Genomic DNA, 72,089 nt, shown 5'->3' on the forward strand with positions numbered 1-72,089 from the left:
AGCCCCCCCAAAAACTTCAATTGACCATAACTTGCCCGTTCGAGCTCCAATTGATGATCCATAAGGACCAAATTCTCCATAAGTTGAGCACTACAAAGCTATCCACTCGCATCATCTTTCTCCACTTGTCTTCACTTGCCCTATCCATCAAGGATCTGCAAAACCTTGCAGCTTTGGATTCCCTATGTTTCATACTAAAGATCTTTTTGATGAGCTCTCTGGGCCAGCTCATATAGCATCTAGAACACCACATCCTAAAGCTCAATCCTAGTACTTTGGATATCTAGACATACATTTTTTCTATCACTTGCCTGACCAGGGTCTTTGCACATCCTTTAGCACTCTAGATTGTGACTGTAGACACCCATAGCACTTTTCTCTGCACACGTCCCAACTCTAACCAACTTTGATTGCACCATCATTGCCCAGCCCCCTTGTTGAGCATTTATGTTCAACCACACACAAGTTTATTGAACTAAAAAAATTGCACCACCTAACCAACACTCTGTACACACACCAAACCTTCTACCATATGCAAAAAAATTGTCCCCTGTTACCCACCACATTTGCTCAAGCGGTTGCCCAAACCCTTGAATCATAACATAGCTCCCACCTAGATCAAACACCTGGCTTTGATCACCTTTATCCACCTATAAGACCTTCACATTATGTTGCATCCTAACACATAGCCAATCATGCACATAAGATGCCCACGGCATACCTTCACCACTCTAAACATCCATCAACGCCCACTTCAAACCAAGCACACCATCATGCTCCAAACACATACCTAAACTTCCAAGCCAATCATGCACATAAGATGCCCACGGCATACCTTCACCACTCTAAACATCCATCAACGCCCACTTCAAACCAAGCACACCATCATGCTCCAAACACATACCTAAACTTCCATAGCACATACTTGAACCTCCCCCCTAACCATGTAAGGCAAAGTCCTCCTTAAGCAAGCACTTACGAGCATACCTTTCAACCACAACTCATATACCCTCCCTTGAAATCAAAGCTGCAACAACCTCGGATTCTCCTTCATCTTCCATAGAACACATTTGCTGCATTGGAAGCTCCATTGTCTTTAGCTCCATGTTTTTCTCCTCACCTATAATGCACTCAATTCTAGCATCATCAAGTCCTTCTTTTTCAATTTGCCCTTCAAAGTCAACCAGTACCTGTCGCACCACCATAACACATTTCACTACAACCTTCACCAACATGGCCATCAGCATGGCACCGCACACCATCTTCACCTGAACCTATCATTCTGGTCTCCTTCACTTGGTCCCTATCCAACATCTCGACTTGCACTTCTCCCTACTCCTTAGACACATTCATTGCATCTCTACCCACGTGAAAGAGATCAAACTCTTCATACCTTGACTGGGATGAATCCATCCCCCAAGACATATTTGCATCCATAGAACTGCTATCATTTGGTTTTACCTCCTCTTCTTTTGTTTTGAGCTTTGCAACCTCTTCAAGCTTCCCCACTTTCTGCAAACCACACCTTCTAATCACTAGCACACTTCAAAGGAGCTTGATCATCCATACCTTGACTCGTTCGTACAAATTCTACCCAATCTAGAAACATCTACACTTCCTCCAATGTTGAAGCCTCTCTAACTATCATTTTGAACATATAAACCGATATGTCTCGTGGTAGCCATAGAACCCTCAATTCCTCTTACATCGGCACATCCCTTTGCACCAACTTTGGTTTGACGGCCATCGCATCAACCTGCTTTGGTACCATATGACTTGACCACTGCCGCCTAGCTTGGTGTTTCTTTGGTACCTTCTTTGTTCTTCCCTTTGCTAAAGACACTACTTCTTCATACGACAGAGGCCCATCTATCTCCACCTTGTCTCAAACCTCTTCATAGAGGCAATCCAAAACCTTGCTCAATAAGTTTAAAAAACAACATTCTCTGCAACAGTTACCTTGATCAACTTACCCCAAAGGGCTTTCAACTCCCACTTGAATGCTCGCAAATCCCCTTCCAAGCTTTGCTTCAACCCATCTAGATACACATCCGCCACAAATTTGCTTCAAAAGACTCTTCCAAGGCTTCACAATCTATTATCTCCTCTTTGCATAAATGGTCGTACCATCTCCTTGCTTTACCACAAACAAGGAGCTGGAAAACTTGCACCACGCCTTGATCCCTCCAAAAACTTCTCTCCAACAGGAATAAACCATAATTTTGGAGCCAGATCTCCACATTTCAACCCTAATGTATATGCGAAAACCCGACCACACCATCTATGGGACTTGCTCTTCGAAAACTACAACTTTGGCAGTGCCAAAATTGCTACTTCAACTTCAAACGAGAGCAATCGAATGCTCCTCCACGGGGACACGAGAAGATGGAGAGGGGGAATGGGCGAACACACCTAGTGCACAACACAGTGCCTCTCTATAGCTCAAGGCATTCATAGCACCCCTTGCCTCTCAAAAAATGCCTTCAAAAAACACAATTCCACCAGCAGACTACTACATGCACACATACCATCACACAAACACCACACATTCACACTCGTCGAGATCACTCACCCACTCGCACTTCATGGCTTATTTCCAACCACACACCACTACCACACACAAAACCTCTCTCTCACTTCCATTTTGCACACAAAATGGTCTAGGGGCACACTTGCTCACACACACCAGCTCCATGACGCAAAAGTAGAAGAAGTAGAGAAGGAAGGGGAAAATGACACTCGAGAAACGTGTTATGTAAGCTCACCCATACTCGAGAAACGCACCATATACAAGCTCACTTATAAAAAATGGTTCACCCACATGGTCATCGAGAGAAAAAACACACACCTTGGGCTTTGCAACACCCTTGCACAACAAAGCCCATCAAAAAACTCAATCTCACTTTCTTGGATCTTTGCAGCCAACTTCCCAAAAAGCCCTTGCCAAAAAGCATTAAATATGATTAAAATGACTTTTATAGGGAGACTTCACTCGTTTTTGGAAGGGCATCTCGCACTTCAATTTGGCATCTTGGAAGGGCGCCACCTTTGCATGATCTCTCTCAATTACTCTATCCTTTGAGCTTGAGAAGGGGGGTACACTAGCAACATTGCTAGTGGCCCCATGCATTTTTAACTTTTTAATTTATTTTCTTTTTTTCTCTCTCCTCTTTGTACCCTTTGGAAATGCCCCTTTTGATCAGCTCTTTGACCCACACTTGCTTTGATTTTGAAGCCTATTTCTCTCTCCTCATCTCCCCTCTGCTCATAACTTCCCCCTCCATGAGTACTAGTGAGGTTGCTAGGGGGGGGGGGGGGGGGGGGGGGGGCTTTTCTCTCAAAAAATTGGGTGCCCATAGGGCCGTGTGAGCTATGCCATGGCCACGGGAGAGATATCCCCTCTCTCCTCTTGATACACCACTATAAGGTCACACTACTATAAGTTATATGCACTTGCCCACCGGCTGTTGGCACTGCCGCATATGGGATTATTGGCATGCCACATGGAAACACTACATTAGTCCAACCTTTTGAGGCCTTAGAGCACCCCCTTCAACTAGACTTTTAAAAAACCCCATTTTTGGACCAATTTCATACTAGCTATGTTATCTGATTTGTGATCGGATGCCCGAGCCATAAACCCCAACTGAAAACCTTCAACCCAAACTTCAATCCATGCAAGCCTCACTACCTTCATGATCCATCTTGGCTGCCAACCGATGCACTAAATGCGGGAGAAAACCATCTAGACCCCTCATCTGACAATTGGATCCCGACTTCCATCAGTCGTACCTTGGCAACCGTAAGCTCGATGGATGAATTGTCAAATCTGGCCAACTTCACATGTTGCATAACACCTTGTAGAACCAAGTCAAAACCAAAAAACGCCAAATGGTACATCTACAAATGCTGTCAATCTTCCATACATCTAGCCCCCCCAAAAACTTCAACGGACCATAACTTGACCATTCGAGCTCCAATTGATGCTCTGTAAGAATTGGAGTGCTCTACAACTTGAGCACTCCAAAGCTATACACCACTCACATTAGCTTTGTTCACATGTCATCACTTTCCCTATCTATTGAGGATCTGCAAAACCTTCCAATTTTGGATTGCCCTATCTTTCACATCGTAGGTCTATTTGAGGAGCCGTCTAGATTGGCTCGTACAACATCTAGAACACCACATCCAAAAGGTCCTTATTGGCACTTTGGACATCTGAATTTTTCATCCCAATTGCCCCTTTTGGAGCCTTATTGGCTTAGCAAACCACATCAGACATACATTTTTCACGTGGCTACAGTGTCCTCTCTACCCCTCTCATGTTATCCATGAAGCTACATAGAGCATTCTTAAGAGACAAGGTAGCAGAGGTATTTTCTTGTTACTCTCTTTTAAATTATATTTTTGTACTATAGAAGTAGTAAAAATGTTTTCATAGTTGAAATTGTAAGTAATGTTTGCCTAGATAATCATGATAAACGATGGCCTTGGACGAGACACACTATTTGAAACCTTGTTTGAAATGCATACGATTCTAAAACCAAAAACAATATATTGAACGTAGCAAAGGAAAGCATTCGTAGTGCACAAGATTGTTGTGGTTTGCAACTACATGTCTATGAGTCTTATCTACAATTTTGAGTGCTTAAGTACTTAAATCACTATTTTTTGACATTACCTTAGGAGAGTGTTTATGGAACTTAGGGTGACCTATCTGGACTATTCAATTACAACTTTTTGGACCTAGACCATGATGGATTGGGATTTCGGTACCATGTGATATGACCACCAGACTTTCTAAATGTGTGTCCTTAGACCTAATATAGCTTCCCTTAAAGTTTTCTGATGATTCGAGTTTGTTTAGTTGACGAAATGGAGTGATGAGCTAGAGCACTGAGATAGGACATATGTAGATTTTCTAATCAGAGAGTGGTAGTTTGTTTGTTAAGTGGTTATGTTTGCTTGCTAGGTTCACTTCTTGAGGACTGACAAACTCAAACAGTCTTTGTGCCTTATCCAAGTCACTTCCCTGAGTATTGACATATTATGTTAGTGCCAGATAGCTATGCTACAGATGTCTATCATGGTGACTCATTAACATTGGCACCATTGCCGAGAAATGATCCTTAGGTGGTGAGTGACCTAGTTGTATTTAGAGACTTCTTTTCCAAAGATTTTGTTATCAATTCCATTCACACTTTAGCAGTACAGTAGCTAGATGTGGGTTTAGTCCTCATTAGAGTCTAGAGTTGGGGGACCGGCTAGATCTATCCTTGAAAGGCAAAGAGAGTTGTGAGATAGCAAAAAGCATTTCATTCTTCCAATCTTCTCAATGCTTTGAAAGTATTGTTCCATATTTCATTCCGCTTTTTAATGTGTGCCATAGTCTAATCAATGGTTTACTATTCCAAAGAAAACTGGTATCTTAATGTTTAGATTGAACATGGAACCGGTCAGTAAGGTAGAAATCCGCAATGTGGGTATAGGTTCAATTGTGGATAAGTTTGTTGAAGCCTTTATATGAAGGGATATCTATTCTATGGGTAGTCTCTACTTAGGATATGACTAGTTTTAACTTGCTTTGGAGAGCACATATCTGACTACAATGTGTACACCTCTTGGTTTGATAAGGATGTGCACTCTACCATAGGGTTCTACTAACTTTATTTCTTGTATGATGAATGGTATGAATAAAGTGTTGAGGAATTTTATTCATCATGTCACTATGCCTTTCATCGATGATTTGCCAATCAAACGATTTGAAGAAAGTTCAAAATATGAGGTAAGATATCAAAGGTGGTGCCAACGGGTTCAACACATTGCAAACTATGATGCAACTTGAAGGATTGAACTTGACACTTTCAAGGTAAAAATCATTTTTTGGTACTAAAGAGGTTTTAATTGTAGGGCATATATGTGGTCGAGATGGAAGACGAGCAGGTTTAGTAAAAGTTGAAGCTATACAAACAATGTAGGAGAAATGCACATCAGTTACTAAAGTTCATCGATTTTTGGGTGCATGTTTTTTAACATTATTTGGTCGTCACATTTTGCTCTTGTTTGTAGAGATACTTTAGCAATTACTAAGGAAGGGTAATGTGGGAGCGGATGTGGTGAGTGCAAGAGAGGGAAGGAGAGAAGGGGGAATGAGAAGGAGCAGACACAGTGTGTTTGGTGGAGCACTAGAAAGAATTATCCTCTATACTCCTAATTTGCATCATTAACAAATGAATGGTAAGTGGACAGGTGCCCTGCCGAGACCGACCACGGGGCTTGAAATCTAACAATCTCCCACTTGAAGGCCAATGTGGCCCAAGTGGCTAAAAAATGTAGGGGCTATTATATACAAATGTACAAAACATGAAGCATGACCAACGTGGACCATGTATTCTTTAGCCACTTGGGCCACGTTGGCCTTCAAGTGGGAGATTGTTAGGTTTCAGGCCCCATGGCTGGTCTCGCGCCCGCCCACTTACCATTCATTTTGTTCAAAGTGAATGGTAAGTGGGTGGACACTTGGCCAAGACCCCGCTTCACGTTTTGTACATTTGTACATAATAACCCCTTCATTCTTTAGCCACTTGGGCCAAATTGGCCTTCAAGTGGGAGATTGTTAGGTTCAGGCCCCGCGGGCGCCTTCCCACTTATTATTCATTTTGAACACGTTGGCCTTCAAGTGGGAGATTGTTAGGTTTTAGGCCTCGTGGCTGGTCTCAACCAAGTGCCCGCCCACTTACCATTCATTTTGAACTTCAAGTGGGAGATTGTTAGGTTCAGGCCCCGCGAGCGCCTTCCCACTTATTATTCATTTTGAACACGTTGGCCTTCAAGTGGGAGATTGTTAGGTTTTAGGCCTCGTGGCTGGTCTCAACCAAGTGCCCGCCCACTTACCATTCATTTTGTTCAAAATGAATGGTAAGTGGGCGGGCACTTGGTTGAGACCAGCCACGAGGCCTAAAACCTAACAATCTCCCACTTGAAGGCCAACGTGTTCAAAATGAATAATAAGTGGGAAGGCGCCCGCGGGGCCTGAACCTAACAATCTCCCACTTGAAGGCCAATTTGGCCCAAGTGGCTAAAGAATGAAGGGGTTATTATGTACAAATGTACAAAACGTGAAGCATGACCATAACTTCACCCTACACCCATCATCTCTATGCACTGTGTGAACCTCTCTAAAGCTAAGCTTTTTGTTAAGCACAGACATTTTCGAGAAAACACTTGTCCACGAGAATGCTTGTGTTAGAGTCAGATGTCCAAAATTCACCACGTAATGAGAGGTGCCAAGACGTCGAGGTCGCTGAGAATCTGAGTCGATGCCAAAAAGTGAAACCGATGTCTCCTTCCACTGCCGGATGGAAGCACTCACCAATGTTGGGAAGAGTGTTAAAGCTGAGAAATTTCGTGATCGGTGTTGAAACCAATGCATCGAGTTGTTAATGCTCAAAGCCAAGGCCAATGTTGTCGACTCTCAAAACCAAGAAGGAATCGTCCAGGAGGGACTATCTCAACAGGAATGTCGTAGTTTGAGTTGAAGAGGAATTGCCAAAGTTGAGGTTGTCAAATCCTCTCTCTCTCTCTCTCTCTCTCTCTCTCTCTCTCTCTCTCTCTCTCTCTCTCTCTCTCTCTCTCTCTCTCTCTCACACACACACACACACACACACACACACACACACACACACACTCGGGCGAGCAGGGAGCAGATGGTCGAGAGCCCCGTGGGAGCGAAGCCTTGCCGACTTGCTCATAGCTCTGCTCTTGATTTCTTGCTTGCAGTGGTGCAGAGCTGCCAAAAAGTGTTTGATTTGCTTTGCAATGGTTGCAAAATTGAATGGTAAGTGGGTGGGTGCCTGGCCGAGACCAGCCACGGGGCCTGAAACCTAACATGAAAAGGTTTGAATGGGAAGGAGTTCATACAAAGGCCATTAGGAAATTAAAGAATATGCTTCTTCAGTCTTCTACCTTCAGAAATGTTGACTATAAAAGTGGCATGCAAGTTATCTTGACAATTGACACTAGCTCAATTGGCATTGGGTGGGAAATAGGTCAAGATGATGAAAAAGTTCACATCAAGTATCCAGTCCGGTTTGGAACAAAAGCGCTTAATGCTCATCAAGAGGCTACCCACAGGTTAAGAGATAACTTTGGGGTGTTGTCACTACTACTGAGGTGAATGCTGATGTGGCAAGGAGAAGCATCTATCACAGGTTTTTCTTGACCCAAAAAAGTTCTATAGAAGAAGGTTTTTTTATCAAAAAAAAAATCTTCAAAAAAGTCTTTGTTTTAAAAAATCTAGAATTATGCGACTATACACGAATTATTCAAGAATACATTGAATAATTCTATTTATATGCATAATTTTTATATGGACATATAAATGCAACTTAGATATGGCTTGCATCAAGTATGTGTGTAGGATGCATCTTGGTGAGGAACTAACATTGGTATTAGCAACCATCGTTTTCTTTTCATGTGCCATGATCATGTGCAAAACCCACTAGTATTCATGGGATTGGGGTGATCTAATGTGACTTACATAGGGTGGTAGTGGTCACCACTTGTAGTAGAGAAAGTGAGGGAGACACATGCATGACGACGGTGGCGAATAATGGTGAGTTTTTCTTTCATGTTGGAGGTTGATGCAAATGGTAGTCTCATGGTTGCTTCAGTATGTCTGGTTTTAGCCTTCCCTTGCTATGGAAGAAGCCATGAGGGTGTCATTGAGAGCCAATTCACTACAAGGGCATGGCAACATTATGTGGGTAAGGTAGCTGAGGGCTGGTTTATAGGATTCTTTCCATTTTCATAGGTTTATGAGGCGATTTGAAACAATAGAGAGTTGAAACTTCCATTTTTCAGTCCTAATTTTGACTACGAGTTGTCACATCATATACTCAAATGTTGGCAATTGATAGTGCATGCCTGTGAATCTTTGTGTCCAAAAAGAGCTTCTATGATATTTCTTTCAACTTTAGATTTGATGGTAACTCTAATTCAAAAACTAACCACTTGTAGTAGTTTGGCATCCAAAGGCTCATGGGCACATCTAATTTGGTGCCTTTTAGGGTTTCAAAATAGACAAGGGGCTATGTTGTTGTGCTCAAGAGACAATCAATTTAGCAGAAAACTTGTTGACAAAGCTTCTCATGCATCTGGCTTCAGTGATTCCCAAGAAGGAGGGTAGATTGCTTCTATGAATCTTCCTTGGTGCTTCCCAAAAATCTACTCATGCACCTTGGGGTCCCTAAGCAAGCAGGTAGATAGCTTGGCAAGCTTCTTACAAACCTTTTTTTGGGAGTTTCCCAAGTAGGAGGACAAATTGGTTAGGACCTTCTTGGTGAGGTTTCCAACGAGGGGAACCTCAATAGCTAGTTAGCAAGATAGGCTACCTTGGTAGCCGTTGAGTTAGAAATTGTATTGTATGGCAAAGCTAGTTTATGAATTATGGTTGAAACCATGTTTGGTGCTTCAACACTATTTCAATGGGTTATTTGAATGAAATTTTAATAGAATTAAAGTTATTGGTGAGTTAGTTTTGAAATAAAAAGGTCACTCCCACTCGTGTGAAAGAAGACGTGGGTGAGGTGGCTATCATGACTGGTAATGGAGACATTTTAAACTACATTAGATTCGCATAGTTGTGGGCGGGCTGCAGGTTCACGCATGTGAGAAGAGGGTTTACCATCTCCTTGCTCCATAGTTGAATTTGTAGTGCTGCTGGTCTCTCTTCTTCTTGCACCATTTGATGTGCGATGGCTATTGATATGAGGACTCTTACAATAGAGGTTGCTACCAAGACTAGCTTTGAAATGAAGAGCAAGACAAAGGACACACCTTCAAACCCCCCCCCCCCCCCCCCCCCCCCCCCCCCCCGCATGCGAACAAAGTCTCCTCGTAGCATCAATAAAGGATAGGGTAATTTGGAGGAGGAAAGAAGCTCCCTAAAGACAAGAGCAAGCAAAGCCTTAAGGTTGTTGATCATTTAGAAATGTCTTTTGTTGAGGATGAACACAGGTTTGTACCTTCATTGCAGCATGGATTATTTGTGTGTTATCCTTTGTGCATGCATGGAATCATTTGCATTGCATACGTGCAAAGTATGTCTTGTATCATTATTTTGCATTGCATGCAAGCAATATATGTGCTCTATCTAAAGATATTTGGAAACTTTCAATGCATCAACTATTGTGCATGGGTTCATGCCCCATTGTCTATTGAAAGATGAACAGACAGTAGCTGTAAAAGCCTAAACTATGAACATAGATGTGTGAAGCACCAAGTTTGGTATTTTAAAGCTTAAATTTGGTACTGTAAAGATTTAACTTTGGTACTTTATAGCACCAATTTTGGTACTTCCCATAAATGAGCTCTAACACCACCAAGCAGTTGTGTATTGTCCACATTAAGTTTGAGATTGTCCAAATGTTTTTTTGCCATAAAAAAGCATAAAGTAAGATGTCTGGGTGCTTTTGCCAATTTCACATTACGGGAAAGAACAAAATGGAGGAATATCCTCAACTTAATAGGTTTTGTTATATAGCTGGAAGATCCATGAGGAGTATGGTCATAGTATGGAAGGGGTCCTTCTAAAGGACATTAGTGACAAAGACCTCCCTGATGACCAGTGGCTAACAATGTTAAAACAGCTGCAGAAGAAGGGGGTCAAGATATACTTGAACCATGTGCAACCACAATTGGTCAAAGATTGCAAGCTGCTATTTCACAATGCCTACCAAGACCCACCATGGTGTGGGGTAATCTCCACAAAGTTTGCACACGGCTATGCCTTTGAGAAATGCTATGCAACGATGAAAAATCCAGCAGCTCATAAGGTGGCGTGAGCGAGTTTTGGAGAGAGCATATTGATTATTTGTGGAAGCCATCCAAGAGGGGTGGAGCACAAAGTTGAACTGTGGCAGCAAGCCACTGGTGCATCCAATGGAAACATGCCATTATTTGTCAAGAAGCCCTGCTAGGTGCATAGTGGCAAAAACATCTATACATTGACCGACCCTCTGTTGCATACATTCCAAATAGCAGATTATGTTGTAGAACTAGAGAATATTGCTGAGAGAGTGCCTCAAATATGTTTGAGCATTTTAGATAGGATGAAAGAGTTGCAAGCTTCTATGAAGCTCAATAATGAGACGCTGCTGAGATACAAGGGTTTGAATGTTGTAGCAAAGTGAGTGAAAGATGACATTAAAGTGTTTGAGCAGCAACTAGCCCAACTAAAACAAAAAACTTCCTCTAATGATGATGAGCTTAGGGAGGTGGAGGCAGATTTTGGGTAAGTCGACGCATGTTGCGGCATCTCAAAATTGGTGAAGACATGGATAAGCTTGAAAAGGAGGTTGAGCTACGCTAGTTTTGTGGTTTTATAAGTTTACTATTTTTGAGAGCTTTTGCTATAGTGTTTGAGCTCTTGGTGGTTTTGATAGTTTTGATATTGCTATTTTGTTACTTTTGTTGTTTTTGATAGTTTTGATGGTTTTTTGGTATTACTGTTTTGACATATTTTGATATAGTCTCTGGAATTTTGGTAGTTCTTGAGGTGTTGGTAAAATCTCCTTTTGGTGGGTGTGCTCTTTTGCCAGCTTTTTGGTTTGTAAGTTTACTTTTTCTACAGGTTTTGGTACATTGTTTGAGTTCTTGGTGGTTTTGGTACTTATTGATATTGTTGTTTTTGAAAGTTTTGGTAGTTTTTGGGCTTTACTATTTTAGAATATATTGGGAAATCTTTTGGAGTTTTTGTATTATCTATTTTTGGTAGTTGGAGTTCTGAGCTACTATTGCGGTTAAGAAGTACACTATTTTTTTGTAGCTTTTGGTACAGTGCTTAAGCCCTTGATGGTTTTGGTTGTTTTGGTACTTTTTTATTTTGGTAGTTCTACTATTTAATAGCTAATTTTCTTTTTGTAGTTTTGGTGTTTTGTTTGATGTACTAATCTATCAACTTCTAGAATAGTGTTTATATTGGTTCCAATTAGGTTTTTGTGGTTTTATGGTGGTGCTTTCTTTGGATGGTATTCTTGGTGGATAGGAGATTTTGAAAGAAACTGGTGGTTTGTAGGGCCTATGGCTTGTAGTCTAAGAGTTCTTCTCGTTGGACATGTTGGGGTGTTGGTACGTTTGGTGGTTCATTGATCTTATTGGTAAGTAGTTCTTTCTCGCTGGTAGCCTTCGGAGATTTGTCATTTTGATTTGGCCTAATCTGCTTTTGGTAGCTAGTGGAATCTTTTGGTACCTTTTAGTACATTTTGGCGATTTGCTGGTTCTTGGTTGTAGGTAGACTTTGGTGGCTTATGGTTTTTGGTCCTTGGTACTTTTGCATAGTTAGCGGATTTTGGTAGCTGGTAGATCTTGGTGATAGGTGTTTTGGTGGTTTAGTTGTTCTTGGTAGATCTTGGTGATTTGGTTGTATTTGGTACTATTGATGCCTCGGCTCCTTTTCTTTTGGCACTCTATAGGTGGTACTCTCTGTTTGAAACCCTTCTTTTGGAAAAAAAAAATTGGTGTTGATGATGTTTTTGACACTCTACTTAAGGTACTCTTGATATTGGTACTTTCCTTTTGTAGTGCTTTTTTGAGATGATAAACATTTGTATGTATGATCCTTTGTAACTTCTATTGGTGATCTTCTGGTCCTTTGCTTTTGGTAGTGCTTTTTTGAGATGATAACTTGTTTGTATGTATGATCCTTTGTCTATTTTTTTCATAGCATGAGTATAAGATACTAGAAAAAACATGGAAGTAAGCTGAAGGTCATACCACTTTTGTGGAGTAGATGATTAAGGAGGTGAAGAATGGCAAGAGATTTGTGTTATTCTCGAGGACCCAGATTTTGAATTTGGACAAGATGATCCAAGTGTTTGAGTCCTGTGTTTCATGTGGAGAGCTTCTAGAATCTGTCCATGTTTTGGGACGTTTAAGCTTGAATGCCGACATCAATATCACCCCCTTTGCTTTAATGTTGTGTTATAGAACCAAAAGTTTTTTGCCAAACCCAATTGTCGCATGTTGATTCCCAAGGTGACTAAATCTTGGGTCAATGGAATATACAATGTGAAGAGTAAGTATGTTAGTGCTTTGCATGCTTGAACTTTCTCTATGTTAGTTTTCACTCTGTTTGTAAGATGTGTTTTGTCCTTTGCTGAGTTGTAGATGAGGAGGATGTTGTTTATGCAAGCACCAGTGGTAAAGGGTTAGAGAACATCGTGAGCTCGCTTATGGTAGTGACAAGTGGTGTAAGTGTTGGGAAGGTAGGTAGGTAGTGCCGTCAAGCGGGCATTGTCTATTGTCATTGCTTGCCAATGCTGACAGAACCGATAGATGTTGCTCTTTGATGATTTCCCTCTAGAATATACCTTCTTATATAATGCTAAAAAATGTGTATATATTGATTACAATGGCTCTTGGGGTTCTTTCCCACGTAGATTAGTTTGTTGATCCCTATTTCCCCTATAGAAGTGGATCTTGATCCTCTTAGGATTGTTATGTCGATGAAATCCATATCACCAAGATGAGAAGACTCGAGGTCTTGTCGGATTTTCCTTTTTTTTGTTTTAACGTCTGCTTCACTAATTGCTTTTCTTATTGCATCGAGACTTAAATGTTTTAAATGTCTTACTATTATTGACATCTTCTGCATCTTATAAAGAATCCAAATCAATTGTAGCCTAGCAATTTGTGCGTCCTCGTATACACACATAATTCAAATGCATGTGCAAGTTATTTGGTGTGTTTTCTATCACATACATGGCAGTGTATAAAAGTAAGCATACTCTCGTCTCATATCCATAAAGAACTATAAAAGAAACACAAAATGGACAAAAGGAAACGAAATAGCATGAAAGAAAGGACTTAGCTCCATCTTTTGTACATAAAGATCACATAACCATGATGTATGCACTGCTAGGAGTGTTGATCCATGCTCTAATACCAATGCTACAATTGGAAGGGTAGAGGACCCTACAAAATACTAAAAGTAACATACGAAAACTTAAAAACAATAGATCTACATACTTGGCTAGTCGCCCAAGCACGTAATCAAGCTATACACAAACATAGAGAGATAGAGAGCGAGCGAGAGAGAGGGAGCATGCGCAGGTGCACCTCCTAGAGCGGAGTTCTATACCCGCATGACAAGAGAGGAAATCATAGAGGAGAGAAGAATAACACAGACACTGGGTGCAATCTCCCCCTATACAAGAGTGAGCATTTTCCTCTTGCACATATTTTAATTATAGATTTCTTGAATGCTCAAAATGGATAAAGATTGCCCGGTTGGACATAATAATGATCATAGCTCATAAAGAGCACTTGAATAATAAAATGTACATAAATGTGATATCCTTTTGCATAGGTCTTAGCTTTTGCCACCTGTCATGTGCAATAAATATGTGATTTTCCATTTCCAGTATAGTAACAACCTCCTCAACGCTATCTACACGCACTACATCATCAGGACTACTAATCACGTATGGATGTGTCATCACTGACATTGGGATGGCTACGTTTCTCTCATCCATAGGTGGAACTATGTGTCCTCACATAAACTCATCAACCTCTAGCATGAGCATATCAAAGAACTCCATGCTTGTCATCTCTACTCGTGCTTATAGGTAGCAAACCCACTCTACTCTATCTACATAGACTCAAATGACATTTTTTGTGTCTTACTAGAGTAATCCTATGCCACCTCTACCTTTGCAAAGTCCATAACATGTACTACAAAGCTACAGGCTCTGTCTCCTAAGCATACTGGAGATCACTCGCAAATGAGACACGTCTCGTCTCTTGCATACCATGTCACTGATGCAATTAAAATCAAACCATCTCGAACCTCAGATACATATAATGGAGCGACGAACCTCAAATACGTATAATGGAGCGGTGAAGCCATATCTAGCTCCTCTCACAATCATAAGCAATCCGCAATGCATGTGGAAAGACTGCTCTCAAAGCAGTACATAACAACCACAATCTACTAATTGTTTCACCGAGATCAAACTTTGTGCGATCTCACGAACATAACGCACATGTCGTAGCATAAAAGATGCACCACTAGGTAATGACAAGCATACATCTCGTGCTCCTGCAATGTCAAATGCTGAGCCATGAGCCGAGTGCACATAACCAAGCCTCCCACTAGAGAAGGTAGTAAACCACTCTTGACATGGTGTGATGTGGAAGACTGCATCCTTATCCATTAACCAATGGGAAAAAATGTCACCTATGCCAGACATGTAAACACGAGGAATGCCACACATGTAAGCATGAGGAATGCTAGAGGTAAACATGATATCATCATCATTAGCATATTGAGCCACCTCTCTAGCATGTGTCAAAACCATCTTTGCATCTCGCATACATCATTTTTGCTACCTCAACATCGAAAGCAACGATGCCTAATGTGCCATGTGCGACCACAATGCCAACAACGCAAGTATCGGCATGAATGAGGTCCTCATCTCTCATGAGTCATCTTTGTAAACTGTGAAACGCCACACATATATGCTAAATGAACGTCAAGAAACCAAAATTTGTATATGCATACATAATCAAGAAGCACTAAACCAAGTGCTCTTGAAAATCCTACGCACTCTAAATGCACACAAAACCACATTTGCATGTGTATCAATCTGAAGGCCACATCCCAAATAAAAACTTGTATACACAAATGCAAGGTAAATGATCTCTCAAATAGCACCACAAATGTGACATACATATCCACAGATTTAAACTACATAATGCTTTACAGTGTAGGAGTCCAAGTGTCAAAGCGTCAATGGGTAGAAAATACTATGGATTGCTCCAAAAAATCCAACATTCAAAATTTCAAAATTTTGATATTGTCAACACGTTTGAAACATTGAGAAACCATGGCCGGCTAGACTCTTAAGTCATATATATTCGAGTCCGAGTGTGAGAGATGCACCAAAAATAGTGTTTTATGCCTTGAAAGTGCAGAATAATCATGTTGCTCCTACACCTACTATATTTTTGACTAGAATAGACGTGTTGCTGCACCTATTGCATTTTTTAACAGAATTTCAGATACCAGTTGAAGAGCATGCCAATGCGGAAGCTGTGTGGTGCAGGTGTGTGTGTGTGTGTGTGTGTGTGTGTGTGTGTGTGTGTGTGTGTACGATGAGTGTAGAGTGATAGACTCTATGTATGTGGGTGGAGTACTCATTACTAAATAAGTGAGACCCATTATTTTTTTAATGTAGAAAGTATAAGGTCAATGGTACTAAGTCAATGGGTATCCAGACACCAGACGTCTGACCTCAAGGCAAGGTACATGCCGCCTTTATTCCAACATCCCATTGCCAACATGCCTATTGTATGCCTTTCTTAAGATGTGCATATAGAGCTATACTTTTTCTACTATCTCACACATGGTAGTCATCCACAAGATAATGAATCACTAGTTATTTGTAAATCTTACAAAATTTCAAAATTGATCCTTAAAGGGTTTCCACCAAGTATATCTCTCCTTGTGCAGGGTTGTTTTTAAACACCCTTTCCTTAGAAAGGACTTGTTACACAACTTGCACATCATTGGGAAGATCTACACCATTTTGAGCATAGATCATTTGGTTGAGCCTTTGTGATGTAACCCCAAGGTTGAGGGTTTGAGGCTCACGGACTGTGTTTGTTGGGTGCTACCCACTTTTTGATCGCATGAGTAATTCCCATGGTATGGCCCGTTGTGGATGTGATGTGTATAACAAGTCCATTGTAAATATATGCATAAAGTTCTCCCTACTACCTTCCCTCCCCTGACGGTTTTAAAAAACATAAAAGTGGGATTTAGAGAAGGTTGCAACATGCAATATTCTCTTATTAGGTACCCCTCCTAACTATCTCACACGGGCATGGGCAGGATGGCATCAATGGCCCATGCCCGTTTCGGGGATCGGGTGCAATCTAAGCCATCCGATGTGCTTTGTGTAGATCCGAGAAAATTTGGATGCCCCCCTCTCCTCCCCGGATTGGCGAGCTCATATAAAAGTCACCTAAACGTCATCATCTCCTTGTGTGTGTGTGTGTGTGTGTGTGTGTGTGTGTGTGTGTGTGTGTGTGTGTGTGTGTGTGTGTGTGTGTGTGTGTATGCGAGAGAGAGAGAGAGAGAGAGTGATCGAGCATTGAGATGATGGCACGGTGGCGGCGAGGCGGTTGAGCATGGCACAACGGTAGCTCCTTTTTCTTTGCGGCGAGGAATCCTCCACAAAGGCGAGCGTAGGGCGGTGAGTGACACACCCTTGCTCTCTTGAGCTTGCTAGATTAATCTGGTTGTGTGCTTGCAACCATTTGTGGCTCGCACACAGTGTACAGCAAGTCCCTTGCATTGACACGTGCGACAGACACGCACAAGGCTTTCCATATGGTGCACGACTTCTACCTTTGAAATGCCCCCCACTCTCTCTTATCATTTGGCACACAACATGTGGTATCGCATTGATCATCTTCATGGCAAGAAATCTTAGCAAGCTGGACAAAAGTAATCAACTCAAGGCAAAAAACTCAATGATTTCAAGGGATTCAAAGTTGTGACAAGTTTTTACCGCCCAACCATGGTAGTGATGATATAGAGTGGAGTCAATCATACCAATTCTTTTGAGTAGGGTCCACATATGCTCCCTTCATGCACCGCACGCAGGGAGATACAAACTCAAATCACTGATTTACTTGACCAAGGCCTAATTTGACCTAGTAGTTCACCATACGGAGCTCCAATACTTCTTGTCAAGAAGAAAAATGGAACCTTTCGTATGTGTATCGACTACAGGAGTTTAAACAAGATCACCATTAAGAATAGGTTTCCTATTCCTAGAGTGGATGATCTATTAGACAAACTGAAAGGGGCAAACATCTTTAGCAAAATTGACCTTAAATCAGGGTATCATCAAGTCAAAATGTTTTAACATGATGTCTACAAAACTGCTTTTAGAACACAGACTGGACACTATGAATTCCTTGTTATGCCATTTGGTTTGACAAATGCACCGACCACCTTCACACGCATGATGAATAGAATTTTAATTGACCATCAAGATTTTGTGAATATTTTTTTTGATGACATTTTGGTATTCAGTAAATCTAAAGAAGAGCATACAGAGCACTTAACAGTGTATTTGATCTGTTTGCACAAAATCACTTGTATTTGAATCCTGAAAAGAGTTCATTTTTTTCAATCTTAAATTGAATATTTGGGACACATTGTATCAACAAGTTGTCCCGTTTCCACTCCGAGACAGGACTACGTCTCCTTCTAGGGCTATAAACCTAAACCATTATCAATGGTAAGGGTGAATTCCATGGAATTCTCTTGTTTAGGGACTCAGATTTTATTAGGCCTAGAGACCTGTCAAAAGTCCCATCCCGCTTTTGGTGTCAGTGGGTTTGGGGACATTACAAGTGGTATCAGAGCATGGTTTAACAAGGTCCTGACCCTAGGATGAAAAAGTTGAAAGAATCAGCACAAGGTATATTGCATTTTTAATTACGGTATGTTGTGAAATGAGAATTTTCCTAACAATACACGAAAATATCCGCCAAGCTTACCGAAAGTTTGTGATTTTCAACATCATGTTCGAGGCTGCTTGCAACTTCAGTAAATTTTTATTTCGTAAGAGCATCATGCAACTACTAGATGAAATGTTTTCCCCTCCTCCTACATGGGGAATCAGTTGGTCACAGTTTGGCGGAATTTGCCTGATTGATGTGGGACAGATAGAAGGTTTGGCACTCAATTTGAAAAGACTCAAGTGGGCAGAAACACTTCGGACCATCAAAGTTTTCTTTTTCAGTGGGACTGAAGATTAAGATCAAACCATTACTATAGATGGGGTAGAAGTGTCACAAAATCGGTGGGTATATGATCAGGTAGCCAAAGTAATATACCCAAGTAGGATCAGACCCATGAGGGTAGGCCCAAAATTTAGGGGACCAAAAGATGTTATATTTTTTGATCCCCTATCAGACCCACCAGTGGTGAAGAGGATTTTGGTATAGAGAGTTACACCTTGTATATAGCATGAGTCCATCTTGTATATAGTATGAGTCCATCTTGTATATAGCACGAGTCCATCTTGTACATAGTATGAGTCAGTGTTGTATTAACTTTTGTATACACCATGGTTTTATGACATGCTTTGTGTAGTTTAATTGAGACAGTGATACTAATTGTCAGATTTCTATTTTCAATCAAATTTTTGAAAGTATATAGATTAGAAAAATTGCACGACAACACAAAATTATTGTTATCACTAAAAGATCTTTATTAATTAACAACCTAGGGGAATGCAAAAAGCCTCTACACTCCCACCCAGGAAAAGAAACTACTACTAAAACAGGTTCAACTCCCAACTTTCAAGGGAGAGGGAACCAACTTAGAACGTGATGCCGAAGCTTGGCTCAACGCCATGGATGATTATTTCTTGGCAGTAGGAACTACTTCGAAAAATCAGGCAATGTTAGGAATGTTTTGACTCACTGGAGATGAAAAACTCTCGTGGAAACAATACTGTAGAGATAACCCTTCCATTAGTCCATCATGGGAAAGAATGAAGCAGGCAGTGAAAGAAAGATATCTTCCTCCAACTCATCAAGCTATCAAAATGAATGCATTCTTTGCCCTCAAACAATTAGGGACTTACTTTGGAAGAATACTACACCAAATATGTGTCTTTACGATGTTATGCACCCCCAATGACAATGGAACAATAGATTACTCGTTTCTACCAGGGGTTAAACAAACCTTTAAGTAACCGCTTGGAAGCTATGAGACCCATATCTATTCAAGATGCTCTTCTGAGAGCTAAACCGCTCGCAGCTGAAGGAAACCCCCCTGCAAGGAACTATTATAACTACAATAACTTTAGAGGAAGAGCAAAGGGAAATTACAACCAAGGAAATCAACGAAGAGCAGTGTCAGCTGCAGCCACTATAGAGCAGACTTTTCCAAACATCAAATGCTATGGATGTAATAGAATGGGGCACTACAGGAGCCAATGCCGCGAGGGGCAAAATCCCCGAGTTGCTACTGGAACTACTCCTCAGACTTAGATAGGACAAGGAAATAATCAAAGAGGTAGAGGAATTAGAGGACGAGGCAGAGGAAGAGGTAGAGGAGCCAAAGCTTATGCTGCAGCAGGAGAGCCAACCTTGCTGGATGAGGAAGACGAAAGAGCTACTCTTTTTGCCACCATTGATAACCGTGGAGCTCGGCAACAGTATGCTATCATCCAAACCATTGCAAACAGAGAAGGTGAAAAATTTGAACTACTTATAGATTGTGGCAGAACACACTCTTTTCTCTCCCCTAAATGTTTAAGGAAACTTAAATCGAACCAATATCCCACCAAGAAATTAGTGGTAGAACTAGCAAATGGGAAAGAGGTTCTATATCAATTTACAGCCTGGGAAGTTGAGTTTGAACTAGGAGGAACCCTTACTTCATCTTACTTTCGGACTCTACCAGTAGGAATCTATGACGGTATTCTAGGAATGGATTGGTTAATAAAAAATCAAGCCCATATTCACTGTGCTCAAGGGAACCTATCCTTCAAAAATCACTTAGGTGAAGAAACGTTAGTACAAGGATCAAATTGGAAGCCTAAGGCTCATTTAGTTAAGCCTAGTCGGCTTCTGAAGGGGTTACACAAGGGGCAACAGATCTTTGTAGTAAAACTTAATAAGGTTGATGATTCAAGGGACAACACAACTCCAGAATGGCTTAAGGGATTTTCAGATATATTTCCAAAAGATCTCTCAAATTTACCTCCTCTAAGGGACATAGACCACAAAATAGAAACCTTTCCAGGTAGTGAACCAATTTCAAAAAGACCCTATAAAATGTCCCTCCCTGAAGCTATTGAATTAAAAGAACAGCTTCGTCAGCTTATTGAACAAGGATTCATAAGACCAGGCATTTCACCCTGGGGAGCGCCTGTTCTATTCCAAAAGAAGAAGGATGGATCTTTACATCTCTGCATCGATTATAGAGGACTTAACCAGGTATCAGTAAAGAATAAGTATCCTATTTCTCGGTCTTACGAATGCTCCGGCTACTTTTAATCGTCTCATGCAGGATATATTCAGAGAATATCTGGATGATTTTGTGTTGGTGTTTTTCGACGATATCTTGGTATATTCCAAAGATGAAAAAGAGCGTGAAGGCTATGTACGTAAAGTACTTCATCTTCTACGCCAACATCAGCTATGCCAAGATGAGTAAATGTGTGTTTTTCACGCCCGAAGTTAGTTATCTTGGTTTTATAATAAACCTTGAAGGAATCTCAGTAGACCCCGCAAAGATTAAGGACATAATAGACTGGCCACAACCCAAGATGGTCAGTAAGATTCGAGGATTCTTGGGCATTACAGGATGGTATAGAATCTTCGTCAAAGATTATGGAGTCATCGCTGCACCCTTGACGCAGCTACTTAAAAAGATAGCCAAACTTACATGGGAAAAAGAACAGGAGGACTATTTACTCAAACTAAAACAAAATCTCACATCAGCCCCTGTACTCAAACTTCCTAACTTCACTCAAGAGTTTGAAGTAACAGATGCCAGCGGTCTTGCTATAGGAGGAGTCTTAAACCAAGAAGGCAGAATAGTCGCCTTTACTTCTAGAAAATTAAGAATCCACGAGCTGAATTATCCAACTCATGATCTGGAACTCCTAGCTGTCATCCATGCTCTTAAACTCTGGAGGCACTATCTTCAAGGAGGAAAATTTCAGTTAATCATTGATCATCAGAGTCTAAAATGGATTTTTTCACAAGCAACACTCAACATGAGGCAGAGAAGATGGATAGAACTCTTACAGGAATATGATTTTGAAATAAAATATAAACCAGGGAAAGAGAATGTGGTTGCTGATGCCCTTAGCCGTAAGGTTTTTCTTGGGGTTATTTCCACATTCGACAATCCAATCCTAAATAAGGTTAAGGAAGCTTCCTTGGAAGATGAGGATTATCAAAAACTCCTACAGCTTATTAATCAACAGGACCTAAAAGAGAAAGAGAAAGACAGAATCAAGGATTATTCACTTGAGGATGGGCTTCTCTATTATAAGTATTGGCTTTACATTCCTAAGAATCCAACATTAAAAGAGTTAATCCTTTATGAAGGACACAACGCTCCAGTTGCCGGCCATCTTGGCTATGCAAAGACCCTTAATGCCATAAGGAAAAGCTATTTTTGGCAAGGAATGAAAGGAGATATACTTCACTACATCAAACAATGTCTTTCCTGTCAAAGGATTAAGGCTGAACGAGTAATGATGCTAGGAAAACTTCAACCTCTGGACATTCCTCAAATGAAAGGGGAACTCATTAGCATGAACTTTGTAACAGGCCTTCCCAATGTTCAAGGGGGTTACGATTCCATTATGGTGGTAGTGGATATGCTGACTAAAGTATCTCATTTGATGCTTGTAAAAACAACTTACACTGCATCAGACATAAACCGTTTATTTATCAAAGAGATCTACAGATTACACGGACTTCCTAAGAGAATAGTCAGACATAGATGCAAAATTTACTTCAAAATTTTGGAAAGATTTATTTGAATCCTTAGGTACCCAACTATGTTTTAGTACAGCTTATCTCCCTCAGACGGATGGCCAGACGGAAAGAGTGAATCAAGTTATTGAAGACATCCTTAGAGCCTACTGTAGTAGAGAACCCCGAAAATGGATACAATTTCTTCCTCTGGTGGAATTCACCTATAATTCCTCATTTCATAAAAGCATTGGGATGTCACAATTTAATGCTCTTTATGGGCATGAATGTATATCACCCCTAAACTTTTCTGACCCTACTACAAGAGTAGAAGCTTCAAAGCAAATGTTGGAGGAGATGGATGCCCAAACCAAAGCCATACGACAGGACATTCGGGCAGCTAAGGACCGCCAAAAACATTATGCTGATAAAAAATGGTCTGATCGGTTTTTCAAACAAGGGGATAAAGTATTCCTTAGGGACGGCCAAAGAGAAGCAATTTATCCTTGGGAAAATACAAAAAACTAAGCCTCAGATATTGTGGACCTTGATTAAAGAAATCAGTGATCAAGCTTACAAATAGAAACTACCTGAACATCTCAAGGTCCATAATGTATTCCATATCAGTCTTCTAAAACCCTACATCCCAAATCCCAATCACACTCTAGACGACGAACAAATTGTGATGCAGAAGCAAGGAATTCTTGAACTCCAACCATATTGTATTCTTGATACTAAAGAAAGAAGTCTACGCAACAGAGTTATCAGAGAACATTTAGTAAAATGGAAGGACTACCCCACTGAAGACGCCACATGGGAGGACGAAGTATCACTTCGCAAAGATTTTCCCAATTTCGGTTGAGATGAGGACATCTCAATTCCTTAAGTTGGGGTGATTGTAAGGTTTCCAGTTTCTGAAACCTTAGAAATTGTACAAAGTGCATCTAGTGATTCTTCCTCTGACTACGACGTCATGGAGGGTTACCTGATGCCTAATCCCGATACCTCAAGCCAAGACATGCATGCCATGTCTCACGGTCTAGGCCGAGCATGCTTAGCCACTTGAAGGAAACCTTTAGCAGAGCCACTCACTCCGAACATGGGGCTAGTGATGTAAAAGAGGGGGGTGGGGAGGTAAATTCGCCATTCATAGCCAATGTAGACCCCATGTTCCTGGAGAGTGTGCACTGAATACTCCATTCACTACACCCCCTGACTCTTCAGAGCTATTCCCCTCCAAGGTTATATTACCTGATGGTAGAAGCCTTGCCGAAGTACAAGATATTGAGCAGTATATCATTGCGGCTAAGAAAAAGAAAATCGAGAGCTTATGCAAGGTGGGGCAACGAAGAGAGTCAAAAGAGAAAGCCCCTATGCCAATATCATTGCTAGGAGAGCAATTGAGTGCTCCTAAATTAGCGACCACTAAGGGTCAACCCATAGAGAGCCACATTGCATCTAGTTCAAAGGACACCCGTAGCACCTCAATCCTAGATGGAGCATTCCTAAATGAGATCTGGGAGTACGAACTACAAATGGAAACTCTAACCGACCTATACACAGGTCACACCTATCACATGGGTTGGTTAGATGTCCTACAATCCACAACGGGTGCTACTAGTGTGGAGGACCAACAACAAAGAGTTTGTGAGGTCATCCATAGGGTTATTGAGCTAGAGAGACAGAACAAGGGGATCCACATGCCTTCAACCGGTCTCATGATATTCTTGGATACAGGGAAGGCTAAACCATCAACTTTATCGCAAATGGAGACTCCCTCGATAAGTCCGATGGATCCTCCATATGTTGTTTTGCCAGGAAACTCAGTGCAATCTGAGCCCACAAGTGATAGCTTTACTTTTCCAGGCCTAGCTCTGTTCTTGATGGTGATTTTGTTGAGAGCTTCTATAATCGAATCAGGCAAGCCATTGGGCTGTTGAATGCTCATAGGACCCCTTGGTAGACTGTCAAAAACTGGCGATTGTGCCACCCTAGACTGACGAGACGGGAGCGGATGGCCATAAAACATTGGAGGGGTAGGTAAAGCACTCAAATCCCTACCCCTACAAAGTTTCATGGGCAACTCAATCCATCTCGATGGTCTACTATGGCACAATCGTCAGTTTTTGACCATTGGGCACTTAGCGAAGCCAAATCGAAAAAATTGGCGATTGTGCCACCCTAGATCGACGAGACGGGAGAGGATGGTCATGAAACTTTGCAGAGGCAAGAAAAGCACCTAAATCTCCGTCCTTACAAAGTCTCATGGGAAACATGGAATTCGCCAAGAGTAACCCTGATTTCTACACTGAGTCCATCTGGAATGTATTTCGTCCTTATGTGAAATGTGTCTGCAGATTTCTTGACCCTAAAGCCTCTTGTGAATCCAGCATCATGTGGTTTGATCATACCATCTGGTTTATTCTCAACCATTTGGACTTACTCTTCCCGGAGAAACCTGTGGATTTTCATCTTTCCCTCATTTGCTCTTGGTTAGGTGGCCAAGCTAAATAGATTGTAATTGCACAGATTGCCTTCAACATCTTGTGTGGACTTATGCTTGATATCTTGAAGGAGTTGAAAGCTAATGAACTTCGCATTTACTTAACTACTTATGCTAACTTTAAAGGTGTTAAACTCATCACGAGTCTTCTTAAACCTTGTATTGATGAAGATGACTCCGCTGCTCTCAAAAGGGCTAACTCTTTGATCACCCCTAACTCCTTCACTTCCTTCCTAACACCTAGTTCATCCTCTAACCGAGGAAGAGTTCGTAGCTTTACAAGAGGAAGAGGCAGATCTCTTCCCATCAGGAACTTCCCCGAATTTTAAACCCTAGTTATATTGCAGGTTGCTACAAGCCCTTGCAGAAGAAGAACTCTCAAAAGTGGATCCGGAAACTTGTTTCATCTACATACACTGTCTATTTCACAATGTACTCCTCGATTGGATTCAACCAAAAAAACTTTTTTGTGAGTGTTTTGATCTATTTTTTGGTAATCACAAATTGCTCGACAATATACTCATAGGATGGAAATATCATCATCTCGTAAAAAGGTTGATCTATGATAATGACTTTCTTCGGCAGGATTCTGTCCCTCATTGTACATGTGTTAAGTTTACTACTTTTTGGAGAAATTTTGAGGCTTTTGGTAACCATGTTTGCACTTGTGATCTTAGCATTATTGAAAGTACTAAAATACGTAGAATTCTGGCCAAAGGGCTCAATCATATACCTAACTTTCCTAAAAACCCATACCTTGCCTTATCAGCTATACTAAGCTGTCTCAGTGACCTTGTCAGTGCTCTCCGACTGGAGATGACAGTCCTATCGGACTTAAGGGAAGTAGTGAAGGAATGCTTCCTTCATAAAATTTCACAACTTCCTAGTAAATGGTTATCATTTGAGGACTCTTGGCTTACTTCTCAGCCAATTCTTGATTTTCAAAAGATCTCTGATAATTGGTTTGTTGTCGGGCTTGACAAAAGCTCTAACTGTCCCACTATCGTTTGCAAATACTTGGCTTGGAAGGCCGCTCGTAATCGAGTATCTGTTAAGGAATTTTGTCATATTAATGCTACACCTCAAACTATTTCCAGTAAAATTGCAAACACTTAGGGCTGCTAGGCTATTCTGTGCTGAACACTAAGCTACCAATGCTCTTTCCCACTTATAAAATCTATAAGCATAAGTTCAGGTGGATACCTGATACCTCCAATTGTATTTTTACTGATATCACCAAGGATATTACTTTTTGCCTTGACCTTATTCTATCCAAATTTGAGCTTATTTGTGCCACTAAACAGAAAACATGCAAGGACTTCTTACATATTCTTTATAATCCCTTCTGGCTTACAGAAAACTCTACAGAGGTCTCGCTTAACCTTCCTCAGCAGATCTTCCACATCTTTACTGATGCTGACATCACACAATGTTACGAAAACAGGGGATCTTGGTCTTAAGGCTGTTTTTGCCAAGGTGATTAAATTGGCTTTCTTCAATGCTAGAAAGAAGAAGTTTTTCTACATCTCTCTTTCCAGAAAACCTAGGTAGATTCACTTATCTCACTCCGTACACTCCCTGCACTTTGATGAACCAATGCCTTGGTATTCCCATGGGTTTTTCATGCTCTCCACTTATGTGTAATATTTACCTTGCTTTCTTTGAATACAAGTGGTGTCTCAAGACCATGGAAACTTACAAGAATAAGCTTCCACAATTCAAACATACTTATAGATACATGGATGACCTACTTAGTGTTAACAATAGGGACTTCCCCAAGGAAATTTGTCTGATATACCCTCACTGCCTAAAAATTGAACCTACCTCTCTCCATGAGGCCATCACACCCAATGGGGCTTTCTGCACATCTGTCCAATTTCTTAACCTCTCAATTTCCCTTCATACCCCTTTTTGTTGGTGTGTATGATCAAGGTTTGTGTGGAAAAGGGATCTCCTGAAACTGCCACTAATAGAATTCATAAAAAAGAATAGCAATAGGTCCTACAAGGTTGCTTTTAGCTCTTGTATCGGCCTGCTACACTTAATTTGCTATTCTTCCTCTAACCCTTCTCTTGCCTGGGAAGAGGTCTTTTTGCTAATTAAAATGTATTGCCTTAACGGGTTTAATAGAAATCAGATCTGTAACACTATCATACCAGCTCTCACCCAACATAACTGGCCTGGGTTACACTTTAAACAAGATAATCTCATTTCTCTTATTAGGTAGTAGGCCCCTACACAATGGGCCTACTACCGACCCATTGTGTATGGCGCCTGGGATAGGACGGGTACACACACACACACACACACACACACACACACACACACACACACACACACAGAGTTATACTTTTACGGTTATATAAAACAAACCCCCACACACCCCGCAATTTTTTCTCCCCCCCCTCCCCTTTTTGGATCTAGCCCGGATCTTACTGGGTCACTTTGGTTCCACGCCCCCGACTCACCTTTCGAACCCCATATCCCCCGACACCGCTTTGGTTCTTGATTAGCTTTATTCGAGGTTTATTTATGCTCATGGTGATTGTTGGAGCTATCTCTATTTGTTGCTCTCTCTCTCTCTCTCTCTCTCTCACACACACACACACACACACACACACACACACACACACACACACACACACACACACAACCAGAGACCCCGCGCCTTCGCGACTCACCTTTCGAATACATATCCCCCAACAACGTGGACCATTGATCCCCTCGTGCCCATGCCTGTGTGAGATAGTGCTAAGGTTAGGTACCCCCCACATGAGAAGGGGCAATTTGTTAGAGAGGAAGAAGTGACCCTTGATTGGACATATGCTCACTCACACACACACACACACACATGAGAAAGGGAGGGGGTAAGATGCCCAAAATCTAAATCTAATGCACGTCTTTGAGGTGCAGGTGCAACACAGAGTGGAGGGGGGAGGGGTAAGGCTATGGTCACACGAGGCTTAGTTTTCTGTTAGTTGAGCCGGCAAAGTCTGACGCGAGGCAGCTTTTCATAGGCATCCACCGGCATAGTACGCTAACTATGCCTAAAAAGGCATAGTCACACAACTATGCCCACCCATTGCCGGTCAATGCCAACTTTCTCTCTCCTACTTGTGCTTTGCACTTTCTCTCTCTACCTGCTGCCGACGGTCCTCGCGCTGAACTCATGTCAGAGGAGCCTCGCGTGACCATGCCCTAATTTATAACAACTACGGTCTACCCCGCTCCCTGTGGGGGACCCTTAGGCAAAAATCTGTCGGTGGTAGTGCTGTGAATGATGGAGGGCATTGGAGGGATAATAAGTTGAGGTTGACCAACAATTTCAATGCATGGGCGTTCTCACGTTTCCGCATTTACACACAGACACTCCGCACAGGCTCTCTCTCTCTCCTGTCTCTCTTTTCTGTCACATTCACACACACTCTTAAAAGAGCGCATTTTCCGCTTTCATTGTCGTCGAAGCTGCGGTTTGCAGACCAACAGTAGCGTTCAGCTCAGTCATCAGGGGTCAAACAAAGGTTAAGGTTGGCTCCCGCAGGCCATTTACACATTTTTCTCTCTGCCCATCAAACTATACACATGGATTCGGTAACAGATTTATTGGCACAAAACACCCATGTATTAGTTTTGCGTAGATCGACGATGAACAGAAGAACTGAAATGAAATCATTACACATTTCGATAAGTGTGTAACTTCTGTAATGTTTTCTTTGGATTAGTTTGCTTTAGATCGATGAAGAACAGAAAAATATGCATTGACATTGATGCACATTTTGATTAATGTGGGACTTTTGGGGTTTGGAAAGTATGAACACCTTGGCATAGATCAGCAGAGAACTTGACGATTTCAATCGGCATCATTGCGCAATTTGATTACTCTGTGACTTCTGGGTTCTGTACGTAATCTTCAAAATGAAGTTTCATGCATATTGATGGCATTGTTAGGTTGTTTGTATTGAGTCAACTTCCTTGCATGGGTCTATGGACCAAACTGTCATCGAGAAAAACAATGACAAATTCCCTGAATATGGTTGTAGAGTATCATCTATAGTAGTCATGAAAGTGTCAGAGATTACTGGCTGCAGGCCCGAGGGGTTGAGCTTCTGACCAGCTTGCAACTTGGTGCAGGTGAATATTCGGTTGTGGCCATATTTGCAATAAATGGCGTCTCCAACAGTGGTTGTAGATCCTGCATTTGAAGGGGCAGGCCAGACACCGTAATCTATTCATCGTCTATATGGTTCCTATTAAGATTGATTTTAAGATCAACTGAATCTCGAAGAGCATAATCTATGCCTGCTTTTGATTCCTTAAAGCGATTGCAGTGGATTGGAAGTCTGGCGGATTGAAAATTTCCAACCTGTTCGAGTACCAGAGTCTGATGTCGGGAAGTTTTACTCCGGAGACTCTTACATTGTCTTGAAGGTATCTTTCACCTTTTTCAAGCTTTCTCCAGCAGGAGTTGTGATTGATACTAATCACTCAACTAATCAAATAAGAAACTGAGCGAACTAATCATAAACTGAACAAGACCAATAGCAATGGAGACAATGGCAAATGAGTAATCTTCTAGAAATAATTGAGTACAAATGACTACTTCAAGAGAGTTGTGCATACAATGAACTCCATATGAGTGAGCTTTTATAGATGTTCAAGAGGTGAGTAGGGTCTGATTGCCTAGATTAGGGGAATGCTCTCTAAGAGATGGTTTGCCCATGGAGCCTTAAAACTGTAACAGGAGTTGCCATCAGAAGTGAACGGTGCCTCGAAGTGTCAACACCACATTTGCACTACAACCTGCAAAAAATCTTTAGTTTTTTGTTGTTTCTGGCCTGTTTTGATCTGGCTTGCTTCAGTGAAACTTGTGGGGATTTAGAAAGGCTTCTGTAAGCAAGGGATTAAATTCTGACAAGTCAGCAGTCAAAATAAATAGTCTCCAGACAGAGGCAGGCCAAAGGTTCGATATGGTGAGCGATGCCAATGAAGTACTGCCCATAGCATCTCTTTTAATGCGTTTAATTGCCTTGCATGGCTGTCTATGCACCTATCAACATATTTAGCTATCTTGTGAGCATTTTTTAGATAGGACACTGTGAGGAATGGGGAATGCGATACGAGTGTAGCAAATGGACAGTTAATTGAAAAAGTTAGAGAACACTTTGTTAATGGTAATCAAGTCACAAAATTGACTGCTCTACAAACAACGGTAAGAGGAGCTGAACATTATTCTAACTTATTGGTTTCCTAAAGCTGGTCCTAAGAGAGTGGTAGCTCAATGAGGGCAGGTACAACAAAGTGCAATATTACCTAAGTGCCTCAAGTGGAGTCTGTGTGCTACTTTCCTTCACTGCACTTTGCTATCTTGTTATAATGTAGTGTTTCTCATAGTGAACTGGTCGTTCTTTGTTAAGAGTAGAGATGGTGTGAGCTCGCAGCTTTAATAACTGTAGAAAACAAAGCTGAAACCTGGGGCGGTACACCATGTGGATATATTTTGATTAAAGAATTCCGTGGAGGATGTAGAGTATTCTCAAAATATCACATCGTTGGTCCAGCATAATTGTCAAGATTTTCAAATTGCAGTGGCTATTCTGAACCAGGTAGGACGAGTTGTTGGGTCTTGGGATTGTCCTGGCTGAACTTCACTTTAAAAGTCTCGAAGCTGTAATGTCTCTCAAAACCTGCTAATTATTATGCCTCTGCAATGATTTGTGGACGCCAATTTGGTTGAATGGGCTATGGTATGTTTAACGAATATGGCTTGTGTGCAACTTTGGTGCTGTAGGGGTGCCTAAGGTTTTTAATGTCAGTGTTGGATCCTTCTCCTGTGTTGGGTGTCTGCTGCATAATGATGTGAAAGCCTTTAGAAACCCACATTACCTTTGTACATCGTGGGCTTTATGATGATTTGTTATGTCCTGGCTTTACTCCTCTACAAGATTCCATTTGGAGCTATTTATCTGCTTGAGATTATGCATCTGAGTTTGTTGGTGAGGGCTTGTCTTGGGACTTGGAGCCGTGTGTGGAATTCTTCTGCCACGATTCTTCCACAATTCTATGCCACAAGATCCCTTTCGTAGTCTCCTATGTTGGCTGGGGGTTTCCCCCTTAAGTTTTCCCTTCATGTATATCTCAGGGGTTTGTCACTCCAGTAATCTTGTACTAGCAAACTAATTTTTTGTTTTTAAGTTACGGCTTCGGCCTTGGTCATATGACTTCAGCCTCACATTGGCTTTGTCTCATTTTATAACTTCAACCATGTACATCCCATGGGAGTCAGTGCATATATGTGCATAATCTAGTATTGGATTTAGTAGCTTGCTGTTCATCAGTAAATCAGCCCTGTTTTGTGTGTGTGTGTGTGAGAGAGAGAGAGAGAGAGAGAGAGAGAGAGAGAGAGAGAGAGAGAGAGAGAGAGAGAGAGAGATGAAATGAAATGTTATATTAACTGTCTTCAAAAGGCCAAAACGACCTATGAGACCAAATTGATACAATCTTTGTGGATCTAATCCAATGTCTGGGTACAAAAATAAAAATGAAGTGAAGTAAAGTGAAAGACTAAAATCATCATCATCATCATCAGTGCCCGAGGGTGCCCAGCATCGGGCATTGTCCGAGAAAGTACTGCATTGGTCGTTGAAGAGCTTTGTCAATGTCCTTACCCTCTTTGTTCAATTGAGTTATTCAAGGTTTGAAGTGATAGTGTTCCAAAATTGTAGTTGTCTTTGTGTTTCTGTATGATCTCTTCTTGGAAGTGATTACGTTGACTAAGCAGTTCTTTTTGTAGTTTTGGGGTACATCCAGTTCCGTCGTGCGTTTAGGTTTACAACACATTTGACAAAGGAGAGATGCCCGTCTCTATGTGTTTGGGACTTTTTTCTCTTATAGCGAAGATACATCGTATCTCCTAGAGTTGAGCCGATCACTCTCATGTCTTTCGTGTATAAGATCTTTGCTCACATGATTTGTACACGCTTGAAACCCTTTATGCCCGATCTCATTCATGCTTCATAGACAGATTTTGTGCAGTATCGATGTTTTTTGGATAACATCTTCACTTTCTTTGAGGCAATCGAGTGAGTTTGTCAGATAGATCAGCCTGTAGTGCCTCCACCCACTTAATCTGCAGCACCATGCCTCCCTGTCACCCACCCCAACCCACCCATCACCCACCCTCACCCATGCCACTCCATTCTCTCCACCTCACACATTGTAGTCACACTTAAGTGCAAAATCAGCCCCGTCAATACACATGCGCCAAGAGCCATCCTTCTTTTGCACTAGGAGCACTGGGGAGCCTTCTCTAAAAGCTCCTCAACCTGGCCCATAATCTCTTTCTGCATGCTGCACTGACCCTATAGGGAGGTGTGTTTGGTGGGCTACACCTTGGCACCAAATCTATCGCATGGTCCTTAGGCCTCTCCGGTGGCAATTGTGATGGTAATGAATCAAAAAAACAATCATTAAACTCGCAAAAAGGCTGACCTTTCTTTATTTAACACAGATAAATTTGATTGACAATTATCTGAAACATCACGTGCAAAAATCAAGTACACAGAAAGATGATAGTTAATTACAGAAGTGATAGCCAAAGCTAATACAATAGGGAAAGACTCCCCTTTGAGCTTTACATCCAAAACATGAATTTTACCTCTATGTTGAAGGTGATCTTTTTGTCACAGACATCTGGCACGTCATGTGTTCGGAACATCCACGGAATTCCCAACAGCGCATCGCACCCTTCCAATGGCATGATATAGAACTCTTCTGTGTCCACATACGAGTGAATATGCAGACGCAACTTTCCAATGATGGGAGTAACGCCAAGACATGCCAACCCTGCCTCTACCGTTTACCTCATCTCTTGAGCACTGATGCCCAGCTTCTCAGCTAACTCTGGTGAGAAAAAGTTTGCTTTGGCACCTGGATCAAAAAAGAAAAGTGTTGTCTGGTGTTTGACTTTACCTCATGCTCTGCATAACTCATTGGCATCAGTGCTTGGCTTGTCACCCACCATGTCTGGCAGTAAACCTTCTGTGGGCTTGGGCTTCTTTCCTTTCTTATCCTCTTCATCATCTGAGTCGGTCTTTTCCTTTGTGGCCAATCTGTAGCAAGTGATCAGGTTGCTCGCATATAAAGCATTTACTCTCAACCATCAAGACCTTCTTTTCCTCGAGCAACTTATGCACAAAAGGCTTCCTTTTCTGCTTCTTTGCCTGCGCTCCAGAAGTCCCGACTGAGTCCTTATCCTTGTTGACCTTTTCTGACCCTTGTGACGCTTCAGGAGCCGTTTTCACAAAGGGCATCTTTGCTGAATTTTTCTTTTGTTGCCCCCCTTTCACGTTGCTCAAACCCATTGTCCTCTCCCTTCAACAAGGCAAGACCAGTGTTGGCAACTTCCATAAGCTGAGTGAGGATAGCCACTCTGTTCTTTGTACAGTAATTTCGAAGCCCTTTAGGTAGCCCACAACAATACTTCTCAATCTGCTATGTCAGTGGCACAAACTTGTAGGAGGTTACCGAGAGCAACGCTTTACAAAACCTCCGATTGTACTCCTGTAGGCTCTTGCAAGTAGCCGCAATGAGTTGGTGCCAATCTGTCATGACATCGGCTTCAAATTCATTTGAAAGCCATGCAGATGCAAACATTTGTTTAAAGTATACCCATGTGGCGGGTGCCTGTCCTTGGATCGACAATGTCGTCCACCATGTAAGCGCATTGTCTTTCAAGAAAGTGGCAGCTTTCCTGACCTTAGAGGCCTCTGTAAAATTCCCTCCCGCATAAGCTGTATCAAACTGCTGGAGGAAAGTAAGAGCCTTTGCCTTATCCTCAAAGCCGTTGAAAGTGCTAAACTTTACAGTTGCACCACCTTCTTTGTAAGCTTTTGGCTTTCCCAGTGCCCCCAAATTGTCACAAGGAATTGTCTGCAACATGGCACTGTAGTAGAGATCATCGGCATCCCTTGGCCATTGACATTTTGCATCGTAAGTGCCGTATCTTGTTGCTGTCCAGAAAAACCAGCCATGCCAAAATTGCCCCGTGGCACCCCAAACCGGCCGTGATTGCTCTGAAATCCTTGGTGCATGCCGATATTACCATACAAGGGTTGGCATCATGCCTTGCATACCCCCAAACATTGTTCGTGGCATATACTGTTGGTTTCTAGGCGCATAACCAGCCATATTTTGGAACACAGATCCACCCCTGAAATACGCAGGATGTATCGTGGGTGGTGGAAAAACTTGATGCATTGCCTGGAAACTGGTTCCCTGTCCATTTAATGCAACATGTGGACTCTGAAAGTTGGCGGGCTGAACTGGCTAAACCTGTGGAATTGGCGTCCTAACCATCTGTTCATGGACGAAAGGAACCTGTCTTGGAGCCCCTGACTCCGCAACGTGCGAGTGCTCCCTATCTTGTTGGGACGCATGAAGTACCTGGGCTTGAGCCTCATGGGGCTCTACTGGCTGTGTGAGTTGCCTTGTCTACTGTGGCACTGGTGGCGCTTGCAAAAACTCTATAAACCTTGGATTTTGCACTAGTCGAGAAAACACATTCACAGCGGCAACCAACTGAGTCCTGAACGCATCATCTTCAAGTTGCCCAGTCATAAAGCCTTGCACTGGTGGAGCATTTATATCAACAAGAGGTACAGGAAAACGTGGCCGTGAACACTCTCCACCCTCAAAGTGTAGGAATTGCCTGCCTGTCCTGTGAAGAGGAACCGTCTTCCATAATGCCTTTCCCTTTGTCGGCCATAGTGTAATCCCGTGTTCCTATACTCTGAGTCTTCGCCGCAAACCAACCGAGGCTCACTTCTTGAGGAAAAAGTGATTCTATCTCGGCGACTGAACCATGTAACCGGCCCGTAGGGCGGTAGACTTTGGCTTTCACTCGAAACTTTACTTTAGACTTTAGGACACAGAGAAACTTTGCAAATAAAACCTGTAACAGGAATTGACACTTCAAACACACACGGCTTGGAAGCTAGAGCGCTACCAAGCAGACGCCGACACCTGTTGTTCCCAAAGATTGGCACCCCTTTCTGTATTTCTTTATTGTTATTGCGAATAAACAACCCGAACACTTTTACCTATCTTTCACCAAGTTGTCCAAACCTGTCCATGGCTGTAATTGCAGGTTTTTGACCCAATTTTGCCAGCATAATGGTGCAAAACCCTGTGTAGGACAAAAGTACATGTCAAGGACACTTTCCCTTGTGGTTAGGAAGCTTTCCAATGAGCTGCAGGTCAATTTCAGCGCGTTGTAATTCCCTGTTTTAACACTGTTAGGTGCCCAAAGCCTTGTTTAAGCATCTCGAGGCTCCCCGGCGTTGTCCTGCAGTTTAGGTACGAAACCCTAAACCTGCAGAAAAACACAGCAGGTTATAATTCTCTGTTGTGGATTGTTTTGGGGGGAGCAAGCACGCCTACGCGTGTCCAAGGTGCTCCCGCATGCAATGGAACAGTTCTCCTTTGAAAAAGATGAGTTTCCATGCGAGAAAACTCTTTGTTTTTGCAATCCTTTGCAATGGAACTGTGCGTACCTGTGGGGGATTAGCAATTAGCTAATCCGGTTCTTGTTCAGAAGGCTCTTGCCTTGGCAAACGTGCATAAACCCTCATAATTGTACATGGTCAACTGAGTAGCCCATCTAGTTGGGCATTACCATATGTGCCAAAGGGGAGAGAGAGATGCACGAGAGCAAATTGTCGTGCTACATAGAGCAAGGGAGAAGGTAAGCTTTCCATTAAAGGTGTGATCACCTGCACCCACTACTCACACACACTCTGTAGTCACACTAAAGTGCAAAATCAGCCCCCCTCAAAAATGGGCGCCCCCTCCAGCTGATGGATCTGGCAATTTGTTGCAGTCGCCATGCGTCTCGTTTGCCTCTTTAGAGTTAATTCCTAGTACCCACTGACTTATAAGTGTAGCGAGGGAGCCTAAAGGCCTTTGGGCTGAGCCTAGACACCCTTTTACTGCTCGGATTCCAGTGTCGATTGACCGGACGATGTCGTGGCGGCCTTCCCTTCCCAACTGCGGGTGAAACTCTCGGCCGTCGATCGTTTCACACTGGCTATGCAATGTCCGGCCATTTGTGACTTCAAAAAGAGGGTCCCAAAAGTTAAATAAAAATCATCGGAAAGAAACCAACAATTAAGGCTAGTAGTTGCCACGTTCTCGTGACAGAATCTGTTCTTGATGGTGATTTTATTGAGAGCTCTATAGTCAATGCACATTCTCCAAGATCCGTCTTTCTTTAGGACCAATAAAACCCTTTTCAAGAAGATCTTTCACTTGGTTCTGTCAAAGTCGACGTTGCGGAAGCGGGGAGAGAGAGAGAGAGAGAGAGAGAGAGAGAGAGAGAGAGAGAGAGAGAGAGAGAGAGAGAGAGAGAGAGAGAGAGAGAGAGAGAGAGAGAGAAATGAAATGAAATGAAATGTTATATTAACGTCTTCAAAAGGCCATAGTGACCTATGAGACCAGAAAGTTACAAGGTGGTGGATCTGATACAAAGTCAGAGTAACAAAATAACCTAATCAACAATACAAAACAAAGATATATATTATGGGATTCTAGATAGGTCGATGTGAGCTAAGCCGAAAAACTAAGAAAAACTGGGCGGCTAGTTGGGATAGCTGAATCACAAAAGATCTAGCATCGGTCGTTGGCGAATCTCATCAATTTCCTCCATGGTTAGTAGTCTGACTGGGCGTCGTGTATGCCTGTCCAGCGTGCTCTGAATCTTTTGACGTAGCCTCCGTCGATGCTGTGTAGTCTTGCGCAGTCGTGGGCGCCTGGATTTCCCCAGTTCAATCGCTCGGTCAATCAATGTGCCTCTGGTGTGAGACGGGGGGAAGCTCTGCTGTGGGAGTGGCTCTTGCGGCTATCTCGTGTCTGCTCTGAAGAAGTCTGTAATCCGTCTTTGAGACTGGTTAGCCTCGCCATTCATCAGGCTCTCTCTGTGTTTGCGCAGCTCGAGCAAGAACAAACCCAGGCATCTTTGATCTTCGTATCCCATTACTCTTGAGAGTGGTCCAAAACCCTCTCTGAACAAGCAATGGAAGGGGCCTCGTATCTCGTATTAGACGGGGCAGTGGCATGTATAATGCAGCTCTGTCTCAGGTTCCATGTCACACAAGGGGCATGTCTTGGCCTCTGTTGGTACTCCGCTATATCTCCCGGTTTCAATCCGCAGTTGGTGAGACGATGTGCGTAACTGGCCAATAGCACACCGTATCCCATGAGACAGGTGGGTATCCATGTATCTGGGTCTCATCACAAAACCATCTTCCCTAAGCTGGAGAAGGTGGTCTCTGTAGAAAGCCATCTTCGTGCCCAGTTCTTGCGCTGGTTGTACCCATGTCCTCCTGGTGTCTAGCTGGGTCAAGTCTTGGCGGATGAGCTTGGTGATCTCCGACTGTGTGAGAATGAGAGATGGTGCACCCAATGAGTACTGGAATGGTGGCACCTTGTCTATGCTAAACCCATGCGCCTGAAACCATGATGTCATCTCCCCATACCAGCATGTTGTATCTCCTTGTATGGCTAACTGTCGAGAGGACTCAAGTGCTATGTGGGCATATCTGTCTTTGGGAAGTTCCCATGTGCGGTTTATGAAGGAGACTGATCTGGTGAGCGCCTCTACCACTAGTGGGGGGGCCGCCAGCTCTGCTCGGATAATGGCCCGTGGTACTGATGCCTTGGCTCTAATGAGCCGCAAGATCATAGAGACGAGAGGCTTCTCCATGTTCCCCCATCCGTCTGTGCGACCCGGCCTCCCGTGGTGATCCAATGAAGGTCCCCATATCTCAGCCCCATAGAGCAATGCTGAGGCCACCAAGGTGTCAAAGAGCCAGAGCTTTGTCCGGGGTTCCTGAAACTGAACCTGCGAACACATCCTCTCCAATCTACCCAATGTTGCGTGGGCTCTAGTCAGTCTGGTCTCTGCTGCTCTTCTGAGTGAGAATGTGGGTCCAGTAAAAACCACTCCAAGGTAAGTGTAAGCGTCTGTGTACTCCGCAGTCTCCTAGCCGTATGTGAATGTAGGTGCTGATCTCCTGATCCATTGTGGGGTGGTATTAAACACCATAACCTTGGTTTTACCAAGGTTGACAGACAAACCACTTTCGTGGGCAAACGTATGCAAAGCATCCAATTGGCGTTGCATTCCCTCTGGGGATTCGGAGATCAACACAATATCGTCCGCATATAACAAAAGTGGAATCCATGTCCCTGCCAATTGTGCACCTTTATCCCCGTCCCTGTCAATGTAGTCAGAAACCTCATCCGCATACATACTGAAAAGAGTAGGAGAGAGCGGGCAACCCTACTTCACCCCAATAGTGGAGTGAACCGGTATTGAGAGTCCCTCCGGGGTGCGTACATGCCCTACTACTGATCTGTATAATGCCATGATCTCCCAAATGAGCTCTGTGGGTACACCCATTTCTTGTAATCCGCGCATCAGTCTAGCTCTGGGTACCATGTCGAAAGCTTTGCAGAAGTCCACAAAGCTACAATAGATCCGTCTCCCATGAGATCTGCCTTCCTTGATGATGGCCCTGAGTGTTAGGATATGGTCAAGAGTAGAGAAGCCTCTCCTGAATCCTGCCTGCCCAGTTGCACGCATTCCTTCCCTCTCTGCCCATCTACTCAACTGTTGCTCAAGAATGGATACATACAACCGTGCCAGTGTGTGCCCGATCATAATATTGCGATAATTCCCAGGCTCCATGGGGTCTCCTGATTTGAAGATAGGTACGATCGTAGATAGGCTCCAAGTGTCCGGTAGGTCCTCACACATGGCACAGTTAAACATAACTGCTAGAAGCTCTGCTAGTAGGTCTTTGGCATGCATGAAATGCTCAGCTACTAGGCCCTCATGATCATATGCTCTCCCAGTCTTCATCCTGTCAATAGCTTTCTTCACCATCTCAACGGTGAAAACGACACATGTATGTGGGCATGGGTCGGGGGGGTTGGGGAGGGGCGGCTGTTCAGGTATTGTGTACAAAGATGATGCGTACTGACCCTAGGTGTCTGTGGAGGAAATAGCAGGGGGGGGACTGCTCATGAAAGAGCCGCCACGCCTCACGCGAGTCTTGACTCATGAATAGCTGATATAGATCCTGCTTGAGTCGGGCCAAAAAAGCCCTCTTCTTCCGCCGCACCAGGCGTCGAAAGTCCATCTGTGACTGTTTGTGAGTGACGTCCCCCAACAACACCTCCCTCTGAAGTCTGGTTGTAGTCTGGCGGCACTCCTCATCGTACCAGCTGTTCTGAGGCATGCTCGCAGATCGGCGGCTCTGCTCAGACTGGGTGTGTGGGTATCATTTTGCTGCTGCCTCATGTAATGTCTGTGTGAGTATAGTAGTTAGCTCCTCCAGAGGTCGCCCCGGGTCCTCTGTGCATAGGCGTCTGTAGATTCGGTCCATGTATACAGAGTCCGTCTCCCTTGTGGATGTGTAGCGAGTAGGGGCTGCTACTCGTGGCGTGTGTGCTACACTGAATTGGAAAGAGATGGTCATTGACACCAGAGCATAATCCACTGCCACCCCGATCGGTCTGGGCCCAACTGTGAGATCCTGGATACTAGAGATGAGATTCGGTTGTGCCATGACATAGTCCACCGTGCTGGCTCCATGTCTGTGTGGGAAGCATGTGAAACCTCCCGCAGCAGGAAATCTCTGTAGGCCGTTCAAGATGGCCAATCCATGTGCAATGCCCATGTCTATTAGGTGTCGCCCATACTCAATATATTCCATATCGTGCGATAGTCTGGAAAGGCCCGTATCTGCCACATCTATCTCTCTTAGCATCTCCTCTGAAGTATCATAAAACACTGCCTGGTGATGGGCAGTCCTATCATTGAAGTCCCCGAGGATGATAATGTCATCGTCCCTAGAGAACTCCCATATGTCATCATCCAAAATAGAGAAAGGGGATTGTCCCCTAGGTGGTGCATAAACTGATGTACTCGGGGGAAAGTAACAAATAGCTAGATAGAGGTATCTGCCTGTCTCTGCTTTCAGTCTCACCCACATGTACCTGGCCTGCTCGTCCCTGCGGGCTATATGTATCACGGGCTATATGTATCAGTGGCTGCAGATCCTCTCTAAATAACATTGCCACTCCTCCCGAGCCCCGCCCTCTGTGCTCTGAGCGTGTCTCCTGTCTGTAGGCTGTCTCCCACCTATATCCATTGATGTGAGGCATGGATGGCCCCGGGGCTTGGTGTGTCTCAGAGTAGAAGATGATGTCTCTTCCAGTAGAGCTATCCTCAAAAGCACCCACATCAAGACGCATAGATCCATTGCAATTCGAGGCAGCTACTTTGAGTGTGGTCCCATAAGTCTCGCACCGTCATGTGGAGCGTCGCTCCAGTATTACTACTTTTCCGTCTCGGTAGAAAGCGATCTTACCTTTCCCCCTTGCCGCTCTAATCTTCGGCATTACTTCCTGCATATGAGCGATCTGCGAGAGGGTGAGATCGTCCCCGAGAAAGATGCCAGTCTCCTTAAGAGTTGGTCTTTTCTTCAAGAAAGACTTCTTTGCTTCCATGGAGGGAAAACGGAGGATGAGTGCTCTTTCTTTTGAGGTTTCTCCACTGCCTCCATTTTTCTTTATGTTGCCCACCCTCCATGCCCTTGTGTGTGTCGGCTCATGAATCCCCATCAGGGCTATGAGTTCTTTTACTTCTTCGTCCACATTGCCTTTGTCTTTAAGACCGCAAATTCTCACATGTAAAGTGCACACCCTTCTCCTCTGCTCCTCCTCTAGTGTCTGGTTAATGATGTTGTTGGGTGTGGACATGGGCGTTATCTCCTTGTCTTTCCCTTTCTTGGCCACCTTGATCCATTTCTCGGCTTCGTCCGCCTTCTGTTGGGTTTTGGTAAGAACATCCACCCAAGACGTCGTCACTTCTTTGTGCTGTTCTTCTCCCTCTTTGATGGCCCGTACTTGTTCCTTGATCGTGTTGATTTCTTCAATTATTGAGGGTTGCAGCTCGCCCTCTTCCAGTGTGTTTCTTGATCGGGCTTCGGCGAGTTCTTTCTTGAGTGACGCGATCTCTTCCTCTTGGGTCGTCACTCGGCCTTCCAGCGTGCTTATCTTGCTCTCTTAGATCAGCACACGTCCTTCGAGAATGTTTATTGTGCCCCAGAGATTGTGGTTCAACTTGGTGATGGTCTCCGTCGTTTCCTCTTTGCATTTTCGAATGGCATCCTCTAGGGGGGTCGGCTTTATCGTTTGTTTTCCTCATGCTTGATCGCTGTCCGCAAGGGGGGGGTTTAGATGCACGTATGCACCCACACTAGCAGCGGTCTCGGCGAGTGGTAGAGCGGAGGCGGTACGGCCCGGGGGTGAAAACGTTAGTTACGAGAGAGAGAGAGAGGGGGGGTGTGGGAATGGGTATGGTAGATATACGGCCCGGGGGTGAAAACGGTAGTTACGAGAGAGAGAGAGAGAGAGGGGGGGGGAGGGGGTTTGGGAATAAGTATGGTAGATAGAGTGGGGGGAAGGGGCCACGAGAGAGAGAGAGAGAGAGAGGGAGGGGGGGGGGTGGGAATAAGTATGAGTGGGGGAGCCGGGGGCGGGAAAAAAAAAAAAAAAAAAAGTTGACGTCCTACGCGTAGAGGATGGACGTCCTACGCGTGAAAGAAAATTGGAGGGAGGTGTGGGGGGGGGGGGGGGGGGGAAGACATGCTACGCGTAGGAAAGGGGGGGGAGACATGCTACGTGTAGAGGTTGGGGGGCTAGGGCAGCGTGCGAGCAGGGCAGGGCGGCGGGGGTGCAGGACGACGGGCGCACGGGGCAGAGGCGGGGGTGCAGGGCTGTGGGCGCGAGGGCAGAGGCGGGGGGACAGAGCGCAAGCCAGGCAGCAGCGTGCGCAAGCAGCGAGCAGCACAGAGAGAGGCTCAGTAGCGCGTGGGGTTGCAGTCGGGCATAGTGGCGCGCCGGCAGGGGCAGGGGCAGGTGCGGGGGCAGAGATAGATAGATAGATTGAATTATCGTCCACGGAGGTCAGATATGACCCATGGGACCAAAAACAAAACATTACAACCAGTTCTTCTAAGTGCGGGCAATCGATACATATCAGTTAAGGACTGAGGGTCCATCAAAAGAAAAATAAAAGCCTAAGGAGAGGTCCTATGGGGTAGGGGCCAGTTTAGGCGTTTGAAACTCCTGAATGATGGCCTTCCCTCCGCGGTATACTGCCCACTTGCCTTTGGCTCGTGCTTCACGCACTTTTTTCAACTCTTCACCTTTGTGCTTGACTTGTGTCGGGGTGAGTTCTTCGGTGATCCAAAATCCGGTGTCTCTAAGGAGACGCGATTGCTGGAGTAATCGGAGCCCTTCCTCCTTGTCTTTGAACTCAAGAATGGCACGTCCACTAGGTGTGCGCTTGGTGTTGAACTTGTTGACGATACATTCCACCGGATCGTAGTCGATATGGACCGGTTTAAGAGTTTCGTTGAGGAGGTCGATTAACTTGCAGAAGTCTTGTTGGCACTCATCCCATGCTTGGGGCAGCCCTCCAATGCGAAGCTTGAGGGCATTCTCTTCTTGAAGCTAACGCTCCCGCAATTCTGTCTTCACACAAGTTTCCACTTTGGCGAGTGCAATCGTATGAGCTTGAGTGACCTTTTCTTCGACTTCCTTCACCTTGTCTGTTGTGAGGCCGATCATGGAGTCAAATCGTGCCTCGAGCGTGCTAAGGCGCGCTTTGAGGTCGCGGTTTTCTTCCATGACCATGTCGAGAGCAGCTTGCAATTGTCCGATGCGGTCTGTCTTGCTAGGAGCTGCGAGGACAGCGGCAAAGCTAGCCCGTGCTCTCCCCGATGTTTTGGGGCTGTTGGTGGCCATCTTCTCGCTTGCTGGAGGCTTTGGTGAGAACATGTTCTCGGAGCTCTTGAAAACTTGAAACAAGTTCACCTTCTTGTTGAGGGTGTGAGTCGAAAACTGTTCAAAAACAGAGACCTAGCTCGAAAACCAGAGACCTGAGGGGTGCTCTGTGTAGGCGGGAACAGAGGCTTTTTAATTTAAGTTAAAGCCTTAGGGTCGGCAGCAAATGTGCTTGCTGTATAGTCGGCAAAGAAGCGCTCTGTGTAGTCGGCAGTTGTATAGTCGCGTCGGCAACAAAAAATCTGTGTTGTATGCAGAGAAGCCTCAGGCGCAATTGAATTCGACAGGAGGGCGCAGTTGAAGTCCCTTTGTGGCGGGTCGGCAGCAGCAGGCAGTGGGCTTGTATTGAGCTTGGGCCTTGGGCGGGGCTGACGCATTAACGCCCCCCCACAGGGCCGCCCTCGCCGAGGGGGAGACGAGCAGAGGAGCTTAGGGTTTCTGTGTAGTCGGTAGACGAGAGAGAGAGAGAGAGAGAGAGAGAGAGAGAGAGAGAGAGAGAGAGAGAGAGAGAGAGAGAGAGAGAGAGAGAGAGAGAGAGAGAGAGAGAGAGAGAAATGAAATGAAATGTTATATTAACGTCTTCAAAAGGCCATAATGACCTATGAGACCCGAAAGTACAAAGTGGTGGATCTGATACAAAGTCAGAGTAACAAAATAACCTAACAACAATACAAAACAAAGATATATACTACGGGGTCCTAAGTTGATCGATGTGAACCAAGCAAAAGACTCAGCAAAAAATGGGCGGCTTGTTGGGATAGCTGAATCACAAGAGATCTAGCATCGGTCGTTGGCGAATCTCATCAATTTCCTCCATGGTCAGTAGTCTGACCGGGCGTCGTGCATGCTTGGCCAGCGTGCTCCGAATTTTTTGTCGTAGCCTCCGTCGATGCTGTGTAGTTCTTCGCAGTCATGGGCGCTTGGATTTCCCCAGTTCAATCGCTCGGTCAATCCGTGTGCCTCTGGTGTGAGACGAGGGGGAGCTCTGCTGTGGGAGTGGCTCTTGCGACTGTCCCGTGTCTGCTCTGAAGAAGTCTGTGATCCGTCGTTGAGACTGCCTAGCCTCGCCATTCATCAGGCTATCTCTGTGTCTGCGCAGCTCGAGCAAGAACAAACCCAGACATCTCTGATCTTCGTATCCCATGACTCTTGAGAGTGGTCCAAAACCTTCTCTGAACAAGCAATGGAAGCGGCCTCGTATCTCGTAGTAGACGGGGCAGCGACATGTATAGTGTAGCTTTGTCTCAGGTTCCATGTTACACAAGGGGCATGCCCTGTCCTCTGCTGGTACTCTGCTGTATCTCCCAGTCTCAATCCGCAACTGGTGAGAAGATGTGCGTAACTGGCCAATAGCACATTGTATCCCATGAGACAAGTGGGTATCCATGTATCTGGGTCTCGCCACAAAACCATCTTCCGTAAGCTGGAGAAGGTGGTCTTTGTAGAAAGCCATCTTCGTGCCCAATTCCTGTGCTGGTTGTATCCATGTCCTTCTGGTGTCTAGCTGGGTCAGGTCTTGGCGTATGAGCTTGGTGATCTCTGATTGTGTAAGGGTGAGAGATGGTGCATCCAATGAGTAATGGAATGGTGGAGAGAGAGAGAGAGAGAGAGAGAGAGAGAGAGAGAGATGAAATGAAATGTTATATTAACGTTTTCAAAAGGCCAGAATGACCTATGAGACCAGAAAGTTACAATGTGGTGGATCTGATACAAAGTCAGAGTAATGAAAATGACAAAATAAAATAAAATGACATAATAAAATGCTATGGAATCCGAAACAGCTAGGTGTGAAACGCTAGGTGGGATAGCTGTAACCGGCCTGTTCAATCCAAAAAGGGCGGTAGACTTTACTTCAAACCTTGATTTAGCTTTCACCCATTATTAGTCGTCTATTTTACCTGTACTTTCAAGACACAACAAAGAGGAGAGGGATATAGGCTGCTAGATTGCACCTGTATGAGTAGACGGACACCAGATTGGCCCCTAACTTAGGCGCCCCTTTCGGTATTTCTTTATTGTTCAAAAGAGGGAATATACGCTGTGGTTCTTTACAAGCTGCCCCGCACAAATTCGGCTGAATTTCCACTGTTCCAACCCGATTTCCGCAGCATAACTGTACTAGAACCCTTCACAGTCAGTATTCCCACGCATTGGCCGACTTTCCCGACGCATACGGGCACTTTGCAAAACCTGGCGAGAATCTGCAGCACGCTGAATTCTCTGTTTTCAGCCCTGAAAATGCGCCAGATCGCTTGGACAGCGGTCCCCTTGCGTCCCCGAACCTCCTGGGGGTATTAGGGTCCGTTTAGGGCCAAAACCCTAAACCTGCAAAAATACACAGCAGGCTGTAATTTACTGTTTCGGGCTCCGTTTCGCATGCCGGTCGCATCCATAGCAAGTCCTCGAGCTCCCGCACCTGTAGGGCTACTTGCCCTTTGAATCGGACGAGATTTTTGGCGTGAAACCTCTCCGAATTCACCTTTACCTGCGGGGGGATTAGCCGCTAGCTAATCCAGTACTTGTGCAAGAGGCTCTTGCCTCGGCAATCGCGCATGAACCCACACAACTGTACATTGGTCAAATGAAGAGCCCACTAGAGGGGCATAACATACTGCCAAAGAGGAGAGAGAGGGAAGTGCGTAGCGTGCAGGGCATCACTCCTGGCACCGCACTGTGCATAAGAGGGAAAGCAAGCACTCCATAGCTCTTAACCTGTGACAAATCTGAAAATGAGGCTCTCCCCCTCCTAAATTCAGCGCCACTTCTTGTTGCATGAGGCAAGTGCACCAGAAGGTGCCACTTGGCACATTTACAAGCATTTTCCCGTTTCGGGGTTGCCGTATAAAAATATCCCAACCGGTTGCCCAGTTGACTTCACGACAGAGTAAGAAAATGTTCCCCTTGTCATTCCGGAGGTAATGACGTCAACACATTTTCAGGTCCCAAAATAGCAGTTCCCTAAATTTTAGGAGATGCTGCCATTGTATCTTTCTAGGTCATCCGACCCTCTTTGTACACTGCGGCCACATCCAGAACTGAAATGTAGCCTCTGTAGCAAAGGATTCCACTTTGGCTAGTCAATGACCCCACTTGGCTAACCATAGTCCTTGTCCAACCTTAGTGCTCTCTTGCCCTCAGGCCTGGACTCCCTCTGGACAGTTCCACACTAGCTATGCAATGCAGGGCAGTTAGATTTCCCGAGGGGTGTTTCCAAAAAGTGAAAGTAAATAGATAATAAGAAAGAAATCAACAAAAAGGATAGATAGTAGTCACACGCTGGTGACATACCCCCCTCTTGAAATCTCAAACGTCCTCGTTTGCATCTATGTCGTACATGCTTACTGTCAACACTGATGTATTCAACACTTGTCGACACATATACGACACATACATGCTCATTGTCAACCCTGGTGTATTCAACACCTCGTCGACTCATGTATTGCCTGCGTGTGAACCTTGTCCCAATGACATAGTGGTAGCTGCGCACTCTGCCATTGCTTTGAGTCACTAACTTTCCAATGACAAAATGGTAGCTGCACATTTTTCCACTGTCTTATAGTACACGTTGGATCCCGTAACACTTTCGAGCATACCCAAACCGACAGTTTAAGAATGCAGTTACACATGTACTCTTCAATAGAAGCAATCATGTATCCTTGACAAACTGACAAGAAATACTCACTTCTATAGCACTAACCAAGCTTTTGGACATTCCATAAGAGCAATTGCCAAACTGACAATCTGTACAGCTCTAACATTCATGTAACAGGTATTTGATTTGAGCTCACCTTAAATACCATGTACATCATTTGTTTCAGAAGCCATTGTCACACTGACAATCCATTTAGCTTTGAAACTCAAGGGGTCAAGGTAGGTTGCAAATCGAAGGCTTCCAGGTAAAGTGATAACACAGTTGGTGACTCTGTAAGTTCACCTTCTTCCATCCACTTAGCATCCATTGGTGGATAGTTTCTGAACTTTACCAAGTAACGGCTAGCAACCTTGCCTTTCACTTTCCTTTCTTTGTGTGCCAAAATCTGTTCAGGGACCAAGATCTCGTCAAGTTCCTCGACTTCCGGCTGATCTTCAGCTGGCATATCTTCTGGCACATCACCCACATAGGGTCTAAGAAGACTCACATGTAACGCATTGTGAATCTTCCAACTGTCAGGCAATTTCAGCCTATATGCAACATCACTGATTATGTCGCATACTTGAAAAGGCTCATAGTAACGCATGCTGAGCTTTGGAAACAGTCTTTCCTTGCCCTTCATCTTCTTTAACCTTGCCTTTTCAAAGCGTAAAAGCACCCAATCACCAAGTGAATATACCACTTCACGACGGTGACGATCAGCTGCTCTCTTTTGCTTTGCCTGAGTCCTTTCTAAGGCCACTTTGACCTTCTTGTACATTTCATCCATGTCCTGAACATACTTATCTGCTTCAAATATCTTGTCCTTTGTATGTAGTATGGGAGGAACTTTCTTGCCACCTTCAACTATCTCAAAGGGTGCCTTGCCAGTTGATGAATGCACTGTATTATTGTATGCATACTCCACCAATGGCAAATACTGCTCCCACTTTCCTTTATGCTCTGACACATAGCACTTCAGCAGATCTAGGACAGTAGAATTTGCCTCTTCTGACTGCCCATCTGTTTGAGGATGAAATGACGAAGAGAATTTGAGCGTGGTGCCCATATTCTCAAACAAGCCTCTCCAGAACAAACTTGTCATGCGTGGATCACGATCGCTATCAATCGACTGTGGCATGCCATGATACTTGAAAATATTGCTCATAAACAAGTGTGCCATCTGATCTGGCTTTATCTTCTTCCTGACAGGAATAAAATGAGCCTGTTTGCTGAATCTGCAAATAATGGTCCAAATACCATCGTTTCCTGTCTGCGTTCTCGGAAGAACAAAGATAAAATCCATAGCAATACTTTCCCATGGTTTATCTGGAATAGGTAGTGGTTGCAATAACCCTGGTGCCTTTTGCCTGTCAAACTTGACCTTCTGGCATATTAGGCATTCTCGCACAAAGGCATCCACATCCCTTCTCAATGTAGGCCAATAGAAGAATGTCTCAACCGCTTTAACTGTGGCATCGATACCACGATGCCCTGCATACGGTGGGACGTGACTCTCTTCCATAACTTTGCGTCGCTATGGCTTTGTGACACACAATCTGCCATGCATCATCATGAACCCGTCTTTAAGAAGATAGTGTTCATGACGTTGTCCATCCATTAGTTGCTCGAAGACCCTTGCAAAATCTTCATCATTTGCATACTGTTCTCTCATATCATCAAGTTCATGATGATAAGGAATCGACACAGCTGAAATTTGTGGCTTCCTTGACAAGGCATCAGCCACAACGTTCTTCTTGCCTTCCACATGCACAATCTGAAAATGGAACATGGACAAGATATTTGCCCATCGCATATGCTTCTCAGATAACTTTGTCTGTGTCAAGAAGTACCGCAAGGTCTGATGATCCGTTTGGACAACGAAATCTGCACCCAGCAGGTAGTGTTTCCAACTTAAGAGCGCATGAATCACAGACAGTAACTCTTTCTCATAGACCTGCATGGTCATCTCTGGCCCTTGCAAAATTCTGCTCTCATAGGCTACTACCCTGCCATCTTGCATTAGCACTGCACCAATGCTACTACCACATGCGTCACACTGGACCACAAATGACTTCCTAAGATCTGGCAACACAATGACTGGATCCGAAGTCATCTTTTCCTTTAAGAGATTAAAAGCTAAAATCTCTTTCTGTGTCCATCTAAAGGTGACTGCCTTCTTTTGAAGAGCATGTAAAGGTGAAGCAATCTCAGCGAAATTTCGGATAAACCTTCTGTAATAGGAGCATAGTCCCAAATCCCGGCAATGAAACCATGTAACCGGCCTGTTCAATCCAAAAAGGGCGGTAGACTTTACTTCAAACCTTGATTTAGCTTTCACCCATTATTAGTCGTCTATTTTACTTGTACTTTCAAGACACAACAAAGGGGAGAGGGATACAGGCTGCTAGATTGCACCTGTATGAGTAGACGGACACCAGATTGGCCCCTAACTTAGGCGCCCCTTTCGGTATTTCTTTATTGTTCAAAAGAGGGAATATACGTTGTGGTTCTTTACAAGCTGCCCTGCACAAATTCGGCTGAATTTCCACTGTTCCAGCCCGATTTCGGCAGCATAACTGTACTAGAACCCTTCACAGTCAGTATTCCCACGCATTGGCCTACTTTCCCGACGCATACGGGCACTTTGCAAAACCTGGCGAGAATCTGCAACACGCTGAATTCTCTGTTTTCAGCCCTGAAAATGCCCCAGATCGCCTGGACAGCGGTCCCCTTGCGTCCCCGAACCTCCTGGGGGTATTAGGGTCCGTTTAGGGCCAAAACCCTAAACCTGCAAAAATACACAGCAGGCTGTAATTTACTGTTTCGGGCTCCGTTTCGCATGCCGGTAGCATCCGTAGCAAGTCCTCGAGCTCCCGCACCTGTAGGGCTACTTGCCCTTTGAATCGGACGAGATTTCTGGCGTGAAACCTCTCCGAATTCACCTGTACGTGCGGGGGGATTAGCCGCTAGCTAATCCAGTACTTGTGCAAGAGGCTCTTGCCTCGGCAATCGCGCATGAACCCACACAACTGTACATTGGTCAAATGAAGAGCCCACTAGAGGGGCATAACATACTGCCAAAGGGGAGAGAGAGGGCAGTGCGTAGCGTGCAGGGCATCACTCCTGGCACCGCACTGTGCATAAGAGGGAAAGCAAGCACTCCATAGCTCTTAACCTGTGACAAATCTGAAAATGAGGCTCTCCCCCTCCTAAATTCAGCGCCACTTCTTGTTGCATGAGGCAAGTGCACCAAAAGGTGCCACTTGGCACATTTACAAGCATTTTCCCGTTTCGGGGTTGCCGTCTAAAAATATCCCAACCGGTTGCCCAGTTGACTTCACGACAGAGTAAGAAAATGTTCCCCTTATCATTCCGGAGGTAATGACGTCAACACATTTTCAGGTCCCAAAATAGCAGTTCCCTAAATTTTAGGAGATGCTGCCATTGTATCTTTCTAGGTCATCCGACCCTCTTTGTACACTGCGGCCACATCCAAAACTGAAATGTAGCCTCTGTAGCAAAGGATTCCACTTTGGCTAGTCAATGACCCCACTTGGCTAACCATAGTCCTTGTCCAACCTTAGTGCTCTCTTGCCCTCAGGCCTGGACTCCCTCTGGACAGTTCCACACTAGCTATGCAATGCAGGGCAGTTAGATTTCCCGAGGGGTGTTTCCAAAAAGTGAAAGTAAATAGATAATAAGAAAGAAATCAACAAAAAGGATAGATAGTAGTCACACGCTGGTGACAATAGCTAAATCACAGATCACAAAAGATCTAGCATCGGTCGTTGGCGGATCTCATCAATCTCCTCCTTGGAATAGCCTGACCTGGCGTCGTGCATGTCGGGCCAAAGTGATCCGAATCCTCTGATGCAGCCTCCGTCTATGCTGTGTAGTCCTTTGCAGTCGTGGGCGTCTGGATTTCCCTAGCTCGATCACTTGGTCGATCTGAATCAGTGTGCCTCAGGTGTGAGGCAACGAGCTCTCCTGTGGTAGTAGCTCCTCCGGACGTCCAATGTCTGCTCTAAAGAAGTCTGTGATCCGTCTCTGAGACTGGCTGGCCTCTCCCCTCATCATGCTCTCTCTTTATCTGCGTAGCTCGAGCAAAAACAGACCCAAGCATCTCTGATCCTCGTACCGCATGACTCTGGAGAGTGGTCCAAAGCCCTCTCTGAACAAGCAATGGAAGCGGCCGCGTATCTCGTAGTAGACGGGGCAGTGGCATGTGTAGTGCAACTCTGTCTCAGGCTCTAGGTCACACAGGGGGCATGTCCTGGCCTCTGTTGGTACTCTGTTGTATCTACCAGTTTCGATTCTCAGCTGGTGTGAAGATGTGCATATCTGGCCAATAGCACATCGTATCCCATGAGACAAGTGAGTGTCCATGTATCTGGTCTCCTCACAAAACCGTCCTCCGTTAGCGGGAGAAGATGCTCTTTGTAGAAAGCCATCTTCGTGCCAGCTCCTGTGTTGGCTGTATCCATGTCCTCCTGGTGTCTAGCTGAGTCAGGTCCTGGTGGATGAGCCTGGTGATCTCGGATTGTGTGAGCGTCAGAGAGGGTGCATCCAGTGAGTACTGGAAGGGGGGCAGTCTGTCTATGTTGAACCCATGTGCTTGAAACCATGATGTCATCTCCCCATACCAGCATGCTGTATCTCCCTGCATGGCTAACTGTTGAGAGGACTCAAGTGCAAGGCGGGCATATCTGTTTCTGGGAAGTTCCCACATGCGGTGTATGAAGGAGACAGATCTGGTGAGCGCCTCAACCACTAGTGGGGGGCCAGCTAGCTCTGCTCGGATAGTGGCTCGTGGTACTGAAGCCTTGGCTCTAATGAGCCGTGAGATCATAGAGACTAGTGGCTTCTCCATGTCCCTCCATCCATCAGTGCGACCCGTCCTCCCATGATGGTCCAATGAAGTTCCCCAAATCTCAGCTCCATAGAGCAATGCAGAAGCCACCGGGGTGTTAGAGCCAGAGCTTCATCCGAGGCTCCTGCAATTGAACATGTGAACACATCCTCTCCATTCTACCCAATGCTGCATGGGCTCTAGTCAATCTAGTCTCTGTTGCTCTTCTCAATGAAAATGCTGGTCCACTAAAACCACTCCAAGGTAGGTGTAAGTATCTGTATACTCCACTGTCTCCTGGCCGTATGTGAATGCGGGCACTGACCTCGTGATCCACTGTGGGGTGGTATTAAATACTATGACCTTGGTTTTACCAAGGTTGATAAATAAATCACTTTCATGGGCAAACCTATGCAAAGCATCCAAGTGACGTTGCATTCCCTGCGGAGAGTTGGAGATCAACACAATATCATCAGCATATAACAATAGTGGAATCCATGTTCCTGCCAGTTGTGCACCTCTATCACCATCTCTCTCAATGTAGTCAGAAACCTCATCCACATACATACCAAACAGAGTAGGAGAGAGCGGGCAACCTTGCTTCACCCCAATAGTGGAATGAACCGCTGTAGATAGGCCCTCTGAGGTGCATACATGCCCTACTACTGACTTGTATAGTGCCATGACCCCCCAAATGAGCTCTTTGGGTACTCCCATCTCCTGTAATCTGCGCATCAATCTAGCTATGGGTACTGTGTCAAATGCTTTGCGGAAGTCCACAAAGCTGCAATAGATCCGTCTCCCATGCGATCTGTCCTCCTCAATGATGACTTTGAGCGTCAGGATATGGTCAAGAGTAGAAAACCTCTCCTAAATCCTACCTGCCCGGCTGCGTGTAACCCCTCCTTCTTTGCCCATCTACTGAGCTGCTGCTCAAGAATGGATGCGTACAACCGTGCCAATGTGTGTCCGATCATGATAGTGCGATAATTCCCAGGCTCCGTAGGGTCTCTTGACTTGAAGATAGGTACAATCGTAGATAGGCTCCAAGTATCAGGCAAGCCCTCACACATGGCATGATTAAACATAACTGCTAGGAGCTCTGGTAGTAGATCTTCGGCATGCATGAAGTGCTCAGCCACTAAGCCATCATGATCATATGCTCTCCCAATCCTCATCCTGTCAATGGCCTTCCTCACCATCTCAGCGGTGAAAAAAGCACATGTGTGGGGGTATGGATCAGGGGGATCGGGAAGGGGCGGCTGTCCAGGAATCGTGTACAGAGATGACGCGTACTGGCCCCAGGCCTCTGTAGAGGTAATGGCAGGGGGGGGTAGTGCTCATGAAAGAGCCGCCATTCCTCACGTGAGTCCTGACTCAAGAATAGCTGGTATAGATCCTGCTCTAGGCGAGCCAAAAATGCCCTCTTCTTCCGTCGCACTAGGCGTCGGAAGTCAATCTGTGACTTTCTGTGAGTGATGTCCCCCAAAAGCACCTCCCTCTGAAGTCTAGCTTTGGTCTCGCGGCATTCCTCATCATACCAGCTGCTCCGGGGCATGCTCCCAAAACGACGTCTCTGCTCAGGTTGCGTGTGTGGCTATGCCTCTGTGGCTGCATCATGTAACGTCTGTGTCAGTATAGTAGTAAACTCCTCCAAAGGTCGCCCTGGCTCTTGTGTACACAAGCGTCTGTAGATCCCATCTATGTATAGAGAGTCCGTCTCCCCCGTGAAGGTGTAGCAAGTAGGAGTTGTTGCCTGTGGCCTGTGTGCTACACTAAACTCGAAAGAGATGGTCAGCGACACAAGAGCATGGTCCATTGCCACACCAACAGGTCTGGGTCCAACTGTGAGGTCTTGGATACTAGAGATGAGACTCGGCTGCGCCATGACATAATCCACTGTGCTAGCTCCATGTCTGTGTGGAAAGCATGTAAAACCCGCCGCAGCGGGAAATCTTTGTAGGCCATTCAAGATGACCAATCCATGTGCAGTCCCCATGTCTATCAAGTGTCGTCCATACTCAGTATGCTCCCCATCTTGTGATAGGCCCGTATCTACAACATCCAACTCTCTCAGCATCTCCTTTGAAGTATCATAAAAAACTGCTTGATGATGAGCAATCCTAGCATTGAAATCCCCTAGAGTGATGATGTCACCATCTCTAGAGAACTCCCAGATGTCATCATCCAAAATAGAAAAGGGGGACTGTCCTCTGGGTGGTGCATACACTGACGTACTCGGGGGGGGGGGGGGGGGGGGGGGGGGGAGAGAAAAGAAAGAAAGATTTTTAACGTCTATGTCAGGCCGAGAGAGAGAGAGAGAGAGAGAGAGAGAGAGAGAGAGAGAGAGAGAGAGAGAGAGAGAGAGAGTCTCTTGAACCAATCAACGTTGGCAATGAATAACTGAATGTGTATACAATGGAGGCAATGGATTGCTTGTATAGCAATCCCAGTAAATTGTTCTACCCAAGACTTTGACAAATAAGTAAAATAAATACCTAAAAGACCAACTAAATAATGGGGTCACATTGGGCAGTTCACTTGAGATGCCAAAACTCAACACCCTCTCTGCAACTCATAATGGACATCAATAGTGAGACCAAGTCGATGAAGAAGCTACCATGGACATCCTAGCACCGACCGGGATATTGGATACACCTCGGTGTTGCTCTCCTCAACTTTGTACCTGAAAGTAATGCCATCTCGAGCATCGGTTGCCTTTGTAGAAACTCTAAACTGTAGACCATACTACGTCCAATAATCCCCATTCTTGAACTGTGAACACATCATGTCCAAAATATAAAACTCCAAGATAATGAACTGTGGAACACATCCTGTCCATGATCTGACCAACAACAATGAATTGGCGCGCCCATCCATAGTGTTTGACGTCTGATTGGTTCCCTGACAGATGCATGTGCATTGAATTCCGACCTATGGGTCCAAACACCACTAACTTGAACTCCAACACAAGGGTCCAAATTAATTATAGGGAGCATTCATTGCCCCTCTCTGCTACTCGCAAGCCCTTGTCTGGCTGAAGCTAGTGGTGACACCTGTCATTTGACTAGAAATCTGACGTCGAGGCCACTGTGGCCACCGCCACGAGTGCCATGCCGATCTCCTCTGTCAAATCTTTATTAGTATCAATCAAATCAAATTGCAGTTGTTAGTTTTTCTACCTTCAATGGTGGCTACATTCTATCATCTACCTTGTTACTAGATTAATTAGCTAATCTGGTGCTGTTCTTGGTGTTAGACTTATTGTGTTTTCTGTGTGCACTTAATCTCTAGAGCTATGACAGAAACTCAGTTCCTAGAGCTTCTTCTGAGCCATTGTATAGGTATTCCTGCAACCCCTGCAATGGCCGTGCACCAAAATGACAAAAGGAGGCATCTCGCTAGGAGGACAAATCACTCAAGTGCTCACGGCAAGGCACACCAACTGACATAGGTGTCCTTTCTATCATGAGGAGATCCAAGGGGACTTCAACCAATAACCTTGAGATTAAGAGGCTCAAGCATCAAAGCTAGACTAGCTGATCTCTGTAGAGGGTTATATCAAATGCTCTTAGGTTATGATGCAAAAATGAGGAATGCTCAATGTTGATTGTTTTTTTCCTTTCAGGATGAATCATCAAGCTCTCATGTTTTTCCATTTATTAATGTGGTGTTATTTTTTTTTCATGCAGACAACTGTTTTGAAAAGCGGAGCGTTTCAGTATGATGTTCATTTCTGGCTCGGAAAAGCGACTAGCCAGGTTTGCTTAGAGGGTCCTTTGTGTTCTTTTTCCTTGAGAGATTGAGACCAGTTGGCCCAACCTCCGTGGAGTAGAGGGTCCTTTGTTTTCTTTTTCCTTGAGAGATTGAGACCAGTTGGCCCAATCTCCATGGAGTAAACTTGGTCTGATCATGATTGGACTTTTTTAATGAAGGATGAAGCTGGCACAGCAGCAATCAAGACTGTTGAACTTGATACAATTCTAGAAGACCGCGCTGTCCAGTACAGGGAAGTTCAGAGCCATGAAACAGACAAGTTTCTTTCATATTTCAAACCATGCATTATTCCTCTTGACGGTGGAGTGGCTTCAGGGTTCAAAGAGGTAGAGGCTGAGAAGTTTGAGCCCCGACTTTATACTTGCAAAGGACGGCGTGCTGTCAGAGTTACACAGGTTATCACGGAAGTTGATACAAGGGCCATCATATTTTGCGTGTTATTTTTCATCCTATTTGAAGGCAAATACTTCTTTTCTGCAGGTTCCTAATTCCGTTTCAAGCCTCAATCACGATGATGTTTTCATATTGGATACTGAGTCAAAAATTTATCAGTTCAATGGTTCAACATCCAGCATCCAGGAACGGGCTAAGGCATTGGAGGTTGTACAGTATATCAAAGATACATACCATGAAGGAACCTGTGATGTTGCAGTTATTGGTGAGGGCTGAAAGAAATTTGTTAATGAAGATTGCTTGCTTTATCTGTAATCGTCTTTCCCACTTCACATACCTTGGAGCTTTTGCTGCTTTTGCCAGGGCTATGCTTGCTTGGTTACCTTGCCTAACCTGCATTGAAGCTATATCTTCAACTGTTCTTACAGATGATGGTGAGCTCGATGATGAAACTGGTGCTGGAGAATTTTGGAATTTGTTTGGTGGCCTTGTGCCTATTGGAAACAGGGATCCAGCTGAAAATGATCCTGTTTCTGATACGTTTACTAGAAAGTTTTACGTGTAAGCATCTAAAAGGGAACTTTACTTATGTTCCTTTATTTTCTTTGGTGTTTCCTCCTTGTTTGTAAATCCTCTTACCCAGTAAATGAAGTTTACTGTTCATAAACACAAACGACCCATTCTAGTCTCATCTTCATCTAAAAGTTCTTATTTATGTAGTACAGATTGCAACGTTTATGTGGCATCTTTACCACCCATCAGTTTAGTGATAGTATATGTTGAATTTGTGATGTGTTGTTTAAGTGCTGATGCATGGCTTGACAGATTAATGTTTTGTTCAAGGCAGCGTGGAAGAAGGAAAAGTGCTTGAATTAGATGCTACACCTCTGACAAAGGATTTGTTAGAATCAAAGAAGTGCTTTGTGCTTGATTGTGGAACTGAAGTTTTCGTGTGGAGTGGTCGCATGACTTCTCTTGAGGAAAGGAAGGCAGCTTATGCGGCTGCAGAGGTACGGAAATATGCCTTTATGTAGCACTGCTAAGCAACATGAGATTGAGTACACAAATTTTTCTTTGTGTTGCAGGAACTTCTGACCGCGCAAAACAGACCTAAGCATACTCATATTACTAGGGTGATTGAGGGGTCAGAGACTTCACCTTTCCGAGCAAACTTCGATTTAGGTGGTGACTCTGTGGGTTCTGAAGATGGAAGAAGCAAGGTTGCAGTGCATCCCCGGCTGTTTGCCTGCTCAATAGTGAGGGGTATGTCTCTGTTTTGATTTTTCTTTGCCGTATTGCATTATTTGATGGTTCTCTATCTTGACTTAAGAAGTAGAGATAAACTGTCCAAGTGTTACCTTCTAGACGTAGTGAATTTGCTTGGAAAAATCACTGTTTGCGGTTCCGAATAGCTAATTTTTGAATCTTGGTGTGTTCTCTTTGCATGTTTCTCATGTATCGCTCGCATACGGCTTTACAGGAAAGCTTGAGGTAAGAACGTAAGGATATACTCTTTTGCACTTGAGTGGACAAGGTTTTGGTTTCAAAAACAAACATTTCAAGTCCCATTTTTGTGGATTTGTTAGGCTATTGAGGTGTTCAATTTCACACAAAATGACCTACTTAGTGAGGATGTGATGGTTCTTGATACATACGATGAAGTGTTTGTGTGGATTGGAGAAAATGCTGATGTTAAAGAGAAACAACAAGCTTTGGATATGGGTCAAGTAAGTAGCCTTTCTTCTGCAAAATTTCCAAAAAAGTCATAAAATGCTAATATTTTCTGGTAAGCTGGTTGCAGAAATATGCAGAACAAGCGGCCGCGCTTGAAGGACGTCCTGAAACTACTCCTGTGCAAAAAGTGACCGAAGGGAATGAACCCTTTAACTTCTGCAAGTGCTTCAAGGAATGGGATGCAGAGAAAGCGTCGGTAAGTGCTTGAAATAGAATGGTCTTTGACAAGATTAGTTTATACAGCTCTACAGACAAATTTGTTATGGGAGGGAAGGGCTAATGGTTATGGATGCCTCATGCTTCTCTCTTTTATTTTGCTACGGAAGGTGTTTGCCGACCCCACTGGTCTCTCTTTTCTCTGAACAAGTTTGTGGTCTTTGTAGAACACGCAGTAACATGGGCCGTGTCCCAAACAGCTGGGGCGGGGAACGGGGGATGGTGTTTAGAGGGGAATCTTGTTTCCACAAGAGGGGTTTGAAACAAGGGGACAGCGGCAGGTCGAGCTGAAGGGGAGGACGTGGGGACGGGGAGCCCAAAAATGGGCGTCCCATGTTACTATGTTCTAGAAGTTCTCTGCCAATCAACATTGTTTGGGAGCATTTTCAGAGGGCTGTACTTAGCAAGAGTCCAAGAAGTAGAGAAAGAAAGAGAGAAATCTTGTAATTAAAACCATTTACAAGTGATATACATCTCACACGGAGGTAGAGTGTAAAGGGGATCTGAAGGGGGGACCAAATGATTTGTGAAATGGGTGACAAGGTGCATGAAGGAAAAATTCTGGAAATTTTTGTTGTCAGCAGCCCATGAAGATTGCATATGATTGTGTTGTAAATAGCCATAGATTTCCGGCCTTCATTTTGAAGAGAGTGACCTGGTTCTATCTGCAAGAATGCCTCACAGTCCGGTTTCTGACCCTTTTCTGCACTTATGTGGGCTGTATTGTTCGCTATCTCAATTTGCAGATTCAAGGCAATTCATTTCAAAAGCGACTCTCTGCACTGTTGGGCAAACCAGCTCAGGTGAGATTACTCACTTTATAGCTGTCCTCCTTCCAAAAGAGCTCATTTTTAAAGATTCTTTGAAATGCATGTAGACAAGCGGGGCTTCACAAAGAGGAGCTGTGACAGGGTCTGCAGTTTCTGCCAGAACAGGTATCACACCAGCTAAAGCTAGACCTCCTTTATAATGTCAACACTGTTTGTATAGGCCAGTGTGATAATTAATTTTTTCAAATTTCTTCATGGAGTTACGTGTTTCAAGTCATGTTTCAGGATGTCAAGAGTCCACAGAAAAAGTTTGGTTTCGATGAAACATTTTCCTAATGAAAAATTTCCTACGAAAATTTTTCATCAAAAGCAAACTTTTCCTGTGGACTGGACATACTTATTCATCAAAACCAAACTTTTTCTATGGACTCTCGACATCCTAAAACATGACTTGAAATACTAACTCCATGAAGAAATAAAAGAAATTAATTATCATACTGCCCTATTACACTGTTACAGCACTACCACATATGCATGCTTTTCTTTTACAGACGTTATTTTACCTGTAGAGCCACATACACTTCCAGTTGTGATTTGTGCCACTTCATGTGTGTGTAGACAAGCACAAGCACTTAATCAAAGCGCCGAAAGTTTCACAAACAGAATATGGCATGAAATCACAAGCATTTTTTCCTCTTATACGTTGTGAATAAAAAACTACCTTTGTGAGCTATAACAGCCTCTTTGAGCTACTTATAATAAAGATTATAAGCAATCTTGTACCTGCACGAGTTTACGAAAGGCTTAAAGGCATTAGACATGGGGCAGAAGACAGCACGGAGGGTAAGACTGATTTTTGGTTATGTTTCAGGGAGTGATGGTGCCCATGAATTTGTAAGCTATGAGCGCTTGAAAACAGAATCTGAAGATCCAGCTCCTGGAGTGGATCCAGCAAGGAGAGAGGTAAGTATACAAAGCTGGAAATGATGACCTCATTCATTGTTCACCTAAAGTAGGAATTCGGCTATGAATTTTCTTCTCTTTTTCTGGTCCAATATATTTGAAGCTCTTATATAATGCTCTGCCTTCCAGTCTTACTTGTCACCAGAAGAATTCAAGGAGTTATTTGGGATGGACTCTGAGCAGTTCTACAAGCTACCAAAGTGGAAGCAGGAAATGCAGAAGAAGGCTCTTGATTTGTTCTAGTCGGCTGCAAAACCTTCTTTACTTATGTGCTGATACAAGCCTATATGGAACTGTGTACTTGATGATCTGATGGTAGCTCAGTTGTTGGAGGAAGACATAGGAAGCAGGTCATTACTCTGGCTCATAGATTCACCGGGTAGAGATGTGAAAGTGCTAGCCATTGTACCATCTTTCATCAGAAGGGTTAAAGTAAGAAAAAATGCTTGTTTTCTCTAGATCCTTGTTTGCTTATGACTGCATGATATTCTGTTGATATTGTCAGCAAGATGTCAGTGTTTTGTTGACACTGTTTTCTGGCAGTGGTATAGGAGTGCAAATTTAGTAGCTCTTATAGCTGGAATTTTGCACTTCTAGTTGACAATTAGAATATTTGTTGTGGATTTTTCTTTTGGGGCGACTTTCAATTCAATTACAAAATGAATATGATGGCAAGTGCTACTGGCGATGGCGACTTCGACTCTCTCTCTCTCTCTCTCTCTCTCTCTCTCTCTCTCTCTCTCTCTCTCTCTCTCTCTCTCTCTCTGCTGTGCTGCCCCCCTCGCGCTCCCCTCCCCTCCCCTCCCCTGCCCTGCTGTGCTGCCCCCCTCGCGCTCCCCTTCCCTGCCCTGTTGCCCCTCGCGCTCACCGCACCTCCCCTGCCCTGCCCCTCTCCCGCGCTGGTCCTCTGCTGTGCCCTGCTCCCCCCCTCCTCTGCCACGCCTCCCCTCGCGCTGCATTCGCAACCCCGCCCCCCCTCCCCCCCTCGCTCCGCCTGCACAGCCCCACCATTAGCCGCTCCCCTGCTCCTCCCCCCCCCGTTGCCCGCGTAAAGTACCCTCCTCTCTCCATACCCTCTACGTGTAGGATGTCCCCCCTTCCTCTACGCGTAGGATGCCTTCCCCCCCCCCCCCCCCCCCCTTCCCTTCTTTTTTTAAGCGTAGCATATCCGTCTCCTTCTCCTACGCGTAGGAAGTCGTTTTTTTTTTTTTTGGACCCCGCCCCCGTCCCCACCACTTTTTAACTTTCGGGCCCCATAGGTCATTATGGCCTTTTTGAGGACTTTATTATAACTTTAGTATAACATTTCATTTCATTTATACCCCCCTCCCCCCCCTCTCTTTCACTTTTGTTTTCGAGGCGCGCACACACACACGCACATAGCTGAACATATTGAGGGCACCAGGCCACACCGCCTCGCGCTCCGCCGTTCGTCGCGATCGTCACCAGTGTGGGTGCACACGTACATCCAGTGCCACGTCTGCTGCTAGAGTGGGTGCACACGCGCATCTAACCCCCTAGCGGACGACGATCAAACATGAGGAAGACGAACGAAAAAGACGACCCCCTAGAGGATGCCATTCGAAAATGCAAAGAGGAAATGACGTAGACCATCACCAAGATGAACCGCAATCTCTGGCGCACAATAAACATTATCGAAGGACGTGTGCTGATCCAAGAGAGCAAGATAAGCACGCTGGAAGACCGAGTGACGACCCAAGAGGAAGAGATCACGTCACTCAAGAAAGAACTCGCCGAAGCCCGATCAAGAAACACACTGGAAGAGGGCGAATTGCAACCCTCAGTAATTGAAGAAATCAACACGATCAAGGGACAAGTACGGGCCATCAAAGAGGGAGAAGAACAACACAAAGAAATGACGACTTCTTGGGTGGATGTTCTTACCAAAACCCAACAGAAGGCAGACGAAGCCGAGAAATGGATCAAGGTGCCCAAGAAAGGAAAAGACAAGGAGATAACGCCCACGTCCACTCCCAACAACATCATTAACCAGACACTAGAGGAGGAGCAGAGGAGAAGGGTGCGCGCTTTACATGTGAGAATTTGCGGTCTTAAAGACAAAGGCAATGTGGACGAAGAAGTAAAAGAACTCACAGCCTTGATGGGGATTCATGAGCCGACACACACAAGGGCATGGAGAGTGGGCAACATAAAGAAAAATGGAGGCAGTGGAGAAACCTCAAAAGAAAGAGCACTCATCCTCCGTTTTCCCTCCATGGAAGCAAAGAAGTCATTCTTGAAGAAAAGACCAACTCTTAAAGAGACTGGCATCTTTCTTGGGGACGATCTCACCCTCTCGCAGATCGCTCATATGCAAGAAGTAATGCCGGAGATTAGAGTGGCAAGGGGAAAAGGCAAGATCGCTTTTTACCGAGACGGAAAAAGTGGTAATACTTGAGCGACGCTCCACATGACGGTGCGAGACTTATGGGACCACACTCAAAGTAGCTGTCTGGAACTGCAATGGATCTATGCGTCTTGATGTGGGTGCTTTTGAGGATAGCTTTACTGGAAGAGACATCATCTTCTACTCTGAGACACACCAGGCCCATGGGCAATCCATGCCTCACATCAGTGGATATAGGTGGGAGACAGCCTACAGACAGGAGACACGCTCAGAGCACAGAGGGCGGGGCTCGGGAGGAGTGGCAGTGTTATTTAGAGAGGATCTGCAGCCACTGATACATATAGCCCGCAGGGACGAGCAGGCTAGGTACATGTGGGTGAGACTGAAAGCAGAGACAGGCAGATACCTCTATCTAGCTATTTGTTACTTCCCCCCGAGTATATCAGTGTATGCACCACCCAAAGGACAGTCCCCTTTCTCTATTTTGGATGATGACATATGAGAGTTCTCTAGGGACTGTGACATTATCATCCTCGGGGACTTCAATGCTAGGACTGCCCATCACCAGGCAGTGTTTTATGATACTTCAGAGGAGATGCTAAGAGAGACGGGCCTTTCTAGACTATCACACGATATGGAATATACTGAGTATGGGCGACACCTGATAGACATGGGCACTGCACATGGATTGGCCATCTTGAACGGCCTACAGAGATTTCCTGCTGTGAGAGGCTTTACATGCTTCCCACACAGACATGGAGCCAGCACGGTGGACTATGTCATGGCACAACCGAATCTCATCTCTAGTATCGAGGATCTCACAGTTGGGCCCAGACCGGTCAGGGTGGCGGTGGATCATGCTCTGGTGTCAATGACCATCTCCTTCCATTTCAGTGCAGCACACAGGCCACGAGTAGCAGTCCCTACTCGCTACACATTCACAAGGGAGACGGACTCTGTATACATGGACGGAATCTACAGACGCCTATGCACTGAGGACCCGGGGCGACCTTTGGAGGAGCTAACTACTATACTGACACAAACATTACATGAGGCAGCAGCTGAAGCATACCCACACACCCAGCCCGAGTGTCACAAAACGGGAGCGTACACGAGCACTTAGAAAATCTGAAAATTATAATTCTTTGAAAAACATGAGAGAAGGGAGAAGATCGACACAGTATTGGGGACCAGAAGATGGGCTGGTCCCCCCCCGTAAAGAGTATTCTTTTATTCAGGGAGAATTCTTATACAAGCTCGAGAATTCGAGGAAACTCCTCCGTTCTGTAATCTTAGACCCGAAGGTCGTGCCTTCCCGTAAAGGGGCTTGGGCACAAGGCCGTTCCTTCCCGTAAGGGACTTAGGCGCGAAGTCGTACTTTCCTGTAAGGGACTTAGGCGTGAAGCCGTACTTTCCCGTAAGGGACTTAGGCGTGAAGCCGTACTTCCCGTAAAGGGCCTTAGGCACAAGGCCGTTCCTTCCCGTAAGGGACTTAGGCGCGAAGCCGTACTTTTCCGTAAGGGACTTAGGCGTGAAGCCGTACTTTCCGCGAAGGGCCTTTCCGTGAGACGGGAGATTCCTGCAAAACAAACCACACAAAGCAACAATTCTCAATGCGTATCAACACCTTATACCTGTCGCTCCTTGCTTGGAGAATCGACTCCGTACTCAGTCGTCACGCGAACACTTGCAATTTCCGTCGCCAGGTTTTGCTCCAGAATCCCAGCGCTTGCACTTTCTGCTGCTTCCGGCTCTTCCAAACTGAAACGTTGGCTACCCTTTTATAGGGTCTGACACCCGGTAGGAATAGGGGTCCAAAAAGCAAAGCTGGGCGCTCCTAGAGAGAGGAGAGAGAAAATCGCGTTTTTTAGAAAGAGGAGAGAGAGAGATCGCAATTCAGCCCCCTGCATAGCTATTAGCGCTGGCTTTTTTTTATAAGAGCCTTGCTTGCTTTATTTTATTAATAAAGGGGCCGGTCACTTAAAAGTGATCGGTCACTTTATAAAATAAAGTGTGAACCTGTTCAAACTTTAAAAACTCACTCAGTTAGTGAAAACAATGCTACACGGACACATTCCAGGCGTCCCCGGGTGCATGACATGACACAGATGCAATGCAGACACAGACTCCTCGCGGGAAAACATTTGTCCTCCCGCGACTGTTCCTGCTTTTCGTAAAAAGCTTCATTGAACCCATCTTTATTCTTGTGCTTGCGTTCTTACGCGTATTTTCTTACTCAGTTCGGATTTCCTCCTTAGACCCTTAGTGTGTCCCCTTACCGATGAACCTGTCACCCATCTTGTGACTCATCAGGGACCACCATTACCTGGTCTTCTTCCACCGAACTAACAGGCCAACTCCTTCACGGTGCTTCTTGTCACCCATCATATGACACACCAGAGTTGTCTGTTTCCTGATGGCTTTTCTTACAGATCTGTGATTCCTTAACTTATTAGTTAACTTGTGCACATTTCTTATTAAAGTCCTAATTCTAGAAAATAGAAATTAGAAACAAAATAGCCAAATTAGTTTCACTGAGCAGAGCCGCCGATTTGGGAGCATGCCCCAGAACAGCTGGTACGATGAGGAGTGCCGCGAGACTAGAGCCAGACTTCAGAGGGAGGTGTTGTTGGGGGACATCACTCACAGACAGTCACAGATGGACTTCCGACACTTGGTGCGGCGGAAGAAGAGGGCTTTTTTGGCTAGACTCGAGCAGGATCTATATCAGCTATTCTTGAGTCAAGACTCGCGTGAGGCGTGGCGGCTCTTTCATGAGCAATCTCCCCCCCTTGCTATTTCCTCCATAGAGACCTGGGGTCAGTACGCATCATCTTTGTACACAACACCTGTACAGCCGCCCCTCCCCAACCGCCCGACCCATGCCCACATACATATGTCTTTTTCACTGCTGAGATGGTGAAGAAAGCCATTGACAGGATGAAGACTGGGAGAGCATATGATCATGAGGGCCTAGTTGCTGAGCATTTCATGCATGCCAAAGACCTACTAGCAGAGCTTCTAGCAGTTATGTTTAACCGTGCCATGTGTGAGGGCCTACCGGACACTTGGAGCCTATCTACAATCGTACCTATCTTCAAATCAGGAGACCCCATGGAGCCTTGGAATTATCGCACTATTATGATTGGGCACACACTGGCACGGTTGTATGCATCCATTCTTGAGCAACAGCTGAGTAGATGGGCAGAGAGGGAAGGAATACGTGCAACTGGGCAGGCAGGATTCATGAGAGGCTTCTCTACTCTTGACCATATCCTAACACTCAGGGCCATCATCGAGGAAGGCAGATCTCATGGGAGACGGATCTATTGTAGCTTTGTGGACTTCCGCAAAGCTTTCGACAGGGTACCCAGAGCTAGACTGATGCACAGATTACAGGAAATGGGAGCACCCACAGAACTCGTTTGGGGGATCATGGCATTGTACAGATCAGTAGTAGGGCATGTACGCACCCCGGAGGGACTCTCTACACCGGTTCACTCCACTATTGGGGTGAAGCAGGGCTGCCCGCTCTCTCCCACTCTTTTCGGTATGTATGTGGATGAGATTTCTGACTACATTGACAACGATGGGGATAAAGGTGCTCACTTGGCAGGGACATGGATTCCACTTTTGTTATATGCTGATGACATAGTGTTGATCTCCGAATCCCCAGAGGGAATGCAATGTCAATTGGATGCTCTGCATACGTTTGCCCACGAAAGTGGTTTGTCTGTCAACCTGGGTAAAACCAAGGTTATGGTGTTTAATACCCACCCCACAGTGGATCAGGAGGTCAGCACCTACACTCACATACGGCCAGGAGACTATGGAATACACAGGCGCTTACACTTACCTTGGAGTGGTTTTTAGCGGACCTACATTCTCACTCAGAAGAGCAGCAGAAACTAGACTTACTAGAGCCCACGCAGCATTGGGTAGATTGGAGAGGATGTGTTCGCAGGTTAAGTTTCAGGAGCCCTGGACGAAGCTCTGGCTCTTTGACACCTTGGTGGCTTCAGCATTGCTCTATGGAACCGAGATATGGGGACCTTCACTGGATCACCACGGGAGGACGGGTCGCTCAGACGGATGGGGGAACATGGAGAAACCTCTCGTCTCTATGATCTCGCGGCTCATTAGAGCCAAGGCATCAGTACCACGGGCCATTATCCGAGCAGAGCTAGCGGCCCCCCCACTTGTGGTGGAGGCACTCACCAGATCAGTCTCCTTCATAAACCGCACATGGGCACTTCCTAGAGACAAATATGCTCGCATAGCACTTGAAGCCTCTCGACAATTAGCCATACAAGGAGATATAACATGCTGGTATGGGGAGATGACATCATGGTTTCAGGCACATGGGTTCAGCATAGACGGGCTGCCACCATTCCAGTACTCATTGGATGCACCATCCCTCACCCTTACACAGTCAGAGATCACCAAGCTCATACGCCAAGACCTGACCCAGCTAGACACCTGAAGGACATGGATACAACCAGCACAAGAATTGGGCACGAAGATGGCTTTTTACAAAGACTACCTTCTCCAGCTTACGGAAGATGGTTTTGTGGCGAGACCGAGATACATGGATACCCACTTGTCTCATGGGATACGTTGTGCTATTGGCCAGTTACGCACATCTTCTCACCAGTTGCGGATTGAGACGGGGAGATACAGCGGAGTACCAGTAGAGGACAGGACATGCTCCTTGTGTAACATGGAACCTGAGACAGAGCTACACTATACATGTGGCTGCCCCGTCTACTACGAGATACGAGGCCGCTTCCATTGCTTGTTCAGAGAAGGTTTTGGACCACTCTCAAAAGTCATGGGATACGAAGATCAGAGATGTCTGGGTTTGTTCTTGCTCGAGCTGCGCAAACACAGAGATAGCCTGATGAATGGCGAGGCTAGCCAGTCTCAAAGACGGATCACAGACTTCTTCAGAGCAGACACGGGACAGCCGAAAGAGCCACTCCCACAGCAGAGCTCCCCCTAGTCTCATACCAGAGGCACACTGATTGACCGAGCGATTGAACTGGGGAAATCTAGGCGCCCGCGACTTGAAGAACTACACATCATCGACGGAGGCTACGACAGAAAATTCGGAGCACGCTAGCCAGGCATGCACGACGCCCGGTCAGACTACTAACCATGGAGGAAATTGATGAGATTTGCCAACGACCGATGCTAGATCTCTTGTGATTCAGCTATCCCAACAAGCTGCCCATTTTTTGCTTGGTCTTTTGCTTGGTTCACATCGATCAACTTAGGACCCCATAGTGTATATCTTTGTTTTGTACTGTTGTTAGGTTATATTATTTTGTTACTCAGACTTTGTATCCGATCCACCACTTTGTAACTTTCGGGTCTCATAGGTCATTATGGCCTTTTGAAGACGTTAATATAACATTTCATTTCATTTCATTTCTCTCTCTCTCATTCGGATCGCTTTGGCCCGACATGCACGACGTCCGGTCAGACTACTGACCATGGAGGAGATTGATGAGATCCGCCAGCGATCGACGCTAGATCTTCTGTGATCTAGCTCTTTCTAAGGATGCACCTTCACTGCGTTGTCTTAGCCCCCCATTCACTTCATCCCCTAACCCTTGCTCATATCCTACACAAGCCCAGCTAGATGCTTAGCTCACATCTAGCAGCTTAGGATTCTATAGTTTTTATTTTTGTTAGACTTTGTATCAGATCCACCACATCGTAACTTTTTGGCCTCATAGGTCATTTTGGCCTTTTGAATACGTTAATATAACAGTCCATTTCATCTCTCTCTCTCTCTCTCTCTCTCTCTCTCTCTCAATTTGGGAGGGATCAGGTGGATCATACTTTATACATTACACCACCCATATTGTCTCCAACTACAGAACCATGTTCTTTGTCGAAGGAGAGGGAGACCGACACAGTTGGTCAAGAGAGGCGAGCTCCCTCCAAGGAGTTCCTTCCTTCCTTTGAGTTGCTATGTAGACCCGAAGTAACTCAGTTTTATTAGAATTCCAGCCTTCCACCCAAACTCCAAAACCCTTTCGTCAAACTTTAGTTTTACGCTCTTAACATTAAATCTAAAAAAAAGCAAAATTGAAGCAATTCTAAACGTATTTGGCTTTTTCCAAAGCCTATTGAAAAGACTTAATTGTGTTTATATAAAGAGATAGTGGAACGCACGTAACTACAAATATGTTTTTCTTTGCTTAAATTTCCTTTCGTGTTTTCTTATATGTAGAGTGTATTTGCATTATGTAAGTAGTGTTTTTTTTTTTTTTGGAAGCCATTAGGTATACTTTTTCTCAGTACAGGTAGTACAGTATTACGATTGCAACTACGATCAAAACCTCATGTGGTCACATTATTTGTCATACATTTGAGAAAACTTTTGTTAACTTGGATATTTGATATTAGTCGTAATTTGCACAAAATTGTTGAACGGAACTTAAACTCCGTGTTACTGTTGATATCTTTTGTTGAGCAGGGTTTGGCCTTGTTCAATGGCAAATACTGAACATGAGAAAGTGATTGTTGTTGTCGTCTGCTAGTAGTGCTCGTGTCTGGATTGAATGTGTCTTTCATTAGCTGAATAATCTCTGCATCAAAACGAATCTTGTTGGCATCCAATATCACCTCCATAACCCACAGCTTGAGAAGTGCCCTTTCATTTTGATGAAATACATACTTTTCTATCCTATGATGTGGCATCAAACATTCTTGTTCAACTAGACTAAGCAGTGCTTCAACCTCGGTAGCATTTTATCCATTGCTTCTTGCATCTTTTGCGACATTAACTACTTTTGTTTTCCCATCCTTGAGTCCTACAATCAGTCTTGTGTAGAGAAAGAGAAGTCACTGGATGATGACGTCAGATCGAAGCACGAATACTTGGGGTTTTTTGGTTGAGCAACCAAGAGAGTTCAAGGAGAAGGTGTCGATGATGGCGTGGCGTGTTGGGTAGATGGTGACGATCTAGGTTTTGGTGCAAGGAGCTCTATAGGCCAAGAAGCTAAGCGTAGACTCTGAGGGTAAAGTGTTGGCTCACACACTCTTTGCATAGTTATACAAATATGCGCCATGAATGCACCACTCTGTTGCTGTGTCGAATGATGTCCACTGTTTGTGACATGATGTGCACGCATCAATTGGTCCTTCTAATGATTATTGGCAAGATTCTCCCAATGATTTGTACATTAGTATTGTGCCAGTGATTGTTATGCACTTTTGACTCATTTGATGGTTTTTTAGTTTGATCGTAGATTGGGACCATTCCCGTTCGGGCCAGATCCAATAGATCTCTAGTTTCTGAATCTCCTCCACTTCTCTCACAACTGATTTGATATTAAACAGATTTAAAGGCTCATCTAATTCGAAACCGGTATCTTGAATTGGTGGTGTTGGGGTTTTATCTGATCTGGCATAGTATAACTTACTTTTGGCCCCATTGTAGACCTGGAAACAGTAATCCTAATAGGTCCTTTAGCTTAACTATGCCATTGGGGAAAACCCAATCAACTTCATAAAATCTTGACCATGCATCTATCGGATTAGGTTTCTTTGGGCCTAACTTTGATTGATAGATTAACACCAAATTCCCCTTTTTGAATTCTCCGACTTTGATTTTAGTGTTGTGTCAATGCTTTCTCCTTTATTGAACCACCTCTTGTTCTAACATGGCCCTTTGTGCAAATTTCATCTAGTTTCGACAATTCATTCGATCTTTGCTTCAAGTTTGTATTGAAATCTATACCATGGTCAATATTCAACCTGAGATTGAAAATCGCAAATTCCATAGGCACCACTCCTTTCGTGCCATTAAACCATCTTGAAAGGTGTCATCTCAATGGTAACATTGTGAGTAGTTCTATATACCCATAATGTAGTTTGAAGTTTTTCATTGCAACCCTTTGCTGACATAGCATGTTGCCATTACAATGCACTTGTTCTTCCCATGAAGTCCAATCCCCATTTCGTAAACACACCTTATGGATGGGTTGGTGTCAAAGGGGTCATCTCTGCTATTGTTGGCTTTCCCATTATGTGACAAATACCAAAAGTTTTGCAAAAAGTCCTCACATCAGCCAAACGAGTCCTTCTCGCAGAATCTTCTTATAAGTGATGTCAATGGAAAATGTCCTCCAGAGCTTCCACTGCGAGTCTCTATAATCACGTTCATTGTCTCTTGCATAGGCACACACCTTTGAATGACCCCATGAATCCTCAATCTACAAAGCTCCTCCTATGATGGTGAACTTTAGACTCTTCAATATCGGTGCCTTCTTATTTGCCTTTGGCCAGTCTTTTGAAAATTCCCAATACTGAAGGAGATCATACATATCTTGCCATTATGGATCTGACCTATCCACTATTGAATTTTGAAATAACTCAGTGTCTAATTGTCCATCTCGCATTGATATCTTTGAGAATCCTTATGTACTCGATGATAGGAAATTGACACCACAGTGAGTCTTGCATGGCTTATGGAAGATTTTAAACACAAACCCCATCAAGAAAATCATCCATGTGATTAGTCTCCCTTGAATAATCACTTTGTTGATAAGAAACAAAAGAGCGTGATGATCCATATAAAAGTGAAATAGCTTGCCTAGTAGATAATGTTTGAACTTCATTGGACTTAAAACCATTCCTAGTGCTTTCCTCTTTGTTGTGGAATATCCTTGTTTAGCTATACTAAAATCGCAAATGGTAAAATAGACTAGGTAGTATGCCTTTCTAGCAGGCTAGGTAGTATGCCTTTCCAACACGCTGGGCCAATATCTCTCCCATTGCCATTCTAGACGCATCCACATGAACATGGAAAGATAACATCCCACTCTGGTTGGTGAAGAATCAAATTCTTGTTGATCGTCTCCTTTAGGCAATGGAAACTTGCTTCACATTTTGGGGTCCAAATGAGCTTCTTCCCCTTCTGAGTCAACTCAACAAGGCATTTCCTTTGCTACAAACATGTGAATGAGTCGTTGATAGAAAGTAACATACCCCAAGAACAAACTCAATTCAAATACATTCATTGGTGCTCTAGCCTGTTGAACACATTTAATCTTATCCTTCAACATCTCAATACTATTTCTAGAGACAACCAGTCCTAGAAGTTGGCCTTTCTATACCATGAAAAGGCCAACTTAAATGGGTTCAGACAAATTCTCTTCTCTTTGCGTCTTTCAAAAACCATTTCCAAAAACAGCAGATGTCTTTCTTCAGTTGAGAAGATTGTGAAATCATTTATGAAAATAGTCGAGAACTTAAGCAAGAACTCACTGAAGATCTCCATTATACATCTCTGAAAGATGGATGGAGCATTACATAACCCAAATGGCATTACCAGATACATGAATGCGTCCCATTCAGTGATGAAAGTTGTTTTCACCCGATCTTTTGGTGTAAATTTCAACTAAATGTAGCCACTATATGCATCCATGAAACTATAGATTTTGTGGCCAGTAATCTCATTATAGTAGCATATCTATGAATGTGAGTGGGAATGGATCTTTTATGGTATGAGCATTGAGTTTTTTGTAATCTCCACACACACTCAGTTTTCCATTTTTCTTCCATACCACTAAAATTGAAAATAACTAGTCCTTGCTTGCCACTTTAATAATGAACCTAGATTTAAGAAGATTGTCAATCTCCTCCTTTACCTTTTTGGCATAATTGAGATTCATTCTATACCTTTGTAGCCTCAATGGTCTGGCATCTGGTTTCGGTGGTGTCCAATGTTGGCACACTTCTTGATCAACACCCTGCAGTTCAACGTGCTCCCTCAAAAATACGTACTTGTAATTCTAAAACAACGCCTTAGCTTTCACTTTAATCTCTAGCTTTAGATGTTTGTTGATCTTCACCATTCTCGGATTTTTGTATCAGTTGATGTTTTACTCCTTAAGCTCTTGATCGTTTGGAAGTAGCGTACTACCTCCTTTTATTTTGGCCAACAACTTCACTTCTTTTTAGTTTGAATACTAACTGCATACTCATTGAATGGATTTCCTTGCTAAGCAATTCCAGGCTCCATTTTCACACGTTTTGTAGCCTGGTCTAGATTCTTCATATTGGTATGGCTATACCCTGCTTCTGACGACTTGAAGTCCTGCTTCTCCTAACTCGATTGATGTGACATTTTCCCGTCAAGCTGAGACGGTTCTTTCCCTAGGATTTGATTCTATAAACTGACTAGGGTATTGCCATTGTTGCTTTTCATCTTGCTCTTTATCTATCAGAAAAACATTCAAATCAATCTTTGCAATTGAAAAATGTTCACGGATGTGAGAATTTGCTTGATCTTCTTCGTGCCATACTTCTTGCAGAGTCCTTCTGGCCTCATGCCTTCTTGAAGCTTCTCGTATTATCAGTTTTTATATAAATTCTTCTATTGGGTCCCTGAATAGTCAATGCCTAACGCATAGTCATGTATGGCTCCA

General features: G+C 44.3%; 2 protein-coding genes and 1 pseudogene across 2 annotated transcripts; 1 reads left to right on the forward strand and 2 right to left on the reverse strand.

The window, feature by feature from the left end:
* The first annotated feature begins 28,319 nt into the window (after positions 1-28,319).
* Positions 28,320-59,962, forward strand: LOC147463142 (villin-2-like). The gene is made up of 16 exons (XM_086487480.1): positions 28,320-28,554; positions 29,159-29,247; positions 29,356-29,455; positions 55,116-55,184; positions 55,359-55,595; positions 55,681-55,858; positions 56,022-56,154; positions 56,441-56,603; positions 56,679-56,856; positions 57,074-57,084; positions 57,180-57,320; positions 57,395-57,523; positions 58,290-58,346; positions 58,421-58,478; positions 59,185-59,276; positions 59,406-59,962. Exons 2-16 carry the CDS (start codon positions 29,192-29,194, stop codon positions 59,517-59,519), a joined length of 1,716 nt encoding a protein of 571 aa, XP_086343606.1. The 5' UTR covers positions 28,320-28,554; positions 29,159-29,191; the 3' UTR covers positions 59,520-59,962.
* LOC147463143 (uncharacterized) lies at positions 39,734-41,246 on the reverse strand. The gene is made up of 2 exons (XM_086483010.1): positions 41,214-41,246; positions 39,734-41,146 (listed from the first exon to the last, which is right to left on the reverse strand). Exons 1-2 carry the CDS (start codon positions 41,244-41,246, stop codon positions 40,400-40,402), a joined length of 780 nt encoding a protein of 259 aa, XP_086339136.1. The 3' UTR covers positions 39,734-40,399.
* On the reverse strand, positions 42,012-45,008 carry LOC147463144 (uncharacterized; annotated as a pseudogene).
* Positions 59,963-72,089: the final 12,127 nt, after the last annotated feature.

Source organism: Adiantum capillus-veneris, chromosome 2 (assembly GCF_014529385.1).
Source record: "Adiantum capillus-veneris isolate H3 chromosome 2, ASM1452938v2, whole genome shotgun sequence".
NCBI lineage: Eukaryota > Viridiplantae > Streptophyta > Polypodiopsida > Polypodiales > Pteridaceae > Adiantum > Adiantum capillus-veneris.

Coding starts and splice junctions, on each gene's coding strand:
- LOC147463143 (XM_086483010.1), bottom strand. CDS start 41,246: ATGCAAAGAGGAAACGACGGAGACCATCACCAA. Junction 41,147..41,213: donor ACGACGGAGACCATCACCAA/GTTGAACCACAA, acceptor TAAGAGAGCAAG/ATAAGCACGCTGGAAGGCCG.
- LOC147463142 (XM_086487480.1), top strand. CDS start 29,192: ATGGCGTCTCCAACAGTGGTTGTAGATCCTGCATTTGAAGGGGCAGGC. Junction 55,859..56,021: donor CTGTGATGTTGCAGTTATTG/GTGAGGGCTGAA, acceptor CTGTTCTTACAG/ATGATGGTGAGCTCGATGAT. Junction 56,155..56,440: donor TTTACTAGAAAGTTTTACGT/GTAAGCATCTAA, acceptor TGTTCAAGGCAG/CGTGGAAGAAGGAAAAGTGC.